This window comes from Schistocerca piceifrons, chromosome 2 (genome assembly GCF_021461385.2).
Source record: "Schistocerca piceifrons isolate TAMUIC-IGC-003096 chromosome 2, iqSchPice1.1, whole genome shotgun sequence".
NCBI classification, from domain to species: Eukaryota; Metazoa; Arthropoda; class Insecta; order Orthoptera; family Acrididae; genus Schistocerca; species Schistocerca piceifrons.
In genome coordinates, this window is record NC_060139.1 from 543875900 (window position 1) to 543947988 (window position 72089).

A 72089-nucleotide genomic window follows, 5' to 3' on the forward strand; every position below is an offset into this window, starting at 1 on the left:
AAACGATCACAATGCCCACAGAGTACTAGGGACAGAGAGTTGGCTGAAACCAGATGTAAACAGTAATGAAATTCTAAACTCAGACTGGAATGCATACCGCAGAGACAGGCTGGACAGTGAAGGGGGAGGCGTGTTCATAGCGATAAGAAGTGCAATAGTATCGAAGGAAATTGACGGAGATCCGAAATGTGAAATAATTTGGGTGAAGGTCACGGTTAAAGCAGGCTCAGACATGGTAATTGGATGTCTCTATTGGCCCCCTGGCTCAGCAGCTGTTGTGGCTTAGCTCCTGAAGGATAATTTGAAAAATATTTCGAGTAGATTTCCCCACCATGTTATAGTTCTGGGTGGAGATTTTAATTTACCGGATATAGACTGGGAGACGCAAACGTTTATAACGGGTGGCAGGGACAAAGAATACAGTGCAATTTTTTTAAAAGTGCATTACCTGAAAACTACCTTGAGCAGTTAAACAGAGAACCGACTCGTGATGATAACATATTAGACCTTCTGGTGACAAACAGACCCGAACTATCTGAAACACTTAACGCAGAACAGGGAATCAGCGATCATAAAGCGGTTACTGCATCGTTGATTTCAACCGTAAATAGAAATATTAAAAAAGGTAGGAAGATTTTTCTGTTTAGCAAAAGTGACAAAAAGCAGATTTCAGAGCACCTGACGGCTCAACACAAAAGTTTTGTCTCAAGTACAGATAGTGTTGAGGATCAGTGGACAAATTTCAAAACTATCGTACAATATACGTTAGATGAGTATGTGCCAAGCAAGATCGTAAGAGATGGAAAAGAGCCACCGTGGTACAACAACCGAGCTAGAAAACTGCTGCGGAAGCAAAGGGAACTTCACAGCAAACATAAACATAGCCAAAGTCTGCAGACAAACAAAAATTACGCGAAGCGAAATGTAGTGTGAGGAGGGCTATGCGAGAGGCGTTCAATGAATTCGAAAGTAAAGTTCTATGTACTGACTTGGCAGAAAATCCTAAGAAATTCTGGTCTTATGTCAAAGCGGTAGGTGGATCAAAACAAAATGTCCAGACACTCTGTGACCAAAATGGTACTGAAACAGAGGATGACAGACTAAAGGCCGAAATACTAAATGTCTTTTTCCAAAGCTGTTTCACAGAGGTAGATATCGAAATAGACGACAGAGGGATAGAGAAACAATTAAAATCGCTCAAAAGAGGAAAGGCCGCTGGACCTGATGGGATACCAGTTCGATTTTACACAGAGTACGCGAAGGGACTTGCCACCCTTCTTCCAGCGATGTACCGTAGGTCTCTAGAAGAGCGTAGCGTTCCAAAGGATTGGAAAAGGCCACAGGTCATCCCCGTTTTCAGGAAGGGACGTCGAACAGATGTGCAGAACTATAGACCTATATCTCTAACGTCGATCAGTTATAGAATTTTGGAACACGTATTATGTTCGAGTATAATGACTTTTCTGGAGACTATAAATCTACTCTGTAGGAATCAGCATGGGTTTCGAAAAAGACGATCGTGTGAAACCCAGCTCGTGCTACTCATCCACGAGACTCAGAGGGCCATAGACACGGGTTTCCAGGTAGATGCCGTGTTTCTTGACTTCCGCAAGGCGTTCGATACAGTTCCCCACAGTCGTTTAATGAGCAAAGTAAGAGCATATGGACTATCAGACCAATTGTGTGATTGGATTGAAGAGTTCCTAGATAACAGAACGCAGCATGTCATTCTCAATGGAGAGAAGTCTTCCGAAGTAAGAGTCATTTCAGGTGTGCCGCAGGGGAGTTTCATAGGACCGTTGCTATTCACAATATACATAAATGACCTTGTGGATGACATCGGAAGTTCACTGAGGCCGTTTGCAGATGATGCTGTGGTGTATCGAGAGGCTGTAACAATGGAAAATTGTACTGAAATTCAGGAGGATCTGCAGCGAATTGACGCATGGTGCAGGGAATGGCAATTGTATCTCAGTGTAGACAAGTGTAATGTGCTGCGAATACATAGAAAAATAGATCCCTTATCATTTAGCTACAAAATAGCAGGTCAGCAACTGGAAGCAGTTAATTCCATAAATTATCTGGGAGTACGCATTAGGAGTGATTTAAAATGGAATGATCATATGAAGTTGATCGTCGGTAAAGCAGATGCCAGACAGATTTATTGGAAGAATCCTAAGGAAATGCAATCCGAAAACAAAGGAAGTAGGTTACAGTACGCTTGTTCGCCCACTGCTTGAATACTGCTCAGCAGTGTGGGATCCAAACCAGATAGGGTTCATAGAAGAGATAGAGAAGATCCAACGGAGAGCAGCGCGCTTCGTTACAGGGTCATTTAGTAGTCGCGAAAGCGTTACGGAGATGAAAGATAAACTCCAGTGGAAGACTCTGCAGGAGAGACGCTCAGTAGCTCGGGACGGGCTTTTGTTGAAGTTTCGAGAACATACCTTCACCGAGGAGTCAAGTAGTATATTGCTCCCACCTACGTATATCTCGCGAAGAGACCATGAGGATAAAATCAGAGAGATTAGAGCCCACACAGAGGCATACCGACAATTCTCCTTTCCACGAACAATACGAGACTGGAATAGAAGGGAGAACCGATAGAGGTACTCAAGGTACCCTCCGCCACACACCGTCAGGTGGCTTGTGGAGTATGGATGTAGATGTAGATGTAGATGAACACTTGAGAGTCAGCTGTCCCAAATACTGTTGGCAAATGGTGGATGCGGAAGCACTGCCAAAAGGCAAACGCAAATATTTAAACAAGCCCAAATGAGTGTTCACAACACATACGATTTTATGTTCTTCATCTAGTGGTATTTGAAAGTATGCGTCGCCCAAATCAATTTTTGAAAAGTTACGACCACCTCCTAATCTGTCCGTGAGATCCTCTGGGCGTGGCAACGTATAAGTATCAATCACAGTTTATGTGTTGACTGTAGACTTAAGGTGAACGGAGAGGCGAATACGACCTGAAGGTTTGGGGAACAAAACCAGTGGACTTGCCCATTGACTGGCTTGTATGGGCGCAATAATCCGCTATCTTGCAATTCTTAAAGTTCAGCAGCAAAATTGTCCCGCAATGCGATGGAAACAGTTCTGGTTTCGCGAAATTTGGGCTGAACATTGTCTTTCATAGAAATATGTACAACAAAATTGTTAGCCTTGCCTACACCTTCGGAAAAAGTTCAGGGATTTCTTTCAGCAAGCTAGCTGCACTGTCTGTGGCACTGAATGCAGTCGCTGACAGCACATTGTCCTGAATTTGAAAGCAAAACAAATCAAACGAATCACGGCCAAATGTATTCTCACACTCACCTGATTGTAGCACAGTGAAATTCACAGTTCGTGCATGCGAGAACGGGAATGTCTTCTCCATTATAAACCGTCAGGTGCGAGTTAGCTGTAGACAGGCGATAGGAGCAGCCTAACATTTCATATGTGTTACGACTCAGCAATGTAACAGAGGCACCCGTGTCCAATTGAACTTTCACATGTTTTCCACCAAGATGCAAATGAACAAAAAGTTTGTTGGATTAGCGTAGCACTGAAGAATGTGTTTGCCTGCTAGTTTCGGTAATGCCTGCAGCAGGCTTTGAATACACTCCACTGATTTCGTGGGTCTTGGGACTAGATTTTCATGAGTGGGCAGAATTCTTATGTTTGTTTTGTTGCAAACATACGGACTGTATGTGACCTTTCTTGCCACAAGCATAACACTGTTCTTGTCTGAACGGGCAATCTTGGCGTTTGTGCAGTAAATACCACTGAGAGGATGACTTAATTCTATTCACTGATGTAGCCGGCTGTTTAGAGAACTGTTTATGTGACTTGGCGTGCGCTTGCTGTTGCTGGCTACTGGGCTGGTCGTGAGCACGGGAAGACTCAACCTGACAAATTGGTGGCTGCTCAAATTTGTCAGCCGCTACGGCACCTGAATCATATTGATCTAGAATTTGCACTGTGTGATGAAGTGATGGATCTGACTGTTTGACAATCTTTTCTCTAAAGTTGAAATCAGTTACAGTGTACATGATCACATCACGCAACATAACATCTGAATATAAAACACCACAAGCACACTTGAATTTGTATTTCCACATCATACCCTGCAAATCTGTTATCCACTCATGATAACTTTGTTCTGATCTTTTCTTGTAACGAAAGAATTGGTACCTAGCTGCCACCACAGTCACTTGTTGGTCATAATAGTTGGTTAGAAAACCTACAACATGATCACAGGAAAGACCACTTTGAGTGGCGTTAGGGAACAATTTCTGAATGAGGAGATAAACTGCACTTCCTACCATTGACAAAAAGTAATGTAGTTTCACAGTTCCTGATAATTTGTGAGCGGAGATGCCGGCTTTGTACTGTTGCAGCCGCTCGAGCCATTCCCCTTCTTTTTCGTTAAACTGGCGAAAAGGCAGTACGGCACTTGGAGTTACAATTGTTGCATGTTGGTCGTGTGGTCGTATTGTGTTTGTTGCTTGGTTGGCCAATAACTGATGTGCCACGTTTAGAAGGGTTGCAAGCTGCTGGGTGGGTTGTTCATTTTGGAATAGGCAAATGAAATAAACAGACAATGCAAGCAATAAAAATAAGCACACAAGCAAAGAAAATTTCTGGAACGCCCACCTGAAAACACTGAATAGAAAAAAACACTATAAGAGACACTGTCAAAACTTGTTAACATATCCATGCAAAGAAAAGACAAGGTGAAATTGAGACACCAGCAAAACACAGAAGTTCACTACAAAACAAAACAGAGATAATCTGTGGCAGCTGATGGCTCTGGGTTCGAATCGTTTAAACACGTTGTCGCTATGTTATTCGTACATCTCGTTGCCATACTTGGCACACTCGGCTAGCTAGACAAACAATCAAACTCGTATTAATGAGTTTTATTACAACAAGAGAAGTACAAATACTTAACTTCGATCTGAGAATTCTTGTAATCCTGCATACATGATCAACTAGAAGTCCAGTAACACAGATGTGCCGCAAGCAAAGGCGACATACAAAATAACCAGCCTTCCTCAGAATAGACAAACACAAGTAACGCTTCTGGTCCTAGCAACAGCTACTAACAACAGTCTGCCAACTGAACTGCAGTGACCGCTGATCTCTAACTGAGCTACGTAGAGATTGCTAATGAAGAGGCTACGACGCATCAGCTAATGAAGCAGCTAACATTGAAGTTGCCATCGAAGTGACAGCTACCGGTCGGGCGCGGCGCTTATGTCATTTTCACTTAGGGGCTGCTGCTGACGCGTTGTCGTCCTGGAATGGGGTCGGTCAGTGTGCATTCGGCTGACCACTTCTCACAGCCTTCTCTTCTCTGTCGTTCCCGACTGGCGTGCTGGCGCTGACCTTGCGCCGGAACACATTCATAGAGACCAACAAATAAGTGCACTACAGGCCATTAAAATTGCTACACCAAGAAGAAATGAAGATGATAAACGGGTATTCATTGGACAAATATATTATACTAGAACTGACATGTGATTACATTTTCACGTAATTTGGGTGCATAGATCCTGAGAAATCAGTACCCAGAACAACCACCTCTGGCCGTAATAACGGCCTTGATTCCTCTGGGCATTGAGTCAAACACAGCTTGGATGGCGTGTACAGGTACAGCTGCCCATGCAGCTTCAACACGATACCACAGTTCATCAACAGTAGAGACTGGCATATTGTGATGAGCCAGTTGCTCGACCGCCATTGACCAGACGTTTTCAATTGGTGAGAGATCTGGAGAATGTGCCGGCCAGGGCAGCGGTCGAACATTTTCTGTATCCAGGAGGCCCGTACAGAACCTGCAACATGCGGTCGTGCATTATCCTGCTGAAATGTAGGATTTCGCAGGGATCTAGTGAAGGGTAGAGTCACAGGTCGTAACACTTCCGAAATGTAACGTCCACTGTTCAAAGTGCCGTCAATGCGAACAAGAGGTGACCGAGACGTGTAACCAATGGCATCCCATACCATCACGCCGGGTGATACGCCAGTATGGCGATGACTAATACACGCTTCCAATGTGGATTCACCGCGATGTCGCCAAACACGGATGCGACCATCATGATGCTGTAAACAGAACCTGGATTCATCCGAAAAAATGACGTTTTGCCATTCATGCACCCAGGTTCGTCGTTGAGTACACCATCTCAGGCGCTCCTGTCTGTGATGCAGCGTCAAGGGTAACCGCAGCCATGGTCTCCGACCTGATCGTCCATGCTGCTGCAAACGTCGTCGAACTGTTCGTGCAGATGGCTGCTGTCTTGCAAACGTCCCCATCTGTTGACTCAGGGATCGAGACGTGGCTGCACGATCCGTTACAGCCATGCGGATTAGATGCCTGTCATCTCGACTGCTAGTGATACGAAGCCGTTGGGATCCAGCACGGCGTTCCGTGTTACCCTCCTGAACCCACCGATTCCATATTCTGCTAACAGTCATTGGATCTCGACCAACTCGAGCAGCAATGTCGCGATACGATAAACCGCAATCGCGATAGGCTACAATCCAACCTTTATCAAAGTCGGACACGTGATGGTACGTATTTCTCCTCCTTACACGAGGCATCACAACAACGGTTCACCGGGCAACACCGGTCAACTGCTGTTTGTGTATGAGAAATCGGTTGGAAACTTTCCTCATGTCAGCACGTTGTAGGTGTCGCTACCGGCACCAAACTTGCGTGAATGTTCTGAAAAGCTAATCATTTGCATATCACAGCATCTTCTTCCTGACGGTTAAATGGGTTCAAATGGCTCTGAGCACTATGGGACTTAACTGCTGAGGTCATCAGTCTCGTAGAACTTAGAACTACTTAAACCTTACTAACCTAAGAACATCACACACATCCATGCCCGAGGCAGGATTCGAACCTGCGACCGTAGCGCCTGTCGGTTAAATTTCGCGTCTGTAGCACGTCATCTTCGTGGTGTATCAATTTAAATGGTCAGTAGTGTATCTGCTTAGAAAGATCTGTTCTAGATTCTTCTGGTCTGCCTAGAAACTCCGCGCACGTACGTCATCAGCACTGGCCTACACTGCACTTGGTGGTATCCATGAGTGAAGAACCCTAATACCACTGTTTAACTGGAATTATTTTCTGTTTATGAAGTACACCATGTCGCATAGAGAAGCACAAAAGCATGCAGTGCTACATAGACGCCCATATAGGAAATGAAAATATCAGATGGCACATCACAAGTAACGTCAAAATAAAGTGCAACAGAAATTTACGGCAATGAGTATGCTTTTATTAGTGGTATCTATGAGCTCCATAGGATGTGTATGCCGTTGTGCCTGAACAACTGCTCTCAACACGGTAAGGGTTTTTGGATAGAGCTGTAAGTAGCTACATGATTTCCAATAGCGTCACAGGCATTCTGTATCAGAGGCCTGTCATCAGCTCAGGTCCATTCTGCTGAGCCTATTCTTCCACCTCTGCGTGGCTGAGCGTGTCATGACTAAGCTGCTTGTAGGATAACTCAGGAAATAATGTTGTCACATCATTTCTGTTACCTTAATTTATAATATATTATAAACAATTCTAGGTTTGGTGCATTGTCCAATAATCGTTCATCCGCTTTAGTCCTTAACAGTAGAGGAATCCGCTGAACGACAGCGAAGTCTATTTTTAAAATAATGAATGTCATAGAAAAACAAAAATGTTTGAATCATTTACGTAAGTAATTTAGGAAGCCGCGTGGAACCTACACCACGGTCGTTAGGAGAGGACTGGAATCGCTGCTCTCCCGAATTCGAGTCAGTATCTCACCACTGCACCACCTCGCTCGGCAGTTATGGTTCTGAAACTTCCTGTCTGTTCAGAAAAAAAATTGGAAACGCTCAAGTATCTACCTGCGTGCGCAAAAAGTCAGTAATTTGATATTAGCTATGGATAAATTATTTTCTCATAGCCTCAGTGTGAAAAAATGATATGTAAAAACATATACTAATAATTTCATAATAACTGTTGAAGATTTGCGTTTCCCATACCCTGTTTGAAATTAAACATCGATTTCACATGTTTAACAAAGTATCGTAGGAATTTATTGCTAGTTAATGTCATACAAATTATAAAGCTCACAAATAAAAGTAATCTATATATACATATCTTGTCAGTAATGCAAAATGCGATTTCCAGTTCCTGTTCGCTTCTTCATACTGTAGCTTTGTAATGTTGTATGAAGTGCAGTACAATCGTAGGTAATTAGCATTACAGCAATTCCGTACAATTTAGGTAGGAGTAACATCAGTTGCATTCTGTGTATAAAGAAAGAATCCCCGTGAGTGATGAAGGATACTTTGTAATAACAACTGCTTATTGTCGATACAGAAAACAGAAGTCTAATAGAATGTCTGTGGGTGAATGTCCACACAAATAGAGTACAACCAGAACTGTCTCTACTAGACGTTGCCTGAGATGCGCCTACACCGTGAAGCCCACGGCGGAACACGAGGAGCAGGATGGTCGACTTTAGGATCCAACCAGGCACTCTGAGTAAGTGCTTGAGGCGACGGTACTTCCGGAATGCCGGGCATTGGCAGTTGTCGAAGACAATGGCTCGAGCGTAGATAGCTGCCACAGGAACGACAGTACTTGTTGGACTTCAGGCGTGAGTAGATGTCGGAAGCGATCGCTCGGACGACTTGCAACATTGCGTAGCACCTGGGAGCAGCAGACAGTGGTCGTGCGTAATGTCTGCGATAGATCACGTCGAGGGCGATGACTCCGTACGGTGAGCCGCTGATGTGGCCCTCGTGAAGGGTTGGGACCAAGGTTATGTTGGGACATAACTGCTCCAGCGTGGTCTGGCGGTGGGCTAAATAGTCTCCTGCGGAAGGATACCAGCGTCAATGAGACGGAAGAAGACTTTTACAGACGACTTCTTTGTGCCGCCATGAAGCAGTGAACGGAACATCTCAGTACAGCCAACAGCAGGAACCAAATATCACTCAAAAAAATTCCAGAGATAGCTAAAATGACCAGCGTACTGGTCATATGGTTTTAATATAGATGAAACTGTAATTGCACTTACAGAAAACTAGAGAAGTAACGTCCAGCTGACTGTACACGGGGACTGAAAAAGCTACTAGCAAGGGGAGCATCCCCAGACGAAGCTGTGGCGGATGCTGGCGGCTTGCCTGTACACAGTACCATGACTCCATTCACAGACAGGAGCCATACCTGGCTTTCGAAGAATACAAGTTAGTGTGGTGGCGGAAATACGCAGGGTTGAGCCCTACATATACGACATACTACGCAGTAGGTTTCTTATCCAGAAATCACAGTTCATTGTTGATCATTTGTGAGAAGATCGTGTTATGCCTATCGTAAGGAGGAGAACAGAGGCAGGATCCTGGCCTATCGACACAGCGGTTTATCGTTTCGCACTACTGCTGCTCGCATTGACTGGGATCTCGTGACTGGCACACGAATATAGAATCCACGGGGTCAGGAGAACCACACTCAACACCTTGCAGGATCCCAACGACCTCTTGCGACTAACGCCTGAAAGCATCGTTCGCTCGACCGATCAAGATCGTAAAGCCAAGTCACGTACCGTCGGTGAGAAAGTTCGCTTGTTCTCAGGAAGACAAGTGTCCACACTAACAGTTCGACGACACGTGGAGCACCACGGACTTACAGCATGACGACCTCTGTTGTGGCTTCTCTCGACGCGGCAGCAGTGAAAGGTGCCTCATCAGTCAAGGGCGCAACGACATCCCTGGACACAGGAGTTGCATCGCGTCATCTTTTCAAATGAGTGCTGGTTCTGCGTACAGCATTGCGATGGGTGTATTCGCGTGTGGAGGCTCTGTGGAGAACCACCGTTTCCAAAGTGAATTGTTATCACACGGATCCAACACCTGGTGCGTTGGTGTGATGTACCACTAAGTACACTTTTGGTTCGCATAACTAGTAACTTGGACAGCAGCCGTCACATTTCTGACCAGTTTAGGTTAGCGGCTGTGTTCTATATTCAAGATCGTTTCCAGCGATCACTAGCTTTAGCCACATCAGTCGTTGAATCATGCAGAGATAGTATCAAAACCGACAGCACAGAAATATCCCAGGTGTATTATAGTAGTAGATGATGACTAACGTTCCCAGTACTAGGACTGTTGATTTTTTTAAAAATACTGGGAATCCGATATATCGATATTTAAAAATATTATAATCGGCTTTCGACATATAAAGAGGAACTAGGGAAATATCGACGAAAAGAATATCGACACACCGACCTATAAAAATATCGGCTGCACATTGTAAACATACTGCCGGTTTTAGAACTGAATATTTAAGTATTGATTTATTACTAGATATACTGTACATCAACAAGCTAACAGCCTTCTTATCCCCGTTAGAGCAAGAATTGAAAGGAAAACGATACAAGTTCACGCTTTGCGATAACCACTTTGCTAATAACGGTAATAGCATATAAATGGCACAATAAAAAGTGTGCGATGGGTCCGTCGTTCGGATTCGTCACATATGGGATTTGTCCGAAACACTACATGTCAACTTCACCTTTTTTTTTTCATTTCTGCCAACGCCAGCGACCTGTCAGTTGTAGCGTCAAAATTGCGTGGTGAAGCCAAAAGTTGCAGTTTCTGTTGGTAGCACCTAGCGCCGATTACATCAGCATTTCCCCTCGCTTCTCCGTCCACCGCGAAGAAAAATCTTGTCATTTACATTTTTGCTCATCATTTTCAGCAACTGTTTTTGAAGAATGACGATATGAAGAAATAGCACACTAGTAGCGTTATTTTTTTTTTAAATTCAACTGGTGTGCTGTTTCTTCACATCGGAAATCTTATTCCATTCATACCGCCACACCCCCTCCCTCCTCCCCCAGTACAGTCGGAGCTAGGACCTATACTTGATTGGCACATTCAAAGAGAAAGATTGGACGTGATGAAAGCTCAAAGAGCAGTAAGACTCTTTAACACAGTGAAAGTAAAATATTGTTCTGCTACAATTTCAAAACATCAACTTCAAATATTACCAAAATTGTGAAAAAAAATGTTATAAAATAAAAATATCGGCACTCGATATTGCCATATTGATATCGATGTGTCGGGGGAAAGAATATCACATCTATATATATATATATATATATATATATATATATATATATATATATATATATATATATCGATGTATTTTGGAAAATGTCGATACATCGATATTTTGTCACTTTTCCTATTCAGTATCAACTGGGAAACCTACGCTTGGCGGTGAGGCAAAACAGTTTTGCGAAGTAATACTGAAAAAACTGCCGACATCCCACACAAGAAAGAAATATTTTAGCCGGCCGGTGTGGCCTAGCGGTTCTAGGCGCTTCAGTCTGGAACCGCGCGATCGCTACGGTCGCAGGTTCGAATCCTGCCTCGGGCATGGATGTGTGTGATGTCCTTAGGTTAGTTAGGTTTAAGTAGTTCTAAGTTCTAGGGGACTGATGACCTCAGATGTTAATTCCCATAGTGCTCAGAGCCATTTGAACCATTTTTTTAAAAATATTTTACACTTACTAGTTACAAACACACCCATCATCTGCAAGGGCGTCACCATCACGGGAGAGATTAATATCCTTAATGCTATACAGGAACAATCGCCACCAAAGGGAGAAATCTAGGAGAGTATTTGTGATTGGTCTTATTGGCACTATCAACTTATTCTAAGGATCAAAGGACAAGATTTATTTAAGATTTGGCAAACGAAGAGCAATTGTGGTTGAAGCTGAAGGACTTAATAAATCACTCTCTGGAGAAGTACGTTCCAGAAAAGGTAATAAAAGAAAACAAAGACCCACCCTGGTTCAATTGCGCCATTCGGAGAGGTTGCGAGAACAGAAACTAATACACCCTCGCTACAAAAGAGAGTGCAGGGACGCTATAGAGAAAAGTTAATAGTAACTTGTGCATCCGCAAGATGGACCATAAGTGACGCCTACATTAATTTTCAGTCATATCAAATAATCTTAGTTAAGTTCTCGTCATTCATAAAGCCAAAGAACAGGTCCAAACGTTCCATTCCTCCTCTCGTGCAAAAGACTGCTGTTGAATGTGAAGAAAGCAGACAGAAAGCAGAAATGTTGAATTCTCACAAGAGGGTGCTACCGCGTCAACGTTTGACAGTTGCATATGATCGATACTGGTATTAGTACCCGCAGTACTGAAAAACGATGAAGGCTACACAAGCGAGTAAGGTATCAGCCCAGCCAGATTTTACATAGCAGATCCCGCGGTACAATACCTTTCCTATGTCATACTTATCGAGAATGTCTTGTGGAGCGAATCAGTCTCTTGTAGCTGGAAAAGAGCATAGGCCACTTCTGTTTACAAAACGGGTAAAATATGGCATGCCCGGAATTACTGCGCAATATTGCTGATGTTTACAATCTGACGATGCCAAATGGCTCTGAGCACTATGGGACTTAATTCCTGAGGTCATCAGTTTGGATTGGATTGTTTTTGGGGGGAAGAGACCAAACAGCGAGGTCATCGATCTCATCGGATTAGGGAAGGATGGGGAAGGAAGTCGGCCGTGCCCTTTCAAAGGAACCATCCCAGCATTTGCCTGGAGCGATTTAGGGAAATCACGGAAAACCTAAATCAGGATGGGCGGACGCGGGATTGAACCGTCGTCCTCCCGAATGAGGTCATCAGTCCCCTAGAACTTAGAACTACTTAAACCTAACTAACCTAAGGTCATCACACACATCCATGCCCGAGGCCGGATTCGAACCTGCGACCGTAGCGGTAGCGCGGTTCCAGACTGTAGCGCCTAGAACCGCTCGGCCACTCCGGCCGGCTTGACGATGCCCCTAAGGTTCCAGTATATTAGGACATGTTTTTATAAAACTTCAAGGCACAAGCGCTAATGTATGTCAGTAATACTTTTCATTATGATCTATTTTATTGTTTTAAGCCGCAGAAATCTCTAGTGTATTTGTGTCTTTCCTGCATTTTGCAGCAGATCTGAATATGGTCATTATAGACCGAAACCGGTAGTCTGACAACAAAAAAATTGTAACCGTAGACGTATAGAAAAGGAAATTTAACCTACGAATTTTATAGTGTATTTTTCCTAATGTACTGCATGAGTGTAGCAAGTATTAATTCGTTATCTGTTATCCTTCCTCGTGTCGCAGTTTTTTCGGCCAGCAGTGTATTCACTCGTTGTGGATATCCATCAACGCGCCTACAAACATGCGGCCCGCCGAGCTTCGCTGTATCACAGTTTCACCCGCGGAAGGCGTTCGAGGTAACCCACCTCTCCACAACCAACTCGTAATTGGGACATGGTTTTCGCACGCCCCATTATAAGCATACCATCTCCTGATGTATTTCTTTATTTTACACCGTTACTGTGGGGTCGCAGCTTACAGATTACGAACTGCACTGCGTAGAAAGTGTCAGGGGGACCCAAGGGCGGCGTGCTAGTGCGGAGAGGCGTCGGCCGCCACCGAAACAGTGACACCCCTGCCATGTGTCCGGTTCCTCTGAAAAGTTCTAGAACCCATTATTCATACGGAATTACATCCACACGACTAACTGGACAGAGCACATAAATTACTATCACTGCCATGTGGAAAATCAGAATCACTGCGGAGGAACGCTAAATCAGAACAAGGGGCTGCCAGCTGAAGATGCGAGAGCTCGATCTTCCTTTCCAAAGTCCCATTTCCGTTTGGGATTGGTGAAAATGTTACCCAACTTCTTCCAAACTGTTACACCCTTTTCTCCTCCCTTAAGCCTTTACACTTAACATTCTGCATTTCCTTTTACTGCTTTATACGAGGGTGCGCTGAGAAGTAATGTCTCTTATACTTTTCTGTGAAAAGTCTTAAAGCTTTTTAAATAAAACAAACGTTATTAACATTCTACATCTTTATTCTAGTCTACATATTTATTTTTGAACATAGTCACATTGGCGACAAATACATTTCTCCCAACAAGAGACTAGTTTATTGATAAAGCCACTGTAGAATGTTTGATTTTGTTGACCGAGTCACAACCTCACCTCTCCTTTTACCGCTTCATCACTATCAAAGTGAATTCCCCGAAGGTGGTCATCAAGTTTTGGTAATAGGTGGAAATCGGATGGGGCCAAGTCGGTACTGCATGGATGATAATCGATAACAGTGAACCCAATGCGTCGGATTGTTGCAGATGTCGCAGCGCCCCAACGTGGTTTGACATTGTAATTTCAGACAAAACAGACAACATCCATGTGAGCATAGTGCTTCAGTGCGGATGCACACTACGTCCGAACTCTTGGGGGATTCAGTCAAAAGCTGCGAACAAAGGGGTTAATGGACACTGGACGCTATAAGCTTGTGAGAAGTTGAGAATTTGGGTTGGGCGGGAAGTGTCTGGGTAGCCGGGGCTGTTAGGGCAACCGCTCGCGTAAAGCGAGAAACCCTGTTCGAGTCGCGGTCGAGTAAAATTTTTACTTGTCACACTTGAATTTATTTCAGTGACTAATTGTCTCTTCTGTCGGGGACATATCCAACAGAACAGATCCCAAATATACATATAGTAAACGCTTGACTCTTGAGTGGCATACCTTACCTAGCGAGTGGCTTGTGCGTAAGCATAGAACCTGTTGCCTACAAGGAGATAAATATTATATTTAGTTTGCGTTGTTCTTGTTCCTGTTCCACCTTTCTCTCCAGAGTTAGATAAGATTCGCGTCTGTGTCCGAGGATTAAACAGAGGACCTGGCCTTGCTTGGAAGGCTCTCAGCTTGTCGCCGAGTGGACGCTCCACTCCTCTGATTGCGGCCTCAAACACACTGTGATGGAGCACCTTCTCGCGTCCCTGCCGTCGGCGGTAGGCGAGTGACTGACAATGGGTATTCGTGAAAAGATCCGTGAAACTATTGAAGAAAAAGAAAGCTCCCATCTACAATGTACACAATTCAAAATAATCGCTGTACTAAACGAGTCACTAAACGTAACTGACGTTTGTATGTCTGCAGGCATTCGTGGCCGTTCTCCTTTAAGGTAAAAATCTATGTGGTCAGACCACATCATGTTCCTCTTCAAATATCCTCTTCGCAGCTTTCTTCTACCCGGCGACGACAAAAGAGCCACAAAAACAGACAGCAAACGGATGGAAACGTCGATTGTGAAGCAGAAGTTTTAAGAGGAAAATGTCCCGGCCTAAGGTTATACGTTGAGTACCGGTCATTGTCCCGTCGGTTGCACCATTCTGTACCAACAACTGTCGACCGTCCACTGGCCCTGTTTTACGTACGCTGACCCCTCCTCTCCTGCATACAAATCTATGCTAGATACTAAATTAACTTCTGATATTTGCAAGTCTTTCCAATAATCCTTTTTCTATCATTACTTATAATAACTAACAACTATCCTATCTTGTTACAGACAGCGCCTTTACACTTCATAGCTTTTCTACAAGTGTGGCAAGAGATCAACGGGCTGTAAGATGGCGATAAAGTTCACCATCTTTCTGTTCTTGCTTAAAAGGAAACAGAATATTACTGGAAAAAAGAGTGGCTCTAACGAAAAAATTTTCATATTACCCTCTTTGCGTAAGAATTAGCGATATGAATTTCCAACAGACTAATTGTAACACAGTAGAGACGTAACATATAGCGCGATGCTGACGTGAAATGCTTTTATGTGTGCCTCGTATGAATGCGTAAGAAACCAGAGGAAACGCAAAAAGATAAAATACGCAATAATTTATAAAACCTTTTTAAAATATGTTTCTTGACCGACGAAAAGTTTGTCTCCTGCAGAACACAATAGAAATTCGTGAACTGAGAGAGCAAATGAAAGAACAACATGAATGAAAATCAGAAAATGCACACATCATTTTTCTCGTGAATGTGAAACAAGTTAGTACAGAACTTCAAGAAATCCAGAAAAATATAGATCTAAATGAAAATCTTAGCAATTGAAAGTCAGAGGTAGTGCGAACACTATCTAAGTGCAATGGACGATCTTAGAATCTCAGAGAAATTTATGCAGTCAAGAAACTAATCGAAGTAAAACTATTCAGCGAAGTCGAAGGAAATTCCACCGTCATTTAGGAGAAAAACCATTATTAGTGAAACAATTATCATACAACCCATGGTATACTAGGGAAAATAGTTGAGCAAATAGCAAAGGACTCAAACCGAACATTTTTAGCAAATTTACATTATAAGATAGCTGTCTCCCTGAATGTAATCTATTCCAACCGCTAAACTAACAGAAAATATAATTTTGGAACACATTCAGTAAAGTTTAGAGCAAAAAACTAATCATAAATTTCACTATATGATATTAGAAATATATGGAGAAGCGAACCTACTGAACTTTCTCCGTGTAATCAAGAATATGAATAGTGTTTATAAAGAGACACTTGTTGAAGATCAGACAGTGACTAGCTAAGCCGACTCTGCCAGATCCGAAGCCATATTCATATACTTGTGATACACTGAAGCGCCAATATATGCATATTCAAATACAGAGATATTTAAACAGGCAGAATACGCCGCTGCGGTCGATAACGCCTATATAACACAAGTATCTGGCGCAGTTGTTAGATCGGTTACTGCTGCTACAATGGCAGATTCTCAAGATTTAAGTGAGTTTGAAGATTGTGTTATAGTCGGCGCACGAGCGATGGAACACAGCATCTCCGAGGTAGCGATGAAGTGCGGATTTTCCCGTACGACCATTTCACGAGTGTATTATGAATATCAGGAATCCGGAAAAACATCAAATTTCTCACATCACTGCGGCCGGAAAAAGACCCTGCAAGAAAGGGACCAACTACGACTGAAAAGAATCGTTGAATGTGACAGAAGTGCAACCCTTTCGAAAATTGCTAAGGATTTCAATGCTGGGCCATCAACAAGTGTCAGCGTGCAAACCGTTCAACCAAACATCGATATGGGCTTTCGGAGCCGAAGGCCCACTCGTGTATCCTTGATGACTTCACGACCAAAGCTTTATGCCTCGCCTGGGCCCCACAACACCGACAGTCGACTGCTGATGACTGGAAACATGTTGCCTGGCCAGACGAGTCTCGTTTCAAATTGTATCGAGCGGGTGAACGTGTACGGGAATGGAGACAACCTCTTGAATCCATGGACCGTGCGTGTCAGAAGGGGACTATTCAAATTGGCGGATGATCTGTAATGGTGTGGGGCGTGGGAGGTTGGAGTGATATGGGACCAGTGATACGTCTAGATATGACTCTGACAGGTGACACGTACGTAAGTATCCTATCTGACCACTAGCATCCATTCATGACCATTTTGCATTCCGTCGGACTTGGGCAATTACAGAAGGACAATGGGACACCCCACACGTCCAAAATCGCTACAGAGTGTCTCCAGGAACACTCTTCTGAGTTTAAACACTTCCGCTGGCCACCGAACTCCCCAGACATGAACGTTATTGGGATAGTTTGAAACGTGCTGTTCAGAAGAGATCTCCACTGCCTCGTACTATTACGGATTTATGGACAGCCCTGCAGGAGTCATTATGTCAGTTCCCTCCGGCTCTACTTCAGACATTAGTCGAGTCCATGACACGTCGTGTTGCGGCACTTCTGCATGCTCGCGGGGGCCCTGGACGATATTAGACAGGTGTACCAGTTTTTTGGCTCTTCAGTGTATACTGTAGCACTTCATCAAAACGTATTCAGACAAAAATGGGCGCTTCGATGTCCGATGATAAGAAAAAGCAGCTGCGGAAGTAAGAAACCGTTATCTTAATCGGCATCTGCATAATTCTGATCTGCGAATGTTTTGCGATTAACTTTCAAAAGTGGCTCTAGATTTAGTATTGGTATAGTTCAGAGAATTTCGGGTGCAAGCCAGGTAGTGTAATGCTGTAGCCATCACTAATCTTTCAGAGTAAATGATGTGAATGGCTTTAGGGCGTGTTTCAGAAAATAGTCATCTTCCACGATCCTCTCGATGGGATGTGGCACTGTGTAAGGACAGTGGATCTGTATTCACGAGGGCTTGGGTTCAAATCCGCACCCGGCTACTCATTTAGAGATACAGAAGAATTCGAAATTTATTTCTTGGTACAAGACGCTGGCTTTTTATCTACTGTTACAACACTTTATGTTTGTTGTGTTACCTAGCAACGCACTGACGATACCGTTTCTACCTACACCTTGGGGGATGTTCCCCGCACCCTGGCCCTAACCAGAATAGAGATCAGAAGAAAGAGCTGCAGCGCAAAGATTCGTTTTCTTTGTGTTTGTTCTACACACCGTGCAAGCTCCAGTCTATTACACAGGTGCTAAATCTCAACATTAAAATTAACTCGTGTAAGCAAATACAGAGGACATAGCAGCGGTCTAGCAGATAACAGATCGGAATATGTCCTGAAAAGAGACAACTGATAAAATTCTTTCAGATTATTGAGTATAAAAAAGGTACAGATTAGGACAGATATGGTAATTTGTTCAGAAGTGATATTGTGTCATTAGCTTCTTTGTTATACGGTGCCTTTCATCAGGCAAAGATTAAGCAATAAGCAGATGTACCACTATCGCCAGACAGTCTGTACGGATTATCAGATTTGTGAAAAGAATGGAATATTCCTTGTGTGACACATCAATGCATCTGATTATGCTAACTCCGCACAAATAAGTGTGACCGTAGTCTTCTCGGGACGCTTTTCAACATTAATATCGGATGAAAATACCGGAAAAGTTGATAATCTGCTTATATTTGACCGTCGGTTGAAAATTAGAACGATTGATGAAACAGTAGGAAATGATCAAGAATGTGGAAGGCAAATTTTACATAACCAATGTAACATAAGAAAAGTATGTGCGAAACTGGTGGTGAAAATTCTCACTATCGCACAAAAAGAAGCTCCTGAGAATGTTTGCATTTACACTTCGAATACCATAGAAAATAAGCCTACATCCTTGGAAAGAGTGATAACTTGTGATTAATCTTGGTTTCCCACTTTTGATCCGGACACTGAGCGCCAATCCATGCACTAGAGGGGCACAACTGCACCGAGAGCGAAAAAAAGCTCTAATGAGCAAATTAAGATTCAAAGCGAAGAAGAGTTTTTTTCGATGTTCATGGAACAGTTTATCTTTACTGGGTTCCTGAAGGTCAAACTACAGAAATTAATCAACATTACTGCTTTGATGTTCTTGCTCAACTCAGTGCGAAAATAACAAAAGGAAAGACTCGAATTGTGGAACAACAGCCCAAGGGTCCTGCATCAAGAGAAGGCACCGGCTCATACCACGTTGTCTTTTAAGAGGTTTCTAGCGAAGTGCACTCTCACATTGTTAGACCACCCACCTTAGTCACCTGACCTTGCAGTATGTGACTTTCATTTATTCCCTGTGCCAAATATACATTAAAAGGAAAAGATTTCAGGCCGAAGCAGCGAAAGTGAAAACGGCACGCATCTTCAAGGAATAGAGGAGGGGAGTGTGTTTGGATGGAGAATAACTAAATATGTATGTTCTTAAAATAAAATGTTTTACAGAAGTAACCGTTATTTTATAGCCACACCTCGTAGCTGTTTTCAACAGTGAGGGTAAGTGAGGTCTTTGGCATCTCTACTGTTCTCAGTACAATAATGTTCATAATCTTCGATTTAAGAAAGCGGATACCACCTAATTCGTCCAGTTGCTTGAAACAAGGAAATACTTATATCTGGCGACATGGTAAAATCTATGACGCGTGAGAGCCAGTAAAATTCCACACGTCAATGTTACGATCACCAAGTCCAACCACAATACCGACCACTGCAACTTTTATACATGCTATCACTGTCTTTTCCTGAGAGCTATTTAAGATGGTATCGTATGTTGTCAGTCGAAGTTTTAATATTTATTTCACTTTTAATAACAAAACCATAGCTTCTTCTTTCGACATCGAGTTTCGTGTTAACATCGCCGAGCGCCTAGCTACACTGTTTAATGAACACACACAATGGTTTCTCAATCGCCTGCACAGAGCGAATTTCTGTCAGAGATCGATCATCTCCGCCGACCATCGTCACGTTAATTTGATTTACTTGTTTCTCTTCAGAAAGTTCTTGCAGTATTGCAAATATGAAACATCAGTGTGAGGAAGGATTCTAGCATAGATAGCTTAGTTTTAGTAAGTTATTAAATATGCATATTTTCGCCAATTTTATACGGAGCTTCTACGGTCCGCCGTAGCTCAAGGACAAAATCTCTCACCGATTAAAACCTTCTAATACTCCAGGTCCACGTGTACTGACCATCTGTGATAGTAGAGTGGGTAAACTGCCTATCTCTTTTGTCACGAACAGCCATAACAGTGAATGAAATTCTGCATTTAAATTAAATTATGATCTATGACGTGGCATAAAAGCCGTAACTCCAGGTGATCGTACCAGGGCTCTCCGAAGAAAGGCTCTCAATTATATGTCTGGTTTGAGATCACTTACAAAGCTCATGATGATTTTGTTAACTGTCACATTTTCTGGTACTAGAAGAAAATTGGTTCAGCCTAATTCGTCTCTTTCATATACTGTACCATTCAGACAAGGTCACGTGATTTAAATAACTTTCTGGCGTTGAGTCGCATGAGAAATTTGGGGAGGCTTTGGTACCCTATCCTGTTCAAAAGACTATGGAAGTTTCAGTGAAGGACGTTAGGTATCGTAAAACATGTGTCGAATTTCTGAACCATGATCTCCCAGTGGGATCAGGATGTACATTGCAGTATTGGCGACCTCTACGGTTTCATGTTTCTCCTCACTGTTCTTTCCATACGCTATAAGCCCTCGCTATAAGTTACCGGATTTGGTCGGATGCATTCAAATCAAGAATAAGCGATTTCCCTTGTGTGTTGCCTTTCTTGTGAGAAGCTATACGTGTACATTGTGTTAGACGCCTTGATGCTCTGGTATCCACAGAAAGTTCAGCCAAGTGCAGAGCCACTATTGCTCAATCATCGTTTACATTACGCTAACAATATTCCGTATTGGTAGGTAGCTAACTGAGAGCTGATCGTACATTTCACGAATCAGAAACGGTGGAGATCTTATTGAGTACAAATGGTTTCGATCGTCCGCATGACATCTGGCACACAGAAGGGGAAAAGAGGCTTTACGGGTTACAGCAGAGTCTGCCGGGTTGCCTTCACAACAGGCGTACGCTGCGGGACGATATCCTACAGGGATTGGATAAAAATATAGAAATGCCACTAGACATGATAGCCAAGCCTACAGATTGCGCTGTTGTGCTTGAGACCGAACGGCACCTGTACAATGTTCTCAATACGTTACAAGTGTCAGTAGTGGTCAAAACAGAGTTCTATGTAGTTCTGAGTGCATTATGTCGGAGCTAAGAGGATTCGACTTGGTGCTCGTATTGCAGGTACTTCTGCAACCAAATAGCAAAACTGTCCAGTGTCTCATTTGGCGCCATATCGATGATTTACACTGCGTATATGGAAAGCGGGAAAACATCATCCGCTAAGTCACAACATGGACGAACATATGTATTAAGTGATAGTGACAAGATGGTCACTGAAGAGGATTGTGAGGAGAGGTCGACAGCTGCAAAGGTACTGTTGAACTGAATGTCACACTCGCGATCCCTGTTGGCATCAAAACAACACAAAGGGAGCTCCGTAAGTTCGGAATTGCAGAGCGAGCTGGAATTCTAAAGCCACTCACCACCGATGCGAATGTCTGTAACAGGAAAACGTTGAAAGTGTTGTTAATAAAAATTCTCTATTTAAACTAGACTGAACTGCATATGACTGCTTTAGTCTTTAATAAAACTTGCATCTGACTGCATATTTAACTGAACTGAACTTTATCTGACTGCATGAAAATATTGTTGAAAAATTAATACTCAAAATACACATCTGACTGCATGAAAGTTTAGTGGTAAAAATAAATGAAAGTCACCAACCTGCATCTGACTGTGTCTGTGGACTTAGCTCGTGCACTCCTTCCCGTTTAGCCGATAATAAAACATATATTCAACTCAGACGTAGTGCAATGGCATAAAATTGTCATTCTAGATAACTTTACTCATTTTGGCCCTGTTTGTTACTTAATAAAAATTCTGTCCTGATCTGAATAATTTGCCAACTGTGCAATGGCATATAGATTATTTTATTCTGATAAATGAAATTATTAGCTTTACTCATGGGAACTTTACTTTAATGTACTTTTTGGTTCAACGCAAGCACAGGATGCGGAGAACTACATAAGGAGTGAGATGAAACTCTAATTTTATCTAAAAAACATTTATTGTTCAAACTTTTAAGGCACATGTGAAAAACTAAAAAAAACTTCTATAGCATGGATTTACGAGAAAGTTTCACAAAACGCTTATTGCGTCAACAATGGGATTTCTATCTAGCTTTTAGACATTATTTAACCAAAGAAAACCTATTTTATTAATTATTATTTCTAGTTTCCCCAGGTATGTGCCGAGTTTCGCTCAATATATAGCTTATTATGTGCGTAGCGCCAATTCTTACTTTGATGCTGTCACGACCCGGCTGCCTCCTGCAGGCATCTAGCTCCGACTCGAAACACGTCTGCTGTCTCTGCGCATCTCCTCACCACTACTCAAACTTTTACCGCGTGCACCTAGCTCTGTTAGCTGTCAAAGATCTTACTACTCGAAGATGTACTACTCGTCCAACCTTGCGGTTGGGAACTATCGACATTTTTCACTGGCTCTATCCTGATCGAATCTCAGCACATGCCTTTCAACGTGGTGCCGAAGCCATAAAATCTGAACTACTGAGCAATGAGAGAAAGTCATTTGGTCGTATGACTATTTTTGCACTATTTTCAACTTATGGTCGAGTTTACGTTGAAATATCCCGATTAAATTTTGCCGTTGTCAGCAGTTGAATAATGTAGTGGCCTAATCTTTATTTTAAGGAGCGTGAGTAGGGTCATCAAGCTCGCTCGTTACTCGTGGGCGTGACAGCTACTTGGAAGTGGGCTGCGAATAACTCGTGGCTCGAGCACAGACGCTCAAGAGCGAGGCGACTCGGTCATACTTATAGCGGAAGGGAAATCGGCCAAGTGTGCTAATCAAAGGTGTGCAACGAAAACTGCACGTATTGTGTGTACCCGTTTGATGAATACATTATCTGATCTTCACAATATTTTGATCTTTGTATTTTCGTGCTGTCTTATTTAGAAACATTGCAGAAACAGTAAATGGTCACCCGATTTATTCGTTTAGCATACGCCAAGAAGTACAAATTTTCTCTGCTTTAATCAAACTCAGCTTATGTAGTCGTTTCACGACTCTTTAATGGAAGAAATAACATTCTTTAGGCTTAAATGAAAAATAAGATTAAAACAACTAGAATAATGAATGATCTACTGTAATCATTAAATGTAGAGGCTGAAGACAACGTAATACAGTACATGATATCTACGTGTCTAGAATGCAAAACTCTGTTGGTACCATTACCAGTAATTTCTGAATACAAACTTGTGTATTACATTTGTATTATACAAATGGAGGCTATTTATACAGATTATTTGTGTTCGATCTAGTATGATATTATTGCTTCATAAAACAATTTCCTTGCTCCTCTTACTGTAGTGAATTCACAAAATCCCATTAACACGTTCTGGATCGATACAGCAGCGCTTCTCGGATACAGTTAAGCGTGCCCTGCTAAAATTTGTTTCCATTGTAGCGCTGTTATCGGGGATGCAGAGCATATGTTTTGCCGCTTTAAAGAGCTTAGGGAAGGTACGGCCATTGGCCTTCCACCACGACAGAACGTTCTTGACGTTATCACCCTGGGTGTTCATTTTGTAATATTTCTCAAGTTCATCTCTGCGTTTAGAAGTTGATGAACGCCAGCTTCGGAACTTCTTTACGTGAGAGGCAATGGGATCGTCTTTTCTACCACGACTACACTATTTACTTCTGACGAACAGTTTGATATTTTCTTTCTTCTCTTCACTCAATACTAAGAGTTCCTTGAAATATAGGTGAAAAACTATAGCCATGTAATGAGAATCATGTAGTTCGTTAACTGCTTTCTCTTTTAGGTAGGTTTCTGCACATTGTTTCAGCAATTTAAATACTGCATTGCCATCTTAACTTTGGTACGTATCTAGTAAACTGATTGACCACGGCACCACAAAAAGCATGGTCCGTTCTGTTTCACACTCCAGGTCATATGTGGCCTCTTTAAAATGTTGAAGGAATTTAATTACGTCCTCTTTTACATCTGATACAAAGATATCATTTCCTGTTCGTTTTTTTTTCAGCAGGAAATTCTCAATTTCACTTTTTTGTAAATGAGACGAATCCAATATCATGTAAATACTATTCCATCTATTTTCGACGTATTGGTGTAATGTTGTTTCTGATGTTGATACTAAACCAGAACGTTTCATATATTCTTCAGTTTTATGCGCTGGCTGACTGGATTCAGAAATATCAGGCAGTTCTTCGCTGAGAGGCTTGTCATCCTATGTGTGTCTCAAAGCTGTGTTTATAAGCGCACTGCGCATGGAAGAAGTTCGTGATGATAAAGAGCTTTCTTTATGCTCGGCTCTTGATCCGTCATAAATGTCTGTTTACTTCCAGATAATTTTTCATATAAATCTATAAGAACATAATCACTTATTTTTGGAACATCGGAAAACTTCGTTGTGAGGAGCACATTGTTTCTCGGTTCATTTCTGCCCTCAGAGTCTACAATAATACTAGATGTGACATTCAGATAATGAAATTTGCGACAATTGTCAGTACAAAGATCGCACACCATAGAACACTCGTCCTGGTCAATAGCTTTCTTTACGTGGGACAATATCCCACTTCTCACTTTACTGACAATATCTTGTACCTGTAGAGAGACAGTTCTCGGAGAAGGCAAAAGTCTCTTGACCTCTTACTGTCCTGTACTTGGCACCAGTATCGATTAGTCCTTGTGAAAGGTTAATAGACCCTTCCCTACTAACAATGTTGAACAGCCGTAAATCCAACCGCACGCATCTGCACACACTTGTCTCTGTCTCTTTATCACTGATCGAAACTGTTGTAGATGTAGAATGTGTGATACTTTTGCACGTATGTCTTTACATGCTCGTAGTGCTTTTCTTGTCTACGAATAATGTTTTGCATGCCTCTCTTCGGCATTGAACGTGACCAACAGGATCACAAGTATCTGGTTCAGCCATTATCTAGAAATAAAAATAGCGGTAATAAACATCTGTTCTGCCGAATACAGCTCCTATTTTTTTCTCGTGTCTCTTTACTACAATGAAACAATTTTTTCGAAAACTATAGAGCAACAAAAAGTACAGAGGAAAATATAGTAGTTATTATTGCCACAATGTCTCAAGTTGAAATCTGGTTGACATTCCCTTCAGTACAATATAAATATCATTTAAAACTCTACGAAGTCGAAGGAATACGTTTTATAATTCCGTTCGCAAAAAGTTTTGTCGATTTTGTTTTTTTATAGTATTTAAAATTATTGGTTTTGACAGCGACTTTCTCCTTGACAGCATTTCAGCTTTATGTGGAATTGAGGTAACTTAAATTAGACTATGATCGGAAGAAATGCATCAGTTTTTATAGTTGGTACGTGCACGTCCAGCATCCTGACTATTTGGCTTTAATCATGTTTTCTAAAGCTTCGAAGTAAATGCAAATAAACTTGGGATCGGACTCGTGAAAACACAGCGCAGACTCTAAATTGTGACTTGTTATCGTAATAAAAACACACCAGAAAACGAAATGTTGAACTACACACCGCATCATTATTAGTTCGTTAGAGCAGAACGCACGTTCGGAAATTTAGGCTCTTTAAACTTTAATTCAGAGGAGCTGATGGCTCTTCAAAAACTGCCCATTCAGCGAAGAGCGTCATTGCTTAAGTCAACTTATGCGATGACGTGATAATTTAAATCAGAATGTCTGGTAGACACTGACGTATTACCGCTATCACATAGATTGGTTGGTTTGGGGAAGGAGACCAGACAGCGTGGTCATCGGTCTCATCGGATTAGGGAAGGATGGGGAAGGAAGTCGGCCGTGCCCTTTCAGAGGAACCATCCCGGCACTTGCCTGGAGTGATTTAGGGAAATCACGGCAAACCTAAATCAGGATGGCCGGATGCGGGATTGAACCGTCGTCTTCCCGAATGCGAGTCCAGTGCCTAACCACTGCGCCACCGCGCTCGGTCGCTATCACCTAGAGATCGTACCTTTACCAGTAAGTTTTACACAGACGAAACGAACTTTAGAAGTACGAGACCTAATGAAATTTAGTATTAATAGCTTTTTCGTTTAGCAATTGGAAACAATTAGCAGCATGGAATACAAAAGTTTTGACTCAGCATGACGTCTTTGGTTCAATTATTCGAAAAGTATATCTGTCAGTAGCGCGCAAAGTCTGCATTCTCAAAAGCATTTGCAAATAAACTGAAAGGTCTAATAATATACTACAAGCTTTAACCTGTCACTACTTAGAAAGTAAGAGAGATATGAAAATTAATTTTGAGTAATCTTGTTTGACATGGCTTTTAGAGTGAACTTTGAGAAAATAGGATCACGTTATCGTGGGCACCTCGTTCATCTAACATGAAATGACACAAATTCCTACTGAAATTAACCTAGTACCTTGAACTTACCCCAACAGCAACTACCCCGGCTTTTTCCGGATCTGTGCAGCGGAACGTCCTCTTTCTCCGTCATCGCTCCGTAAGAAATGGCACTGGAGTGTGTACAAGTCTCACGAGCGCAGTGGGTAAAGTCGTTGCAGGCGAGCCGCGGTAAGTTCGCGCGGCCCCACTGCCCCTCGTCTCTGTGAATGCAATTCACGGGGGTAACGAGCTACGAGCGATCCTGAAGACTGAGGTGACCGGCTCTAACCGTGACCTAATGGGTAAACGCTAATCGGTTTTAATCACCGAGGGAGTTGTTTCATTCGGACTTTGGCTGCTCGATATTGCTATGTTCAAAGAATAGAGGTTTTGTTTTAATCGAGGTCATGAACGTTAGCACTAAGTAAAGTTATATATTGTCGTTAAAAACAAATGGAGACCGTCGCTTCATTTGTCACAAACTTCTATTCACGTTTGATCTCAACACAGGTCAGATCACTGAAACACCGTCCCACGCTATTATACTCGTAATAATCTGCACACATCAGCCTCACTACACTCTAATGGTCGGAACGGTAGTCGCGAACACATAATATTGGCGCTCCGTATTTATAATCATTTTTTGATCGTCAAATAGTGACTTCACTCCTCTTCAAACATCGAGGGATTCGTCGATTACTGCAACCGGCTTCTTTGAACCCAATTACACGTCCTCTCTCAAAAGATGACATTTGCTTATATTTTTCACGCGCCTATCTGCGAAATATAATTATTGCACAACTGAGTAAACGGAATGAAATTCGCAAAGACTTTACGCCCTGGTATCGACATGTCCATATCCTTGGCAGCTGAGCGGAGAAACTGCGCTGCAGCGTCACACATTCATCCATCGGCCGCCAAAGTTCACAGTTTTGCAATGTCCGTCGATATATGTGCGAGTATCAGTTTGTGAGCACTTTGCGTAACTACTTCGTGGTGCGCTTATATATAGTGTATTTTGGGGGCTGGGCGGCTCGATCGAGTTTCAAGGGAACATAGTGGGCAACACTGAAGCAGACCAACACGAGGAGCGTGTTCTCAGAATTGTAACCAGGCTTCTGCGCCGCGAACACAGCACAACATTCGGGCCAACACAGTGACATTTACGAACTTCCAGCACGCCGGAATAGCTGTGGGTCAGTAACTTCTGTTAATCAGTACAACGGAAAAAACAGGCCAAAGTTGCAAATTTCACTTTTCTTATTCACTCGATGACTAGTTTCGGGCAGGGACCCATCTTCAAATCATCATAACACAGTCAAAAATGGTATTTCCGAAAATGTAAAAAACAATGCCAAAAATGTGCAAATAATAACCGTATGCGCTGTAACAGTCGTTTGCACATTTTTGACACTGTTTTTTTCCTGTTTCGGAAATATCCTTTTTGACTGTGTTACGATTATTTGAAAATGGTTCCCGGCCCGAAGATAGTCATCAAGAGAATAAAAAAGCGTGATGTTTGCAACTTTGGACTGTTTCTTTCGTTGTTCTATCACAGCGACATTGTACTTCTGTTCATTGGGTGGAACACTGAACACTGAATCCTCCATTCCCGATAACATCCGACCCTCATACCTGAACAATTTCCCTCCTACCGCAGTAGCCCCTCTTACACACACATATATTACTCCCACTTCAATCTCTCCTATATCCTACAGCTTGGCAAGCAGCAAATTTATCAGCATCCCTGAAGCCAGCGAAAACCCTCCATTACCTCGAAATTACAGATCAGTATCCCAACTCAGTGATCAAGGCAAAGTCCTGGAATAGATCATATTACACCCCCTTTAAAACTGCCTGACCAGACACCATATATTGATGCATTAATAGTTCGCATTTACTGCTGGTCATAGCACAATACACCAAACAACGCGGCAAATGGATGATACATGACGTACAAAATATCAACACTATATCACTGGCGCAGTATTGCTGCTGAGAAGGCTTTCACCTCTGGCATGAAGGTCTCATGACAGGTCTGTCTACGCCCACATCGAAAAAGCCAGCTTCAGAGCAAACCTATAGAGGCTGGCATCTCCCAGCATGTCGTGCAAAATATCAACACAATATCACTGGCGTAGTATTGCTGCTGAGAAGGATTTCACCTTTGGCATGGAGGTCTCATGACAGGTCTGTCTATGCCCACATCGAAAGAGCCAGCTTCAGGGCAAACCTATAGAGGCTGGCATCTCCCAGGCTTTTGTGTTTGGGTCGGTTCTGTACTTACTGTACGTCAACGACATCCCAAAACATCAAAGGAACAAGAACTGCTTTCTATGCAGACGATATAGCAATCTGAAGACCCACCTCGAACCTTAATTACATTACGATGACTTTTCAAAGGCACTTCGAGAGAAGTAGTGGAGCAAGGCGATTCCTACCCCAAAGTACCGTTATCCAAGATGACGGCCGTGACGCAAGTACGTGACGTCACGTGACGTCAGCTGATGATGCGATTGACGTCATTCAAGATGGAAGCTTTTGGCTGGAAGATAGATCACTTGGGCTATCTCTACTAACTTCAGAAAATGGCCAGAAACAAAGGGCACTTAGGCAACCTCCACTAACCTAAGACACCTCGTCCTAGAAACTGGACATAAGTCTCTATTTAAACAATTAGAGGCACTACTACCATCAAGTGTGTTCGCCATCCTCTTGGAAAATGGGAGGGAATTTCGAATTTTGTCTAAGAGCTTACTCCTACAGGTGAGGGGAGTTACTGTGGTGTTGCCCCCCCCCCCCCCCCCTCCACCCCACTAGAGCCTGCTCATCATGTCGTTCATTTCGAATATAATTTGACTGAATTTGTATAAATTTCTTTAAATTTATTATCTACCTACAGCATTAGTGTCGTGTTACCGCCACAGTGGGCTGAGATATCGGTTGTAGTGTGGAACGAGCAGGGAGTGTTTTAATAGCTGTATTATTTGCACTCAGTTAGCTGAAGAATGTAAACGAGCATTAATTCTTGAACATATGAAGAGGAAGAGTACGGTCCTGCAAATAAATGCTTCGCACAATGCATGGAAACACCTGTCACAGCTCCCACCCCACAAGAGGCAACTGCCTCCAATCCAGACGACTGAAGAACTGGCTTAGCCACACTGTACGTGTGACGCGGCCCCATCCTGGGCGACCGAGCGCGTTCATATCTATTAATAATAAGAACGAAAAATGACCAGCCTACTTTCAGACCCACTGACGTCTGCCGGACACACGCAATCGCTTTCTCTAAGAACACTCAGGCCCGCTAGCCGGCACCAACCTGCCACGCTGCTGAAGGGATGTGTTGCCGAAGTCCGAGAAAGCTTTCATAACAGTGAGAACAAAGGCAGCGCGAGCTCCTTAAAAGGATTTAAATGTTTATCTGCCCCCAAAACAGGAACCACTTAAACGAATGCGAGTCGCTGCTAGGGGACACACGCAGGTGTTTTAACAGCTATGAACAAACAGCTCCTTCAGTTAATACGCTTAATAACATTGAGAAAACATTTCCAGTCATTGATAGACTATTAAACATGTTACATATTTAACTCCAGCTCTAAAGAGTTCGAAACACATAATATTTCAGTACAAAAGTTATAACTATGCATTTCAAGAAAAGTTTTTCCTTCATCCTGCTACATGCGTGACACAATAATAATAATTTACAGTCGGCTACATCTTTTCATCACTTTGTTATTCCATTGCTCATATCATTCTACCACTCAGTTAACATGATATCCACCTTTGAGAAACACTGCCAGACTTAACGAGACACTTCCAGACTTAACGAGACATCTATTAAACACGTTAGATATTGTAACTCCAGCTATAAAGAGTGCGAAACATGTAACACTTTTACTACAAACTGTACATTTCGACTTAAAATTTTTCATCGTTACGTTAGAATAATTTACTAAACTTTCATCATTCATATAAACCGTTGGTAGCGCTAATTTTTTAAATTTCATCTTCTCAACTATACATCTTTCCTAAATACTAAATACTAAATACTAAATGTGAAATCCTGTCATCAAATATCTCAAAAACGTTTGACCGATTTACTTAAAATTTTTATTGAAGCGTAGTTTGTGAGCCCGATTTACTACGTGTGATTTGTATGGTATAAATGTAAAATATAATGTGAATACCCTTTTTGCCGACTAGTACGATGTGCACCACCAACCGTCTTCGATGACTGCCGCTTGTCTACCATATTTAACGCTCATCGAGCGAACTTAGAACTTCTTGGAAGTGTTACTTAATTTGGTTATGACATTAGACAAACTGATCAAATACTGCATATATTTTATTCAGTAATAAATGGTGTGAACTTATAATCAGAATCTACATAATATTTTATGCGTTCTCAGCATAATAATGGCCACTGTCTTTGCGATAAACATTGATCTATCCTGAAGGAGACAGTATGACCTCTCAGCAAAGCGCGATATCCACACTTTGTTCATCAATATTTTTGTCCCGTCAGTTGCATCTGGTCACTGCATTTACACAGTTGTCGTGGATATGTGATTGCAGTTATATGTGTCACCTTTGGAGAGCAGATGGATATTGTACAAAGAAGATATGGAAGAAAATGAAATTTCTAAGTGCTAGTTCGTCCGGTGAACTGGGTCCCTGTTAAGTAGCAGATTGTAATGAGTACGGCTGGTAGTCTGCTTTCTCGCTCTCCTTTTCGCCAGCTGTAATGTCTTCCTGGAAAGCACTCGTTCATCTCTTATAAGGAGAGTGTCCACCACTCTACACAAACCAATCTTTCATGTTAATGCTTCTGATAAGTTTCTGACGTATATCTTTCATTTTGATCGCAACACTGGCGCACTAGACATATCAAAGAATTTTCTTCAGCAGCCGGCACTGTGCGACCTGATGTTTCCCGGCGTATTCTGACATCCTATTTCGGCCGATAGTCAGCAGTATTGGAGAAACAAACACCTGACTTCTGATCTGAGCCTATCTGTGGAAAAATGACATCTTACCCATAATTCCACTAATTATGTATAACATTTACAAGAATTTCGTCTCAATGAGAGTGACCTGTTGTTTTGACGTAGTGTGCCTCTTCACTAGCGTGCCACTAAACAACTACATGGAATCGATAAGGAAGAAATTCGAGAGCAACCTGGCGAGAATTTCCGAGATTATGCTGACCTCAGTTTACTTTCTTTTCTACGGTTCAAATGGCTCTGAGCACTATGGGACTTCACGTCTGAGGTCATCAGTCCCCTAGACTTAGAACTACTTAAACCTAACTAACCTAAGGACATCACACACATCCATGCCCGAGGCAGCATTCGAACCTGCGACCGTAGCAGCAGCGCACTCCAGACTGAAGCGCCTAAAACCGCTCGGCCATCTTTCCTACTCGGCCTTTGAGGGAATCTGTTCATGGACGATTTCGAGGAGGAGGTCTTGGACTAAGCCCAATTAAAACCAACCTGTTTCTATCGTTACGTGGATGACATGCACGTCGTTTGGCCATTTGGATGGGAAGCTTATGTGAATTTCTCGGTCGCCTCAACTCACGTCACCCCAACGTTCAAAATTCTTGGCGCGCTTACGGAGAGCCAACACAAACTTCTCTCTATTACCACAATTTTCAGCGTGAATGCGTTTTTCGCTCACTTGTTCACAGGGTGCGATCAATCTGCGAGCAAGTCAGCCTTCCTGCTGATCTAAAGCACCTGGAGACTACATTCCGAAGGAATAGGTACAGCAGTAAGCACATAAGGTATGCTTTTAGACACGGTGTACCTAGAGAACAGCAAGGAGAAGAAGAGGAACAGAAGTCATTAGGGTGCATCCTGTTTGTCAGCAATACCTCCAAAAATCTTCAGTGTGAAACGAGTACGTCACCACCCTTTAAGGCCTCCATACTACTAGGTTCACCAGAGGATGATACAGGTATTCGTAAACCAGGGTCAAGCAAACCTCCTGCCAGTGCGCACGGTAGAAGAGAGGTGCGGTGAACACAGACGCCATCTTGAACGACGGTATATCATCAAATCAGCCATGACCGATCCTTCTAGAAACATTGACCGTACTGTACATTACAACAAATCCGAAATACTTAGACAATTTTCTTGTTTCTGGGACTGTGTGACTAAACAGACCATTGAAATTAGAGTCGAAGACGATCTAATCAACAAATATAAAGGCCTGCAACTGTGTCAGATATGAGACTGGAAAAATCAAAGCCTTGCTGTAGAGTAAGCTCCGCACCCGATCGTGACAGAGCGGAGACTGGGGAAAGCAGTTCGTAGCCGAGCGTCGCCACCAACCACGCGTGGGCTGCATACATGGCGTCACGAGCCGAGTTATGGCGGGGATATCGGCCAACGTATACATAGGGCGCCGACACGAGAAGAGCAGCAGTCATCAGAAGCCATCTATCTGCAGAAATATCGTGGAAAACTTATGACGGGACCTGGACGGACATCCGATAACTCTGCAGTCATACCTGTGAATGTAGACTGCTGATCATTAAAACTACAGCACCAGGAAGGATAACAAATATCGAAATTTCACTGATCTGGCGCAATCAGTATAACAGGAAGAATACACGATGAAATTTGGTCATCAGGGCTCAGTTCCAAGCGGGACTCCTCACTGAAGACAATTCTACTCCATTCAATGAGGCGCAAGACGTGTCTGGAGACGCCCAGACGGCAGTGGGATACCATCCTGACCGATCTCCCGCCATACGGGCTGACAGTCCTATAGTCTGGGTGCAATTTCTTTTCATACCAGGACCACTTCGGTTGTCATCTGCGGCGGCACCCTTACAGCACAGCGGTACGTCTGCAATATTCTACATCCCGTTTTGTTGCCCTTAGCGGCAAGTCATCATGGACTTACATTTCAGCAAGATAATGCCCGCCTTCACGCTGCGAAAGATTCTACTACTTGTCTTCGTGCTAAGCAAACTCTGCCTTGGCTAGCAAGGTCGCCGGATCTCTCCCCAATGAGAACATTTGGAGCATTATGGGCAGGACTCACCAACCAGGTCGGGATTTTGACGATTTAACCCGCCAGTTGGACGGAATTTGGCACGATATCTCTCAGGAGACTCCTACATATCTATCAAACAATGCCCAGCCGAATAATTGCTTGAATAAAGGTCAGAAGTGGACCAACGCCTTATTGACTTGCTCAATTTGTGAACCTCTTTCTCTTGAATAAATCATCTAATTTTCGTGAAATTGTAATCATTATTTGTCTATACATATACATAGCATCAGCCAATTCCTGTCCCATTCGGATAATTCCTTCGAGGTGCGTCAGTTTTTTTCTTTTTTTAAGTGGTTGTGTTCAGTATTGTAGACATCAATAATTCTTTTTATCATAAAATGTCCCGTGCGAGAAACTGCAATATAATTAAAATGTTGCTGGTGACCTAAAAAGTGTCTGACAGTTGCACTATTTGCATCGCTTCGTGCCCTGATCTTAGCAATTTGCTGTGAGATATTTGGTTGTCAATGTTATTTGTAGTTGTCTAGGTATCAGGATTTCTTAATGAAAACCGAAGGTTGTCTGTCATCTTCAGCGTTGTTGCTTCTAATATCATTGTTTAGAGGCAGAATACTATTACAACACGTTCTGGTGTATCATTGTTTAAAGGCAGGGCTCCACCGCAACACCTTCTGGTATACCGACCTCTAAATGTTCACATCTGTCTGATTGTCTCTCGCCGATTTTACTCATATAGAGAGGATGTGGTGCGTGGCCAGCAATGGAAAAAAAAGCTGGTCCTGACCCTACCTGAGTTATTATACTTCAGTTTCAGTCTTTCACAACTGTCTGGCTATAGTTCATAAACATGCTGGCCAGTATACTTAGTATTCCACTCCCTTGCAGTACGTCTTATTTCTTCGGGCTTTTAATTGGACTTTATCCGTGTATTAGTTGCTACCTCACCTCAACGATTCCGTTCTCGACAAGTATTACAATACTGCTCTCTACCCGGCAGTAAGATTCTGTAAATTACTAACAACGCTTTTATTGATGTTCCTGTCGATATTAAAAGCACGCCTGGCTGTTGAGTCATTGGTACCTCATGCTCGCTATAAATCCAAGAATGATAAAGATGTTGAGAATTGGGGGCAGGTCACACAAATTAATAGCCTCAATCAATTTTAATATTTGTGCTTCTAACTGAGACTTCGATTATACAGTGATTTAAAATTAGGATACCTATGACTGTTCTTTATCGTTGTCACATCTTCTCCTTAGAAATAACTTGACAAATTTTATGCATTTCGTAACGTCTTAGTTTACGTAATTGATCTGACACCATCCCGCATTTGTTTCCATCCTATTGACAATATCGTCAATTTGTTGTACTCTGCGTCCTGAATAATCAGAGGAATGGTCTCTGTTTCGACGTAGGTAACTAAAGAAAGTTGTAGAAGTTTTGTAACTGGTGCATCACACCATACCCCACCCACACCCTCTACCTACGAGCCCCACTCGTTTCTTCTCCAGCTGAAGCATCCGTTCTTCTGATATGAGTTCTCCGTAAACTTTTCTGTTCACATATTCTGATACCTTGTCATTTCATACTCAAGTTTTGCGAACATCTATGGCATCAAATTACAAATTCCCTTAATCCTCAAATCTCGGTTTTATAAATGCAGTAAGGCCTCCCACAGCACATAAAAATCCTTAAGCGCTACAATATTAAAAGAACAAATGATTTAAAATTTCCGATTCCTGGTTTTAAAATTTTAATCCAAAACACACAGTAAATTTTACTATTAACAAACATGGAAGGATCCCAAGATTTATTACTGTTACTTAGGATGACCATAACGGCACAAAACTTCAAGATACAATTGGGTTGTGATCCAATTTTTGGCGCTGCAAGTATCAACTGTAAAACAAACCGAATTTAAATCAGCATAGTTTAACACCTGCTAACGCCCATTTGTCTAGCAGTATCCAAACTTGCAATGCCAACCAGAATGTCCTGCCATATGACTATTAGAAAATTTGCTTTTCACTCGTTCACTTCTCGGGACACAACCCCAGATTAGCCACTGGAAACAAGGATGACGAAGAGTAACCGTGTTATACTTGCAGCCAAAGTTCGCTACTTCTTGCCTGATTTGTAAAAGACAAGTGCACGCTAGGTCAAATAAATCCGCAGTGCGTCCACCAAATTTACTGCGGATTTTCAAACTTTCGAGGCCTCCAGAGAAATCAGAGTGCTATTCGATACACGGTTACGTTCCTATCCAAGGAACAGCAACAACTCCTCCCAAGGTGCCACAACCGAGTCAATACATTCACATACTTGTAGAATAGAAGCCCAGCGATGCCTTCCTGCCTTCTTCAGCGAACCGGAATCACTGCCTTCCACAGTGCTCACTGGGCCACAAACGACTTGCGTCTCTCTATCTGCAGTCGCAGCAGCACTTCCTTATACTCGTTCTACGTCACTGAGCCAACGGCCACAGATATACATGAAATTACAATCAAATCAATACCATTAGCTGCTGACGGGTGTTCATATACATCTAAGGGGACAGTTTAAAATGTATGCCCCGACCGGGACTCGAATGCGGGATCTCCTGCTTACATGGGAGACGCTCTATCCATCTGAGCCACCGAGGGCACAGAGGATAGTGCGACTGCAGGGACTTATAGCCGGAACGCACCCCGTGAGATCCACATTCTCAACTTATAGTCCACACACTACATTCGTAGTGCCCCTGCCGTTATACCCATTACTCGCGGCAGACAATCCACCGAGTCCCGTGAGAGTTCAGGCAATTCGTGTGCATCCGCACTGAAGAAGGTCATCAGCTGGTTAGCGTTAACGATAGGAAGATGGCATGTACGAAAGAACAAATGCCATCTTCATACAGATATACGAGGTCATGCGACTACTGGCCACTGCAGCTCGCTTCCTTGTCTGCACTGCCTGGGAGCATGTGCCGTCTCTAACTGACCACACTTGACTTACTGTCTGTCTCGACTGCATGCCACCACTATGTCACTCATCAAGGATTAGTTTAGCAACGACCGAATCAATAAAGACCTCCCTGCCATGGTTCGGTTCTCCCCCCTGTAAATCCAAATTAAGGAGGAGGGACTGAGAATATTAAGTAATTGACGTACTTCCTCCAATCTGGTAGCCAGAATCCTTTTTTAACTGACCAAGGTGCACTCTTACTTGCTCCTTACTTCCGCAGTCCTGAACAAGACAGCGTAATAGTGGAAGTACCTCCACCACATCATGACACCCTACAAGCCTCAGCACCGCCTTCCCTGTAGTTTTCTGGCTCTCTTTATTCTGGACCCAAAAATTTCCTCTTTATGTACACAACGTCATCAAACTGCAATGAGGCTGAATCCCATGCTCTTATTATAACACTCACTTCCACTTTGGCTTGTCGCTGGATTTTCTGCCTAGCGACCTCTCAGTTCTTTTTAATAACATCCGGGTGGTTATATTCCGGAAGCAAAAAGATTTGACAACTGTGAATTAACTTGGAAAGTAAAAATTATTCTAACCAGAATTGTTCCTTGGTTTTCACGAACTGCTGTTTAAAGCCGAAGTTAATGCCGGAAATTTATGTACCCCACTTCGTCTGCGAGCTATTATGGTAAATTATTAAGGCCGACTTTAAATTCCTATTGACTCCCTCCACAAACGATGTTAGGAGATTACATGGGACGGTGGTTACGTAGTAACTTTTAAAACAAAACTTTACGCATTATCTGGACAAAAAGTCGGGGTCATTGTCGCTCACAGAGTCTTCGGTGCCTCAGATACGGCAAATATCCCATCAAACAATTTCAGTGTGTCCTCAGTATTCGTGCACCTACTAGGGAGCAACCACACAAAACTGGTGAAGGCTCCCACCACTTCGAGAAGATAACAGTTGCTTTGCTTTGGGCAGGGTGAAGGCCCCAAATAATATAAAAATTATCCACCAGGTGTTCTACTCTATTAGACTGAAACTCTTCCAGTCAGGTGTTGTTGTTTGGTTTACTCCTCTTACAGTCCTGACCTTCCTCAATTTCCTAACATCTTTGTAAAAGATCAGGCACGTTAGGTGTTTTTTAATTTTCATTATGGTCTTACAAATACTTAAATAGGCCCTACACACCGACTCAAGGATATACTTAAACACAAGATGCAGCATTTCCTTAGGCAGACAGATATTGCTTTTTTCTCATGTCTAGACCTGTAACACAAAACATCCCTCTGAGGAGCGTATCCAGGAACCTCAAAATGCTTTCCCTCAGCCATTGGTTAACATTCGTAAGACCCGCGTCTTATTTTTCACCAACTTTGCATTTCCCCAAGGACCACAGATGTCCACACATGTTCTTCGCCTTCAGACGTGTTTCCTGAGTCTCAGTCTCTTGGTAAACATCCAACTGAGGGCATCCGCAACTGAGTCGTCATTACCACAAATATGCTTAACCTGAAGTCAGAAAGCTGAGATCCTTACGGCCCCGTGGACGAGCCTACTTGTTTTCCAAGGACGAGCCAACACCCACGGAAGGGCTTGGTTATCTATCTCTAGGCTAAATCCTGTGCTCTAAGTAGAACCGAAATTTTTCCAGTTCAAACAAAACCGCTATAGCTTCCAGCTCGTAAACGAAGTACTTGCTTCCGACTTCTAATCGTCACAAACTATTTCCATAGTGCTGCCCTGTCTATTTGCCTCAATGCTCGCAGCATCCCACATGATTCCAGTAAATGGTCGGACCCAGGGTGTATCCACACTGAAGATATCACGAAATACCATCAAGGCATAGATATTGCTATGACCTCACACTTCTGCAGAAATACAGCAGTAGTCTCGGAGTTGGACGCAATCATCTGATGAACTCCTGTTAAAAATATTAGGCATTGCCAGTGTTGAAGCACTTGACAATTCATGTTTCAGAGTATCAAATCTTGCTTGCTGATTCTTGGACCACCTAAAGATTTTCCCTTTCCGCCGCAGCTTGTTCCCTCCAGATCTAACCTACATCTTCATCTTCATCTACATGGATAGTCTGCAAATCACATTTAAATGCCTGGTAGAGTGTTAATCGAACCACCTTCACAATTCTCTATTATTCCAATCTCGCACACCGCGGGGAATAAAACGAACACTTATATCTTTCCGTGCGAGCTCTGATTTCCCTTCTTTTATTGAGATGATCGTTTCACCCTATGTAGGTCGGCGTCAACAAAATATATTCGCATTCGGAGAAGAAAATTAGTGGTTGCAGTTCGTGAGAAGCTTTTGCCGCAACGTAAAACGCCTTTGTTTTAATTATGTCCACACCAAATCCTGTGTCATTCCAGTGACACTCTCTTCCGTATTTCCCGATAACACAAAACGTGCTGCCCTTCTTTGAACTTTCTCGATGTACTCCGTCAATCGTATCTGATAAGGTCCCACACCGTGCAGCAGTATTCTAAAAGAGGACGAACAAGCGTAGTGTAGGCAGTCTCCTTTGTTACATTTCTAAGTGTCCTGCCAATAAAGCGCAGTCCTTGGTTAGCGTTCCCCACAACATTTTCTGTGTGTTCCTTCCAATTTAAGTTGTTTGTAATTGCAACTCCTAAGTATTTAGTTGAATTTACGGACTTTAGATTTGACTTATCGGGTAACCGAAGTTTAACGGATTCCTTCTAGCACTCATATGGATGACTTCACAGTTTTCGTCATTTACGGTCAACTGCCAATTTTCGCACCATATAAATATCTTTTCTAAATCGTTTTGCAATTTCTTTCTGTTGACTTTACTAATCGATAAATGACAGCGTCATCTGCAAACATCCCAAGACGGCTGCTCAGACTGTCTACCAAATCGTTTATACAGATAAGGTACAGCAAAGGGCCTGTAACACTACCCTCGGGAACGCCAAAAATCACTTCTGTTTTACTCGATGACTTTCCGTCAATTACTACGAACTGTGACCTCTGACAGGAAATCACGAATCAAGTCACATAACTGAGGTGGTATTCCACAAGCACGCAAATTCACTATATGCCGCTTGTGTGGTACAGTGTCAAGAGCCATCTGAAGATCTAGAAATACGGAATTAATTTGAAATCCGTTGTCAGTAGCACTCAACACTTCATGCGAGTAAAGAGGTAGTTGTGTTTCACAAGAATTATGTTTTCTAAATCCGTGTTGACTGTGTCAATAGACCGTTCTCTTCGAGGTAATTCATAATGTTCGAACACAATATATGTTTCAAAATCTTTCTGCATGTCAACGTTAATCATATGGGTCTGTAATTTAGAAGATTACTCCTATTACCTTTTTTGAATATTAGTGTGATCCGTACAACTTTCCAGTCATTGGGTACGGGGCAGCACAGGATGCAGCCAACGATGCAAAATTTGGCACGCATTTGTGAAAACAAATTATGCCCACAAACCATACAATTCCTTTGTTATCCTTCGGAGGTAGAAACTGATAAATGACCTTGGTTCACTCGGTCTGTTGTTACTCTCCCTGCAGAGACTGTGTGCCCAGGTAAAGAAATTTCGAGACCAGATAGGCTAAGATTAGACGGTGATGAAAGAGAATTACTGACGTCAGCGCATGAAGGCAATGAAATAACTCAATGGCGATAAGCGAACATTTGCGCCGCATCGGAACTTGAACCAGGATTTCTTGCTTTTTGAGAGCGGTAACCTTAACCGCCTAGGTTACCCAATCATGCTTCCTGTCAAAACTCTTCGCACCCTTGGGTGCATCCATGCTGAACATACCACGAAACGCCCTTCTTTTGGATGTGTCCCAAAGAACAGATCACAGTTGTAGTAATTGTAACCTTAGGCAGTTTTACCATTAGTTCAGCTTCACGGAACCTACACAAAACCTGGCACACATGACTCAGATGTTCCTCAAAATTTGTACTGTAAATCACTACATGGTCGAGACAGCTATACTCAGATTCGTCCTTCATGTCACCCCATACAGAATCCAATGGCCTAAACTATAGCGCAGCATCAATGACTAAGCCAAATGGCATCTGATTGTATTCAAATAGGTTTCAGTCAGTGGTAAAGGCCATAACAGCTCTAGACATTTCGGCTAACGGCACTTGGTGGTGGGCCTGGATTAAATCAAAAGTTGTGAAACACTAGGTGCCCAAAAACCAAGTGAAAAATTTGTGTAAATCAGATAAAGGAACAGATCGTAACACGACCTTCTTATCCAACAACCGGTAGTCAACTACCTATCTATATCCCCCGTCGCTAGGTTTTTCCACCAAAAACGCTGGAGACGCATACGGAGACATGGAGGGCCGTATCGTCGCATCTTCCAACCGCTGATCAATAATCTCCTTAGCTCTTTCGTTTTCGGTGGTGAAAGCCTATACGGTGATTGTCATGTTGGGATTTCGTCAGTTAGCTTTATCTTATTCTCAATCTTGCTGGTTATTCCCAGTTTATAAGTAAGAATGCCAGGAAATTCATTTAACACTTCTAGTGGACTACCTACCTGCATCCTCTGCATCCACATCAACAACAGACAAAAATTCTATTCAATCATGCTTCAATAATTCAAACGTTTTATGCGCCCAATATTTAAACCTGTAACATTTACTTCTATAGCACAAAATACATTGACTTCCCGGCAAAAATCGCAGCTTAGCAACACAGATGTAGAACCCCCCCCCCCCCCCCCCCCGTCCCAACATAAAGAACTCAACAGGCTACACCAACCTTCCTCTTGAATGCCAGCCTCTTTCTGTTGACATAATGACAAAGTATGGGCCGGCCTCAGCCAAGGCAGTTTACAGGTATTTACAAATTTACTATATCATTTAAAATTAACTAGAGTCATTGTTGCCGGAATCCAATACAGCACTGCACGATTCATGTCTCAGAGTCACACTAACGGCAAACAAGAATGGGACACTACCTTAACCTTACAACAGCTTTTAATAAGGCCACTTAGGTTATTAATCTTGCCTCTCCTCCTCTGGTGTCATCTCTTTTTGCTCTGGTCATCTGACACCGGGCAGTCACATGCTAAATGTCCCTACTGATAGCACCTAAAACATACCTTTTCCCAGATGACCTGGAACTATCGATACCTTGTTGCAGAGCACCCTCTATTGCTTGAGTTTCAGTCTTACATGGATTAGCTACAAGTCTCCCACCGCATAACTGGACATTTTCTGTTTGAACTACTACATAATCTAGGACAGAGAAACTTTTTGGTCTCATACCAAACAGCAGTCGTGACCACTCTTCTGACTACAGTCCTTTCAGAATAGTCTCAATTCTCTCTCTGCTTCTGACAGTTCCAGGCACGGGGCCGACACTGCTACCCTGTTAGATTCGATTTCGTGTACCAATTGCTCTTTAGGACCCCGTTCACGATAACAGTGCTGGTTTATCAGTTCACTGAGCACCCTGCTAGAAAGGTTCCATATAAGTGATCAGATAATCAACTCTCCCACGTGCTTCACTAATAATTCAACGTAATCGACGTTGCGCTAGTTTCTAAACCACTTTAAACACTACGGAATCTTCCACATGTAAGGCTCTTGACTGCTCCTCTGAATGCATCCATAACCACCTAACATCAGTTACCACCAGTTCGTGTCTTTTGGTAATTTATCAGTCTGCTGAACCACAAACCACAAAGGATTTAGTAACTTACTGAAAAACTACCACCACCTCCCTTATCCTCCCTGGAGTACTCAGTACCTTCTCTCTGACTGGTTTGCGCGGGAAGCAAACCCCCCCCCCCCTCCCCACCCCCACCCCCACCCCAACAGAACATTACTTTCCAGCTTAAGGCACTATCTTGGAGCTGCAATTGAATTTGCCATTCCCTTAATGGCTCAATTCGGCGGATCTGCTTTGGAGTACTATAAACATTACAGAGATCTCGAACACAATTACCTATTTGAGAGAGCCGAGATTGAATTATCAAGGTCTGTGCAATAACTCCAGGTTAGTCCGCACACTGGACAAGGAACTGCCGCAAGCAATGCACGTGTCACTTACCACCGCAACCGTCGCTGCATTTAACACCAATCGCTGGTTCAGCGCCCCGTGTCGGCGACGGCACAGTTCTGGCACGCTAACTTCCACTGCCATCTCGCGTATAGGAGACTGGTATTGTGACTATGAGTCGGTGAGTTCTGAAATCCCTAGTATGCCACGGCCATCCAGGACGACTACCATTATTTTATTTGAAACAAACAAAGCCCGAAAAGTACACACGAGGAATATGGCATTTCTTACCAATAAACAAAATCAGAACTACCCTACTGCTTGAAACCATGCTCTGCTACCATTCAAACTGTGAATGCTAGCTTTAAGTAAAAGATTTAAAAAACACTAAAGTTATTGACTGCTATGAGCAGAGCTATGTTTGTGGAGTCGGGAAGGTGCTGGGAAATGATTAACATGTAACTATATTCACTTAAATCTTTATTGAACATTAAACACCCACGATGTGCAGCTTCACTTGACCATTTTCTGAAAAACTCCCTCCACAACAATTCAGTGCCACAGCCCTCAATTTTACAACAATTTTAAAGTGGTAACCAGCTAAAATGTTGAAGGAAATCTCTTTAAGAGTTTTAAATACACATCGAAAAAACTTTTACGTCACCCCCGGTTCCCAGAACTCCTGAAGATATATGTTGACTGTGGATATTGCATCACAGACACAGTCCCTTTGACTGTTGAGAGATGTCACTAAACCTGCCCAAAGATGTAAACAACCATGCATGAGCAGCGCCTGTTAGACGGACGGGATCCGACAGCCGATCAGCTCCAGTCATTCCACTACGAAGGAGGTACACGGCTCTTGTCTGTAGTTCAACCATGCCTAGACGGTCAATACCATGGTTCGATCGCTTCCGCATTGTTATTTTGTGCCAGGAAGAGCTCTCAAAAAAATGTTCAAATTTGTGTGAATTCCTAAGGGACCAAACTGTTTAGGTCATCGGTCCATAGACTTACACACTACTTAAACTAACTTAAACTACGAACAACACAAACACCCACGCTCGAGGGAGGACTCGAACCTCCGGCGGTAGTGGCCGCTCTCAACAAGCGAGGTGTCCAGGCGTCTCGGAGTGAAACAAAGCGATGTTGTTAGGACATGGAGGAGATACAGAAAGACAGGAACTGTCGATGACATGCCTCGCTCAGGCCGCCCAAGGGCTGCTACTGCAGTGGATGAGTGCTACCTGAGCATTATGGCTCGGAGGAGCCCTGACAGCAACGCCACCATGTTGAATAATGCTTTTCGTGCAGCAACAGGACCTCGTGTTACGAATCAAACTGTGCGCAAGAGGCTGCATGATGCGCAACTTCACTCCTGACGTCCATGGCGAAGTCCATTCTTGCAACCACGACACCATGCACCGCGGTACAGATGGGCCCAACAGCATGCCAAATGGACTGCCCAGTATTGGCATCACGTTCTCTTCACCGATGAGTGTCGCATATGCGTTCAACCAGACAATCGTCGGAGACGTGTCTGGAGGCAAGCCGGTCAGGCTGAACGCCTGAGACACACTGTCCAGCGAGTGCAGCAATGTGGAGGTTCCCTGCTGTTTTGGGGTGGCTTTATGTGGGGCCGACGTTTGTCTCTGGTGGTCATGGAAGGCGCCGTAACGCCTGTACGATACGTGAATGCCATCCTACGACCGATAGTGCAACTATATCGGCAGCATATTGGCGGGGCATTCGTCTTCATGGACGATAATTCGCGCTCCCATCGTGCACATCATGTGAATGACTTCCTTCAGGATTAACGACATCGCTCGACTAGAGTGATCAGCATGTTCTCCAGACATGAGCCCTATCGAACATGCCTGGAATGAATTGAGAAGGGCTTTTTATGGACGAGGTGACCCACCAACCACTCTGAGGGATCTACGCCGAATCGCCGTTGAGGAGTGGGACAATTTGGACCAACAGTGCCTTGATGAACTTGTGGATAGTATGCCACGACGAATACAGGCAAGCATCAATGCAAGAGGACGTGCTATTGGGTATTAGAGGTACCGGTGTGTACAGCATTCTGGACCAACACATCTGAAGGTCTCTCTGTATGGTGGTACAACATGCCATGTGTGGTTTTCATGAGCAATAAAAAGGGCGGAAATGATGTTTATGTTGATCTCTATTCCAATTCCGGAGCTCTCGGAACCGAAGTGATGCAAAACTTTTTTTGATGTGTGTAGTATTGAGTTCTCAAAAATTTCTTTCACTGGTTTAAACAGGATAGAGTTCTCATGAATTCTTATAAGCAACGTCAATTAAGTTCTTAAAAAAATTTCTTATAGGAAAATTTCTTACAAGCTTCCAAAAAGGCACATGCTATAACACAATGATATACAAACGCCTTCCACAGACCAACTATTTGAAGTCATTCAGATAAATAGAATCATTGCCCTATGTCGGGACAGACGCTTCTTTATATGTGTAGGCCCGATTAGACTGTGATCCAACACAACCACCAAGTAGGCACGTGCCTGCATGGCAACAGGCTCAACATATGATCAACTCAATAGCAAAACAGAAAAGTATAGCAAGATCTCCCAATACAAAAAAAGTCCTGAAGCCATAAAATAATAAGAGACGAATAAAAATTTCTGCTTCTTGGTTTTAAAATTTTAATCCAAAACACACGATAAATTTTACTATAAACAAGCACGGAAGGCTCCCCAAGATTACTATTACTTAGAATGGCTATATCGGCGCAAGAGTTTAAAAAACAATTTGGCTGTAATCGCAATTTCGGCAACACAAATGTCAATAGTAACACAGTCGGGATCTGAATAACCATAATTTCACACCTGTTAACGCCCAATTATTTACCAGTATCCAAGCCTGCCAAATCTGCTATGCACTAGTTCACTTCTCGGGACCCAACTCCACTTATAACATTTACTATATCAATTACATTTTAAGGAGACACTTCTGCAATTTGTATGCTGCCTTAAATGGCATAAGGGTGACCTTTGTATTGCGTCACGCCTCGCACAGTTCCAACATAAGTCATACAATTACCAGGTGCAACTTAGCCACTGGGAACCAGGATGGCGGAGAGTAACATTTTTACGTTGGCCGACCAAATTCACTGCTTCTTGTCTGACAAGTGAAAGCGAAGTGCTCCCCAGATAAAATAAATCCGCACTGCGTCCACCACATTCATGGTGGATTTCCAAACTTTCGCAGCCTCAAGCGAAATCAGAGCGGGACTTAATATACTGCTAAGAGTTCATCTCAGGAACAGGAACAACTCCTTCCAAGGCGCCACATCCGAGTCAATACATTCGCTTACTTTCAGATGAGAACCCCCAAAATGCCTTTCTGTCATCCTCAGGGACCCGGAATCAGTTGCCTTCAACCAGTCAATGGACCACACGCTCCTCATTGGGCCACAAACATGTTCGCTCTCTTTCTCTGCAGTTACAGCAACACTTCCTTATACTTCTTCTCTGTCACTGAGGTAATGGCCACAGACACAGGTGGCCATGCGACTGCTATCCACTGCAGCTCGTTTCCTTGTTCCTTGCATGCACAGCCTGAGAGCATGCGCACACACTACTTGACAACGCGAGACTGTCTCGACCGTGGCACCACCACCCTGTCACTCATCGATTAAAGATTATCTTAGCAACGGCGATACAAACCACTCTGCCACAGCTCAGAGTAGTTTTCGTTGCCAGTGCCGCAGTTGGAATGGCGCCTTGGTGGTGAGTTGTTCATCACAGAGTATCTGTTTCAGTTGCTGATCTGGTGTGCGTGACAAGCGCTGGAGCTAGGCGAACTTTTCCGTTTCATATATGTTTTTTTCTCCGTGGCGTAAGGATGACATCGCTGACAATGTCAGCATGCTCTGCTATGTGACAAATTAATGTCTCAAATCAAGAGTTGTCTTCTAAAATTCCCAATCAACTTAATTAACAGTCTACTGTCACTAACTAAAGTGCCGATTGTTCTGGCCGCAGAGGTGTGTGCCGAGTCTCTGAACTGAAATGTTGCCAAACTGTGGTTGCATAGACGCTGTCATGCAAGACGGCATAACCGACTAAGTGTCGTGGAGCACTCGTGGTGTGGTTGCGAATCCAGCAATCAGGTCAGGTTAGTGCGTGGTCTGTTGCTCTGCGTCAGTCATTGTGGTTGTATTTCCCAATAGCGTTCGCGGTGCAGATGACGAAGTTGGCGCGGGAGTCGCTCTATTTTTCATATTTTATCCGACTTGTCCTGCACAATCGTGGACTGATGCTCTTAATGCTGAATCTTGTAGAAAGTCCAACAGTAGACTGTTCGATGGCGGCAGCTGTTGTGGCGTGCCGGAGCATGCGTCGTTTTGAGAAGCAACACCCATATTCGTATTTAGTTCACATTTGAGCACTGGTTGATAGGTATTACAATGAGTACACTGGTCATACACATCAGTCACGTTAATACTTGATGCTCAGTATCGAGCGACTGGTGATGTGGTGTAACCGATGCAAGATAGCTGCATTGTTACCCCATATTATCACGATACGGAACGAAACGTTTCCCCATCGCGTCACCACGTTGTCGCGGGTCACAAATGTGGTAGTTTTCTGTACTGGATGCAGAGGTCGTACCAATCACGAAGAAGTCATGTTGATGTGGCGAATTTGCTTTATTTTCATAACAACTCACATTCATACCGTAGGGGGCTCTTATCTGGACTGAGTTCTTTGGAGTCCAACCATATATTCCACTCAGCCGCGTGTCTCATCTGGTTGGAGGAATTTTTGTGGCGGTGTTCGTAGCGACAAACACTTGGCTGTAGAAATGGCTTACGAAGTCACCGCCACACTTTTAATAGCGGGCCGACCGGTCCGCTGGAACAGTAAACAGAAAGATGAAACCCCAAACACTCTGATTAAATAAAAGTCGGTACTTATCTTTATTGATGAAGATACAGAAACACAGTAGTGAACTCGGTGTCTACAGAAATCTGTCTAGTTCGAGTCGGAGCGGCTTGGTCAGCGTCGGCTGACGACAAACAACAACTCTGCTGCGATGAACACACAACTGACTAGCAAGTACACAATTCGGTGGCGAGTATACAACTGAGCGGCGAATGCAGAACTGTCCTAGCGCTCGCGACTCCAGCGCTTAAGAAGCCAGAAGCCAGCGGTGGCGCGCGCAGACTTGCGGCGATTTCCTGTATCGCTGGCGCTGCTTATGCGGACGGCGTCCGGACTTTGATGCTGCCAACCTTTTGGCAGCGGGCTCGGTTGGCATTACTGGCTAGGATATAACAGGAATTATGAAAACGAACTGCAGTGTAAACTGAGGGTTGAAATGCACAAACGAAATCTGCCGAATGTTAATGTTCTCTGTACAGTGCCACAGAAGGAGTTGTAGGAGCCGTTTTACTAGTGTCCTGAGGTGTGGGATTGATCTGTTATTCTGTTATTCTGCGCAACGGATTAATCTGAGATGTACCCTTTACCCTGTGGCTCCTGCAAGATGCAATTTCCACCCCCACACTACTACAGAAGTCAGACAGGCGCTCCTAACGTTCTAAAGAGAAATGCCTGAAAAACTTTCAGCAATAAATATCTTCTGGAGTCGTCCGCTGTAAGGAAATGACACAAAAATTCACAAAATTTCTTACGTAACTAGTGGGATACTTGGGCGCTGGAGTAGTGCTAGTTACTGTAAGAAAAACATGAAACTAACGAAAGTTATTATTTATTTTGCAAAAATTCTGAGAAATCACAATGGCACTTTTAGTTATGAATTGAACAAGTTATATCCTGGTTCTTTTCGGAATGTGAAGTTACCTCTCAAGGATAGGATTCGCTAATGAAATTTCCACACAAAGTTTAAGATGGTTGTTGACTTGGCAGAATGGCTGAGAGGCGCGCCTACTCAACTCGAATAATTATCCGTTAGGATGTTGCTAGGTATGGTCAAGGCTGTTGCGTGTGAAATGCAGTGAAGTGTACTGTTGTGGAGGAAATATGGGGCTCGCAATAGCTGTAGCGCACAATACCGTAAGCTGCGATGACTGTTGTCTGCGCCGCTCGCTGCTGACAAATAAGATAACTCTCATTCTATGTGGATTGACCTTCGCCAATCAAACTCTCCCTATACCCTGATGAAGTCAAGGGTTCCTATTCGCCCCTAGTCTAACTATTGGCGTGGTACACCAGTCAGACAACCAGTCCACCGTGATGCCACTCAAAATTCGCTCGCAGGCACTTAACTATAACTCTGTCCGTTCACACCGCACAGTAAGTGTGTCGGCCAACACAGTGAACAATGCTTAATCGCAAGGACTCAATATAGAGTAGCACTTCGATTCGCTCTCAACAGAGGTGCTCTCCCAGTGAAGTACTGAGAAGAGACTTGTTCCTCGCTCCAAGAGCGACAACGGAACAACGCCTCTCCACGCCAGATGTGAAGGGGTATATCTTTCGGTCTCTTCCATTATTCCTTCAACTCAAGGCGTCAGAAATATATGCCAGTCAGCATTGCTCTTCTAAAACGGGAGAATGACGTTTCATTTAAGGCGACCAATCCGGAAACCTGTAGCATTGGCGTTTGGCGTTTGCTGTCTCCCTGTGAAAATCTCTGAAACTGCGTAGGCTGGCCACTCCCACACAATGTAGCGGTATTTGCTTTTAAGCCGAACACGGGGTCATTCCCCCTTTCACTCGAGCACATGCTGTCTGCTACACGGGCGGTCACCAGCTGACGTATGCTGGGTCGTCCTCTGAAGGGACTGGCATCCTGTTGTGCGGTTTCTCTCCCGAACTAAAAGCTTCTGTGACCATTGTGTCTGGAATGTATGTGTGTACGCCAGCCTCGAGTATGTCAACCACGGTGCGTTTACTTGTTAATTGCATATCGTTTACATGAATTCATACAACATTGACTTTATCTTATCGAGTTTGGGTTCGAATGAAGCGTCTTGATGCGTGGAATATTATTGTGAGGGCGGAATATGTAAGCAATGAAGGTCAGGAAACCACGACATCTTACAGTGTAAGAAGACTGTGGTGGGTACCTCATATTTTGGTATTTGCAGCTGTAGTTGTTTCCACAACTGGCTGCTGATCCCAACAATTTCATCCTTCAACATGACTTGGCACCCCCTACTTGGAGCATCAGTATTCGTCGTTACCTAAATGACTAACTTCTGCACCATTGGACTGGGCGTGGTGGTGAAGAGGTGAAGATGTGGTTCTGTTTCCTTGCTTCCTCCTCCATCCCACCCCACCTCACAAGTCACCTGACCTAATGCCTCACAACTGTTTCCTCTGGAGTACAGTAAAGATCGTGTTTACGTATCCCCACTATGAAGAATCCTAAAACAGTCCAGAGAATGCTTTAATGCTGCAGTGATGGCCACTGACAGGATGTTTATACATAAAGTATGGAAAGACCTTGACTGCCGCTACGTATGTCGTTTGAGCAGAGGGACGCTCATAGAACATTTCTAGAGAGCAGAATGGAATCTTGGTGAGTTAACAGTTCTATTCGTGCATCACTCATATATGAGCATGTAATACTTTGGAAAATATGGAGTTTCGAAAAGGTATGAATCATTTACAGCAGCCCTGTATTTCACCATCTGTTTACAAAAGAACAGGGTGACTGTGGCACTCAAGAGATAGGTTCGTGCCTCCGAAAACATCTGACAGGAAGTTATAACTGAATCTTGCCATAATAACAATAAATAAAATTGCCTCTCCAATTACGAACAATACAAGAAGTAAACGAAGAATTGAAACAACTGTTAAATATGTGTTCAGTTTTTATATAGCAATAATTCTATTTAACACAAAGGAACACAGCAGAAGAAAGTGATCTGATTTCTATGATGAATAAATCACTAATATAAAATTTGTTCTTTTCTTGAGAGCCATCTTGGCTTCACAGAGTACCGCGGAAAAGTCACAATGAAGTTCCATACATTTCCACACAGCTTCTTATCTAATGACGACAGTTTTGGGGATAGTAAGTGATACATTTCAAGCAATTACATTAAAGTACAGTAAACCTTTCGACACAAAAACAAAGTGAATGTAATCAGCAAGTTTAGGAACCAAAATAACGAATGGAAAGAAATAAATGCAAAATGAGAATGTGAAGAAACATAAAAGTACTTCTTTTTCACAGTGGAATAAGAAACATGATGACTGTGTCCAGTATTACGGAAGGACTGGCAGAAACCAGTCACTATTTGTGTCATCAAATATATTTTACTACCATTTCACGGTTTTGGGTGTTTTCACACTCAGCTACGGAAGGTACACGTTTATTTTCACTAAACAAACCAAATGGCAAGTCTAATGTTTGTTGTCCACATGCGTATTTCTTCTTCGTTTTATAAGCGTGATACTAAAATAACGCATTATTAACACAACTTGCATTCTGTTAATTTTTCGCTAGACTTACTTTAAAAGGAAGAGCACAATTCTAGATTTAAGAGCAAATATTAACCATGTTACTTGTTTTGTGTAATAACATAAAAGTGCACCTCCTGTAGATATGTATGAGAGAGCATCCTAAAACGTTAAAGGATAAAAAAATAAACTGTTGCAAGTCCTTCCGCAATAATAAAGGTGTGTCTTTGGTGCAAGATAAGGATCCTGGAAAGTTGTTTGTATTATGTTTAAATTAAACTCCAATGCTGCTTAAACGTTTTAAAAATATTCGTAGAAATATAATTTTGTGTAAATCGCACTTTCGGCGGGACGCAGTGTACTTATTTTAGCGTGATTCTTTTTTTCCAATACAGTAACAAGCATATGATACCTACGACTGTATAACTGGAGATATTATAAATCAATTATCGAACAGTGGCACTCGACGTCTTGAGACGTTACTGTAAGAATGCTAACTGCACGCACAAAACAATGAATAGCCGGTGAGTGGCATTTAGCCACTTTGCGTATGTTTCTGAGTAATAATTTCATAATCCGGCTAAGCGAAATATATTTACATAATTGAATCATTCACATAAATCAGATTATTGTGGAACTTTTAAAAGTTTACTTAGAAATACATATTTATATCAATTTATAATGTCATAGGTCGAAAATATAGCGTTTTAATCTAAGAAGGAAACATCACCAACTCCACCCGGCTTTTTTAAGGAGAAAAAAAGCACATGTGAAAGATACCAGCCCCAGAAATCGATTCCGCATGAAAATTTGAAACACGCGATGCGCATCGCATGTTTGTCACTCGCCCCACCCAACTGCGCCCGAGCGCGAAGTACTGTCCAATGGAGTGGGTAAGAGGTTTGCATTTACAACGTCGGTGAACCATGAAGCGGTCAGTACGGAATGATGGCCAATTTGCAACGTATAGGTGTCAAAAAACGAGAACGCCTCAGAGTCTTGATTGAAAAGCATCATTATGTGTGACTATTCGATTTACTTTTATACAAGACAAAGGTAAGCTTATGGGGCTTGTTTCATTGCAATCCGCCTAGATAACTGAATGGTCAACACGGCAGAACACCATACGAGGAACCCGGGTTTGATTCTCTGTTGGGTCGAAGATTTTCTCCTCTCGGGGACTGTATGTTGTGTTGTCTTCATCATCATTTCAACCTCATCGACCGAGCGAGGTGGCGCAGTGGTTAGACACTGGACTCGCATTCGGGAGGACGACGGTTCAATCCCGCGTCCGGCCATCCTGATTTAGGTTTTCTGTGATTTCCCTAAGTGACTCCAGGCAAATGCCGGGATGGTTCCTTTGAAGGGACACGGCCGACTTCCTTCCCCGTCCTTCCCTAATCCGTTGAGACCGATGACCTCGCTGTCTGGTCTCCTTCCCCAAACAACCCAACCCCAACCCAACCCTCAACCTCATTGACACACAAGTCACTCAAGTGATGTCTACTAAAGAATTGCACCAGGAGACTGGTCTACCCGATGGGAGGTTCTAGCCACATGCACATTTCGTTTCATTTAAATTTCACTACAGATACAACAGATACCTTCATGAAGGAAGAAATGCTAGATCTAGAGCAATATATTGGAGTGACGGTCATTGCTTGTTTACTAGAGGATGGCGATGACTATAATGAGGATGTCTTTTCAGTGCAGTTACATTCAGACCAAATTAAAACACCTGGAGCTGTCTCTTTTACATACAAATTCATTTAGGCACCCAGTTTCGGTGTCTCATTAATGTCTTCAGGCCCCTGTGTAAAAACAAGAGTGAGAATATAGACAAGCTAGCAAACATGCTAGTATAAAAACTGAGAGATCAATAATATCCAAGGGAATTTACAATAAATATTTGCCATCACGATCTTACATCGATGTTAGTGATCTATTCAAAAGTAAAAAGAGAACAGTTATAAATTTTTTTAAGAAATTACCTAGGATATACACTAAAGAGCCAAAGAAACTGGTACACCTGTCTAATACCGTGTTCGGCGCCCGAGAGCATGTAGAAGTGCCGCAACACGACGTGGCATGGACAACACTAACGTCTGAAGTAGTACTGGAGGGAATCGCAGGGCTGTCCATAAATCCGTAAGAGTACTGGGGGTGAAGATCTCTTCTGAACAGCACGTTGCAAGCATCCCAGATATGCACAATAATGTTCGTGTCTGGGGACTTTGGTAGCTATCACGAGTGTTTAAGCTCATAAGAGTGTTCCTGAAGCCACTCTGTAGCAATTCTGGACGTGTGGGGTGTCGCATCGTCCTGCTGGAATTGCCGAAGTCCGTAGGAATGCACAATGGACATGAATGGACGCAGGTGTTCAGACAGGATGCTTACGTACGTGTCACCTGTCAGAGTCGTATCTCGACGTATATCATGTGATCAAAAGTATCCTTACACTTGGCTCGAAATGACTTACATGTTCGTGGTGCCCTCCATTGGTAATGCTGGAATTCAGTATGGTGTTGGCCCAGCCCTAGCCTTGGTGACAGCTTCCAGTCTCGTAGGCATAGGCTCAGTCAGGTGCCTGAAGGTCTCTTGGGGAATGGCAGCCCATTCTTCACGGAGTGCTGCACTGAGGTGAGGTATCGATGTCGGTCGGTGAGTCCTGGTACGAAGCCGGCGTTACAAAACATCCCAAGGGTGTTCTATAGAATTCAGATCAGGACTCTGTGCAGGCCAGTCCACTACAGGGATGTTACTGTCGTGTAATCACTCCGCCACAGGCCATGCATTATGAACAGGTGCTAGATCGTGTTGAAAGATGAAATCGCCATCCCCGAATTACTCTTCAACAGTGGGAATCAAGTGGGTGCTTAAAACATCAATGTAGGCTGTGGTGTGATAGTGCCACGCCAAACAACAATGAAAAACACAACCACACCATAACACCACCGCCTCCGAATTTTTCTGTTGTCACTACACACGCTGGCAGATGACGTTCACCGGACATTCGCCATACCCACAACCTGCCATCGGACCACCACATTGTGTACCATGATTCGTCACTCCACACAACGTTTTTCCACTGTTCAGTCGTCCAAATTTACACTCTTTACACCAAGCGAGGCGTCGTTTGGCATTTACCGGCGTGACGTGTCGCTTATGAGCAGCCGCTCGACGATGAAATACAAGTTTTCTCACCTCCCGACTAACTGTCACAGTACTTGCAGTATATACTGATGCAGTTTGGAATTCCTGTGTGATGGTCTGGATAGATGTCTGCCTATTGCACATTATGACCCTCTTCAACAGTCGGCGGTCTCTGTCAGCCACCAGACGAGACCGGCCTCTACCCTTCTGTGCTGTACGTGTCCCTTCACGTTTCCAGTTCATGATCGCATCGAAAAAAGTGGACCTAAGGATATTTAGGTGTGTGCAAATCTCGCGTACAGACGTATGATACAAGTGACACGCAATCACCTGACCACGTTCGAAGTCCGCGAGTTCCGCAGAGAGCCCCATTCAGCTCTCTTACGATGTCTAATGAGTACTGAGGTCGCTGATATGCAGTACATGGCAGTAGGAGGCAGCACAATGCACCTAATATGAAAAACGAAGGTTTTAGGGGGCGTCCGGATACTTTTGAGCACATAGTGTATCAGGGGCCCGCCAGATTAAACAGTCCCCTGCTGACATGCAGGGTCCGTGGATTCGTGAAGCTGTCTCCATTCCCGTACACTTCCCTCCGCTCGATATACTTTGAAACGAGACTCGTCCGACCAGGCAACATGCTTCCAATCATCAACAGTCCGATATCGGTGTTGACGGGCCCAGGCGTAAAGCATTGTGTTGTGCAGTCATCAAGGGTACACAAGTGGACCTTCGGCTCTGAAAGCTCTTATCGATGATGTTTCGTTGAATAGTTCGCGCGCTGACACTTGTTGATGGCCCAGCACTGAAATCTGCAACAATTTGCGGAAGGGTTACACATCGTCACTTTGAACGATTCTCTTCAGTCATCGTTGGTCCCGTTCTTGCATTCTTGCAGGATCTTTCTCCGGCCTCAGCGATGTAGGAGATTTGATGTTTTATCGGATTTGTGAAATGTTCGTACGGGAAAATCCCCACTTCATCGCTGCCTCGGAGTAGCTGTGTCCCATTGTTCGTGCGCTAAGTATAATACCACGTTCAAAGTCACTTCAGTCTTGATAACCTGCCATTGTAGCAGCGGCGGCCGGTGTAGCCGTGCGGTTCTAGGCGCTTCAGTTTGGAACCGCGTGACCGCTACGGTCGCAGGTTCGAATCCTGCCTCGGGCATGGATGTGTGTGATGTCCTTAGGTTAATTAGGTTTAAGTAGTTCTAAGTTCTAGGGGACTGATGACCACAGATGTTAAGTCCCATAGTGCTCAGAGCCATTTGACCCATTGTAGCAGCTATAAGCGATCTAACAACTGCGCCAGACTCTCGTCTTATACAGGCGATTCTGACCGCAGCGCCGTATTCTGTGTATTTAAATATCTCTATATTTGAATACGCATACCTATAACAGTTTCTTTGGCACTTCAGTGTATTTCTATAGAAGGTGATTCAGTTCACCTACCTGAGACGTTTATGCATCTCACAACACCTTCAAATACTATCTGCATGATTTTCAAATTCTCTTGCTTGCTACGTGCAAACTATTAGTCCTACAGAAAAGAATGAACAGATCCTTTTTGTAGGGAATTTAATATAGTTAAATATTGTACTAGCATATATTTAAGTTTTTGCTAGAGGCTGTAGTTTTCGAATTATTCGATGAAAACGTCCAAAAGTGACCTTCAAGCGCGCTCTTCTTGAATAACTCAAAAGCTGTGGCCTCCAGCAGACACGTATCCCAATACAAAATTTAACTGTATTAAATTTCGTTAAAAAAAAAGACCTGATCATTTTCTCGGTAGGACTAATAGTTTGGACGTAGCGAGCGAGAGAATATGAAAATCTCGTGCGTGACTTTTGAAGGCAAAGTAGGTTGCATAAAACCTGTAGATAAGGGCAGCTGAATCACCGTGTACAAGTAAGTCACATAACAGTAAAACCTAATCCATGTACGCAGGTCAGAAACATATTTCAGCCTCAGATACCTAAGGTCACGCCCAAGAAGCATGAACCTTGCCGTTGTTGGGGAGACTTGTGTGCCTCAGCGATACTGGTACCCGTATTGTAGGTACAATCACAACAGAGTGGTAACTGTTGCAAGGTATGGTTCCTGAAGAGGGGCAGCAACCTTTTCAGTAGTTGCAGGGCAACAGTCTAGATGACTGACTGATCCAGCCTTGTAACATCAACCAAAACGGCCTTGCTGTGCTGACACTGTGTCCAACTGAAAGCAAGGGGAAACTAAAGCCATAATTTCTACCGCATGCAGCTCTACTGTATGATTAGATGATGATAGCATCCTTTTGGGCAAAATACGCGTATTTCGGAGGTAAAGTAATCCTCCATTCCTATTTCCTGGTAGGGATAACTCAGGAGGACGTCGTCATCAGGAGAAACAAACTTGGCGTTCTACGGATCGGAGCTTGGAATGTTAGGTCCCCTAAGGTCGATTAGAAAATTTAAAAACAGAAGTGAATAGGTTGAAGTTAGGTATAGTGGTCATTAGAAAAGTTCGGTAGCAGGAGGAACAGGATTTGTGTTCAGATGAATACAGAAATACAAAGTTGTTATTGTTGTTGTTGACTTCAGTCCAGAGGCTTGTTTGATGCAGCTCTCCATGCTACTCTATCCTGTGCAACATTCTTCATCTCCGAGTAACTACTGCAACCTACATCCTTCTGAATCTGCTTAGTGTATTCACCACTTGGTCTCCCTCTACGGTTTTTACCCTCCACGCTCCCTTCCAGTATTAAATTGGTGATCCCACGATGCCTCAGAACGTTTCCTACAAACCGAGCCCTTCTTCTTGTCAAGTTGTGCCACAAATTGCTCTTCTCCTCAATTCTATTCAGTACCGCCTCATTAGTTACGTGATCTACCCATCTAATCTTCAGCATTCTTCTGTAGCACAACATTTCGAAAGCTTACATTCTCTTCTTGCCTATACTGTTTATTGTCTATGTTTCACTTCAATACGTGACTACAAATACTTTCGGAAAAGACTTCCTGACAAATTTATACTCCATGTAATCAAATTTCTCTTCTTCAGAAACGCTTTCCTTGCCATAGCCAGTCTACATTTTATATCCTCTCTACTCCGACCATCATCTGTTATTTTGCTCCCCAGATAGCAAAACTCATCTGCTACTTTAAGTGTCTCATTTCCTAATCTAATTCCCTCAGCATCACCTGATTTAATTCCATTACATTCCATTATCCTCGTTTTGCTTTTGTTAATGTTTATCTTATATCCTCATTTCAAGACACTGTTTATTCCTTTCAGCTGCTCTTGCAGGTCCTTTTCTGTCTCTGCTAGAATTACAATGTCATCGGAAAACCTCAAAATTTTCATTTCTTCTCCGTGGATTTTAAATCCTCCTCCGAATTTTTCTTTTGTTTCCTTCACTGCTTGCTCAATATACAGCTTGAATAACATCGGGGATAGGCTACAACCCTGTCTCACTTCCTTTTCATTCACTGCTTCCCTTTCATGCCCCTCTGCTCTTATAACTGCCACCTGGTTTCTATACAAACTCTAAACAGCCTGCCACCTACAGAATTTGAAAGAGAGCGTTCCGGTCAACATTGTCAAAAGCTTTCTCTAAGTCTACAAATGCTAGAAACGTAGGTTTGCCTTTCCTTCATCTGTCTTATAAGATAAGTCGTAGGGTTCGTATACCAACATTTCTACGGAATCCAAACTGATCTTCCCCGACCGAGGTCGGCTTCTACGCTTCTACCAGTTTTTCCAATTGTCTGTAAAGAATTCGTGTTAGTATTTTGCAGCCATGACTTATTAAAGTGGTAGTTCGGTGATTTTCACACCTATCGACGCCAGCTTTCTTTGGGATTGGAATTATTATATTCTTCTTGAAGTGTGATGGTATTTCACCTGTCGCATACATCTTGCTCACGAGATGGTAGAGTTTTGTCAGGGTTGACTCCCCCAACGTTATCAGTAGCTCTAATGGAATGCTATCTACTCACGGAGTCTTTTTGTTTTACTTAGGTCTTTCAGTTCTCTGTCAAATTCTTCACGAAGTATCATATCTCCCATTTCATCTTCATCTACGTCCTCTTCCATTTCCATAATATTTTCCTCAAGCATATCGCCCTTGTATAGACTCTCTACATACTCCTTCCACCTTTCGGCTTTACCTTCTTTGCTTAAGACTGGTTTTCCATCATAAATACCATCGTACCAAATCAAACAGGGATAATGCAGGGGTGGGTTTAATAATGAATAAGAAAATAGGAATGTTGGTACGCTACCACGTACAGCAGAGCGAACACTTTTCGTAGCCAAGTCAGACACGGCCCCACATCCACTACAGTAGTACAAGGTTATATGGCAGCTAGCTTCGCAATTAATAAAACGTATGATGAGACAAAATAAATTATTCACATTGTTAAGGGAGGTGAAAATTTAATGTCGATGAGGAACTGCAATTCGACAATAGGAAAATAAAGAGAAGGAGAAAATAGTAGGTGAACATGGACTGGGGGAAAGGAATGAAAGAGGAAGTTGCTTGGTAGAATTGCACAGAGCATAATTTAATCCTCGCTAACACTTCGTTTAAGTATCATAAAAGAAAATTGTGTACGTGGAAGAGACCAGGAGAAACCAGAAGGTTTCAGATTGATTATATAATGGTAAGACAGTGCTTTTGGAAACAGATTTTAAATTGGAACATATTTTTAGGGGCAGATGTTGGCTCTGACCATAATTTATTGGTTATGAACTAGAAATTAAAACAGAAGAACTTGCAAAAAAGTAGGCAATTTAGGAGGTGGGACATGGATAGATTGAAAGGACTAGAGGTTCTGAGAGTTTCAGAGGAAGCATTAGGCAACAGTTGTCTAGGATAGGAGAAAGGAATACAGTAGAAGACAAATGAGTAGTTTTCAGAGATGAAACAGTGAAGGCTGCAGAAGGTCAAATAGGTAAAAAGGACAAGGCCTACTGGAAATCCTTGATTAATACAGGAGATATTGAATTTAATTGAGGAAAGGGGAAGATATATAAATGCAAAAAATGAAGCAGGCGAACGGGGTACATAAATCTAAAAAATGAGAATGACACGAAGTGCAAAATGGCTAAGCAGAAAAGTCTTGAAGATTTAGAAGTATATTTTAGTACGGGAAAGATAGATACCGCCTACAGGAAAATTAGAGACCTTTGGAGAAGAGAGAAGCAGCTGTATAAATGTCAAGAGCTCAGTTAGAAAACCAGTCCTAAGCAGAGAAGGGAAAGCTGAAACGTGGAAGGAGTATAGAGAAGGTTGAGAGAGCCAGACATGACAAATTTCTTCCGTATGGTGCGCAAGATGTATGAGACAGGCGAAATACCTTCATACTTGAAGAAGAAAGTAATAATTTCAATTCCAAAGGAAGCAGGAGCTGACAGGTGTAAATATTAGCGAACCATCAGTATAATAAGGCATGAACTTTAAGGCAATATACAGAAATAGAACACTGATGAAGATGACGCAGGAGATGATGATACTGCGAGAAGAGTTTGACAGAGCACTGAAAGATCTAGGTCGAAACAAGGCCCCGGGAATACACGGCATTCCGTCAGATTTACTGATGGCCTTGAGAGAGCCAGACATGACAAATTTCTTCCGTCTGGTGCGCAAGATGTATGAGACAGGCGAAATAGCTTCATACTTGAAGAAGAAAGTAATAATTTCAATTCCAAAGGAGGCAGGAGCTGACAGGTGTAAATATTAGCGAACCATCAGTTTAGTAAGGCATAGTAGCAAAATACTAACACAATTCTTTACAAAAGAGTGGAAAAACTGTTGAATCCGACCTCGGGCAAGATCAGTTTGGATTCCGTGGAAATGTAGGAACATGCGAGGCAATACTGAACCTACGACTCGTCTTAGAAGAAACTTTAAGGAAAGGCAAACCTATACTGATGGCAGTTGTAGACTTACAGCAACTTTCTGACAAGGTTAACTGGGACACATTCTTTGAAATTCTGGAGATAGCAGGGGCAAAATACAGGATCAAAAGACTGTTTACAACTTGTACAGAAACCAGAATGCAGTCTTAAGGGTCTAGGAGCATGAAAGGGAAACAGTGGTTGAAAAGGGAGTGAGACAGTATTGTAACCTATCCCCGATGTTATTCAATCTGAACACTGAGCAAACAGTAAAGGAAACCAAAGAAGAAGTTGGAGAAGGAATTTAAGGTCAGGGAGACGAAATAAAAACTTCGAGATTTGCTGATTACATTGAAATTCAGTCAAAGACACCAAATGACATGGAATAGTAGTTAAACGGAATGGACATTCTCCTGAAATGAAGAGATAAGATAAACATCAACCAAAGCAAAACAGGTATAATAGAATGTAGTCGAATTAAATCAGGAGATGCTGAGGGAACTAGATTAGAAAACGAGACAAAGTAGTAAACGAGTTTTGCTATTTGTGTAGAAAGATAACTGACGATGGCCGATGTAGACAGGATACAAAATGTACACTAGTAAATGCAAGAAAAGCGTTTGTGAAGAAGAGAAATTCGTTAATATCGAATATAGATTTAAGTGTTAGGAAGTATTTGTAGGAGTGTAGTCATATATGGAAATAAAACATGGACGAGTTAGTAGGTCTTTTCTGAAAGTATTTGTATAGAGTGTAGCCATTTAAGGAAGTGAAACTTGAATGATAAACAGTTTAGACAAGAAGAGAATAGGAGCTTTTGAAATGTGGTGCTACAGTAGAGTGCTGAAGATTAGATGGGTAGATCATGAAACAAATGAGGAGGTAGTGAACAGAATTGGTGAAGAAAGAAATTTATGACACACCCTGACTGAAAGAAGGGATCTGTTGATAGAACTCGTTCTGAAACATTAAGGGCTCACCAGTCTAGTATTGAAGCGAACGGTGTGGGGTAGAAATCGTAGAGGGAGACCAAGAGATGAAAACAGTAAGCAGATTCAAAGGATGTAAGTTGCAGTTGTTGTTCGGAGATGAAGAGCTTTGCACTGGATAGAGTAGCCCAGAGAGGTAAGTGAAACTGATCTTCAGACTGAAGGCTATTACAGCAACAACAACAAACCTAAGATTTGATACTTGAGTTTATCCCGGCGCGTACAATGTTCAGATAACTTACAAGAATGCAGCTCAGTGACGTTGTCGATAACCGCCGTTATTTCGACGGGAGAACACCCTGCCATTTTCAAGATATCGCTGTAGCAATTAAGTGCTGTGCAAGGAAAATTTAAGATCTCAATTTTCAGAAAAACTTCCCAATCACAAACCAAAGTTGACATCAGAAATTACCGAAAGCGAAATTAATAGTCAACATATGAGATATCATTAACTCTGTCTCTCTGTTTTCTGACAGGGGAGAGAACTGGATTCCATGCAGAATTTAAACAAAACTACGATCTCTACAATAAGATAACATGCCAATCTGATTTCAAAAGCTTTCTTAATAACACTATCCTAATAATTTTGAAGGCGGAAGTAAAGCTGTGAGGACGGGTCGTGAGTCGTGCTCAGATGGTAGAGAACTTGCCCGCGAAAGGGAAAGGTCCCGAGTTCGAGTTTCAGTCCGGTACACAGTTTTAATCTGCCAGGAAGTTTCACTATCCCAATAGTTTATCATACATGTCATAATCTCCGTGTTATGTCCGTAGGATGACCGGTACCGAGATAGTGTTCTGCAAGGTTGGATTTGCGCCGCTGTTGTGAGCTTGTATACCGCTTATGCTCAGTACACCGGTCCTCCACAGTCCTAATAATCTGACCAAAATATGACATGCCACTATTGCAAGGAATACGATAGACACACGGTTTACTCAATTACATTATGCTTTACAGATCCTAAAAAGACTCTGGTCTTAGATAGTGGTCGAAACCTAAAAGGATCCTGATCATAGTGGTGATCGAAAAGCACACTTCACAACATGTTTCCGCAAAATGCGAATAATCCTTTTCGAAATACTTCCTGCGTAAGACAAAAAAAGTCCGTAGACTTTGGTGCCAACTCGGTATTATGATCACTCACCAGCTGTGCAGTTGGTGATAGCGCAACGCGCGTCTGATCTGTCTTTCACTGTAACAATTCTGACGAAAGGTGGCTCGGAGATGGGCTAACTCGTCTGACAATGACTGCTTCAGAAATTTAGGCTTTTTCTCGGGGCTGGCTAGACCGTGCTCCATGGTCGAATTATGACAGCGAATTTCATTTTGTAAGTGCCCGCCATTTGACGAGGTTTGAAGTTTCCGATGCTAGGAGTTTGATACTGTTTCTAGCGTTCTGAGGTAAATCTCACGGAGAAAGCTTTTTACGATGCAGCTTTATTCGTTCTAGGGGAAGGTTTAAATTTTACACTGTTTGGGTAAGCCTTGTGTATACCGTATTCCCTGCAGTAGTGGCAGGTTATATATTGGTCAGACTATCAGGACTGTGGAGGACCAATGTACTGATCATAAGCGTCACACACGCTTACAACAGACGAGCAAATCCACCATTGCAGAACATTGTCTTGGTACCGGTCATCCTATGGAACATTTTAACATGGAGATTCTGCCTGCACTTTCAGCTATTGGAATAGGAAGCTGTTGTAATTCAGTTGGCAAGTAATCTTATAATAGTTTAAATTCTGCATGGACTCCAGTTCTCTCATGTGTCAAAAAAATAGAGGGACAGAGTTAATTTTATTTCGTACGTTGATTATTAATTTCGATGTCGGTAACTTCTGTTGTCGGTCTTCGTTGGTTTGTGATGGCGCTATTGTTCACAGTGTTATCTTTCCGAAGTTTCTCTGAAAACTGAGGTCTTAAATTTCCCTTGCACAGCACGTACTTGCTGCAGTGATGCCTTGAAAATGGCAAGGTGTGCTCCTGTCTAAATATTGGCGGTTGTCGACGACGTCTTCTGGCTACATTCCCGTAAGTTATTTTAACATTGTATACGCCAGGAGAATCTCAGGTCTCACATTGTTAGCCTCTACAGAGAGGAAATGTATCGTTGCTTGCGGGGATTGGACCGCTGGATAAACTTCGCAGCAGCAGAGTAAGACTGTAGTGTGCGTTGTCTTTTTTGCTGAGGTGTCGTGATCCAAATATTGTTCCAACTTTTGCCAAGGTTGTGCTCCATAATAATTCTTCTGTCGCCACTTGCATCAAGCAACGGATTGGCCTAGCTCTTCTTGTTCGTGAAACAATCCATTACACTAGTCGACCGTTGGATTTAGTTTCCAAGGAATTGTTTCGACTTCATTTAATGATATCTTCAAAAACTCTGGCTTTCTCTTTGGATTTGATGCACGGTGCTTCATGGTCGCCGTCTGACTGAGAATTTCATTCTATAATTGCTCGGCACTTGGTGAAGTTTGAACGTTTCCGTTGTTCGGAGTGTAGTACTGTTCCTCAACGTTCTGTGATAAATCTCGAGGAGAAAGCCTTTGATGATGCAATTTTATTCGTACTAGGGAAAGGTTTAAATTTTGCACCGACTCCCAAGTATCCGCCGGTGGTTGAGTTTATTAGTTCTGTTGAACAGGCTGTTCTAAAAGTGCATCCTAATGTTGCAGAGGGGGCTAGGAGGCTTGTCGTGTGTTGACTGGGTTTGTCGTTGAATTTACTTGTAAAATTATTTTGTTTGTTAATGCTCTGAGGCAGCGGATGTTGTGTACTGAATCATTTATGCCTCTTGGGACAGTTGAAAGCCTCTTCTATGAATCCAGAACTCAAGAAGATACATAAGCTCAAGATTCAAGCATAGTTTCTCAGACAATGTGGTAGTAATCTCCATTCCATTGTCTTTTTCCGAAAATTGCTGAAACTTCACCTTCTTTTCTTTTGTAGTAATCGAGTGAGGCACAACCACTGAAATCGCTTTCCATAGGGGATCTCCGTACGGCCATCTTCACTTGTTTTTGTGTGGTTCCACGAAATACTTTCAAGCGAATGTCGAGAGAGTTCTTTAGGCAAATTTATCCTTTCACTGCTAGCGTTCATCGATTTGGTATTTCGTCTCCAGTCATTTCGATGGATAGCTGAAATTCAAGTTGTCTTTTCTTTCTTCAATCAGACATAAATTTTCAATGTTCTGCATAAAGCATAAACGTACCAATCATGAAAAATTTGGGTGAAATATATACACATTTTAAAGTTAAGTTTTATTTACCAGCATTATACACAACAAGGAGCCAAACCATTCTGACCATTGCCCACTGCGAGACTGAATGCCAGCTGCTGGCGATGCGGACACGTGACGCGGTAAGGGAACTATATCAGCAGAGCAGAGAGGAATGCGGAAATTCAGCACAAAGCCCGAAATCGATTGAAACTACTAATAGGCCGCAACTGGGCTCTACATTCTTCTACTATTACCCTCACCAATAAATCCTTAATCCGCCCCATGCTGGTTTACGCCAATGTTGCTAAGATCTCCGCCTATCCTACATTCGACAAGTCCCTTGAACTCCTGGAAAAACCCTGCCTCGCCTCTCACATGCGTTACGTTGCCTGATTCACATCCTATAGCAACTAAGCCACTTCCCATGCCTTCTTCTCTTCCTCGAACGTCTTCTGATCCAATGTATTAATCGCCAAACACAGTCCGGGCACCCAGCGTCCCACCCACTAATCACCAATACAGATACCCCGCTGCACCACTGCATCCATATTCCACGTTCCTTACATCTTCATGCGTTACCAAACCTCTCCTGCCGTAATTTCAACTTCCCAACGAATAAATCTGTCGCGAGATATATCACTCATTCCAACGCTAGTCACAATGGCCTATCTAACACCGTCCTTCGATTTTCCTCCCACTCCTTCCTCCACATCACAGATTTTTAGTAGCTACCTGCTGTTTCACAGGACCCCGTAATCATTCTCATTATTCCACCTCCATAGTGACCATTATAATTTTCATGCACCAATAGCTTCAGCATTACACCGTAGCATCTTTTATTTACCATCAGTGATTACATTTTAACTGCAATATAAAATCATCTAAAAAGTTTTAAAAATCATACAGATTTTGCAACAGTGTGTGTAATTTTTTTTAAAAAAGAACATTTATCTTTTGTCATTTGTTTTTATGTAAAAATGAGAAACCTTGCCCACCAATGCGTTATTTAGAAAAAAAACATGATTTATTGTCACCTGTTTTTATTTATTTTATATCTTTTCAGTTTATGTAACCTTTGGCTGAAGAGCGGTTTTATCCTCTGCTATCCCGCCCCTTTCGTGGAGAATTGAAATAACAATTAAGGAAAAGACTGCGGAAACATTCTGCAACGATTCGGGCCGCAAATGGAGAAATCTACTGACATAACGACTTCGACAAATGGCAAATTGCTGTGGTCAGATGCCTGCCAAAGAGCGGAACGGAAACTCGAAGCCTGTCGACTGTTTGCGTGGCATTGAGCATGTAACGCCTCTACCCTTTGGACGCAAAAATGAAAAATATAAATCTGGTCCTCACACCCCAATACAGGCCACAAGCCCAAGATCAAAATTTCATAAAAAGAAAAACGAAGTCCCCCTGTACTAACATTGCATGACTAGTAGCAAGTAGACTGAAAATAAATTAATATAAAAATCAGTAGAAAGGAATCTTGGTAGCAAAGTAACTTAATGTTTTGAGAAGGAATAAAAAGAAATATAATCTATTAGTTTCAAGATAAAATAATAGTAGACTGCAAGGTAGTAGACTTGTAGGTCACGGAGTATAACAAGTAACCTCAAAAAATACTCCTTATGAGTGCTCTTTGAGGACACTGCGAAATACAGAACCTAAAGTTGTACATTGTTAATGTACTTCTGGCGCTTACCTTGTCGTGTCGTAAATGAACTTGTGTGTTCGTGCATAATATTGGTAGGCGAAACGAGATGGTTTGTTACATTTGAAGATTTGCGACCTGTTAGAAATCATTAAAAACTGAAAGAGGTAAACCAGCAACTTTGAAAATATCTTTGAAGTAATTCAAGCTACGAAAATAACCAAATATATTGTCTTGATTATTATCAACGAAAGACTGAACTCAGACCCAATGCGATAGACCGTTAATAGTTCAACTGATAGGAAGTGATGAATAGTATAAACTATGAGGAATATACCTAACTGCGTTAAAGAAAATAGCGTAATCTGGATCTTGCTGTAAACTCTTTGGCTGAAATTACGTAACTAATTCCACCCACCTGAAAGAAATGTTACTTCTTTAAGACAATGACAGGATGTGCATAGACTAAAATAAACCAACATAAAGTGAATATACAGTGTTTGACATTTCTTTTAACCCATTTAATATTATTTGCTCATGAAACATTTATCTGTGCGACAACATAGATTATCAACAGAGCGCAGCATTCATAGATATTCTTTGGCGCTCTAGAAAGTTATCGTACTGATTCAGACTATTTAGAAATGAAGTGGCTTGAAAACCGAGAAGACTTTATTCAGTGGCTTCCTTGTTTTCCTCGTGGTTGAACAACCACTGCAATAATATGCGTAGAAGTACGTATAACACAACAGTCAAAAGACGCCACGAAAAGATCAGATAATTCCTTGGGGAATGGCTCTATCGACGAATGATAGCATCGAATTATCTTGCTCAACTTCTCTCGCTGGAACTTTTTAAATGTAAACAAATTAATTTCTCGAGTCCTCAACAAGATCACGTGATTCCCATCTGGCACACTCTAGAAGCAAGCAGATTAATACCGTGAGTGGCTAGAAAGCAGAGAGCTGATTCAAGATCATTTTATGTTGCATCATCCTCTAACAGCAACCAGGATGTCCTGTTTCGCTCGTATCATTTTGGTAGAGAAAATTCAGCCACTTAACTTCTTTATCAGTAAATGTCGTACAGCCGAACATCTGCTAGAACACTATTAAGAGCTTGGCACTTACATCTGAGTTCAGTTTCTTCGTAGATGCTGCGTTGACATGGTTATTCACAGTTCTGGTTGCGTTGTCTTTTTTGTGATTTTTGCGCACCTGGCTCCATCAGGTCATTCCACGAATTATACGATTGTTTGTGATGAAGTACCATGTTGCAGTGGGCAAAAGTTAGAAGAAATCTCTCGACTCGGTAAACGGGGTGCCCCAGCAACAAATTCGCATAGATCCTTTCTGAATATTTTTCTTTGTTGTTACGTATATGCCCGAAATGGAGATACCATTCAATTATTGCCAATTGAAATACCAACTCCGGAAATGGTGCAGACCGGCTAAAAGCCGAGGAATCCACTAGAGTCTACTCTGCCTATGTCAGGGAATGAAGTATGTAAAAGATGCAGTTAGAACAACCCAGTAGACCTCACAGATTAAACAAATGTTTGTAATCCTCTGACTGAATACAAAATTAAGTTCAAGAAGTTAAATCAGTGTAATTTGTAGCAATCAACCCAAAGTGATGTTATCAGTTTCCAAGAAATTAAGTGAAACAAAGGACAGCATCTTTTGCGGTGGTATTGTACACAAGGCTAAAGGGAGACAGGATCATCTTCCCCGTTCCACAATTTAAGTAATTCCTGTCTGGCACAGGCTGGACGTTGGTCTCAGAAACTTGTAGAATTTTCCAGCGTCCGGCAGGTTGCGCCGTAATTACTCCACTGCATTTCGGTAAACAGACTTGTTACCATCTCCAGGTGGACCCTGGTAACTGCTGCTCCGCTCCTGTTGGCGTTCTATACATGCTGGCCATTAACGCCTGCACCACTCTGATCGGCACATTAGATCAATCTTAGAGACGTTGTTACAATAACATCCAACCTCTATGGTTTCGGTAAAAGCTGCAGTACCTTGATGAAAGCCATGCTATACGCCTATTGATGAAAAACTGCAGTCATAAACAGAAAAACGTACACGTAACATTTCTTGATCTAGAACAATCATTCGAAAAAATCCAACCGAATTCATGTGGCGAGCTCTTCGCTGTCTTGAACTCTCGGAGGCCCATGTAGGCTGAGTACGTCTTCTTTACCACAATACTGTTAGCGTGTTGCGAAAACCCACTATAATTTCTTCTCTTTGAAATGTCACTATTGGCGTTCATCAGGTATGTGCCCTATCAGTTCTTTTATTCATCTTACGCATCGATACAGCAATGGCTCACGTACTGGCACAACATCCCTGGACTCTTATTTAGGCAGTTATGTGAGCCTAGTTTAAGAAATTCGGCTTGAACTCCAAAATGAGGTATAAACCTGGAAGGACAGATTGCCTGATTACTGGCTGTGCCTAAATTCCCAGAAGAGTAAGTACCTGGAATGTGACCCCTTGACCAATGACATCATCACAATGAATTATCAATATCTATAAAAGCAAGTACATAGAAAAGAAACTTCCTGGCAGATTAAAACTGTGTGCCAGACCGAGACTCGAACTCGGGACCTTTGCCTTTCGCGGGCAAGTGCTCTACCATCGAGCTTCCCAAGCACGAGTCACGCTCCGTCCTCACAGCTTTACTTCCGCCAGTAGAACACTTGCCCGCGGGAGGCAAAGGTCCCGAGTTCGAGTCTAGGTCCGGCACACAGTTTTAATCTGCCAGGAAGTTTCATATCAGCGCACACTCCGCTGCAGAGTGAAAATCTCATTTTGAAGTACATAGAAGATGTGCAAAGACTCTTCGTCTCCTAAAAATGTACGTCGATTCTGATACTCAGACGAAGATAAACACACCTAGAAAAGACATGTCACTGAAGTCCTCTGTGACAAAAAGACACCGCAACATTTGACTTCGAAAATTTAGAAGACTTTGGTAGGCATGCAAGCCATTTACGGTGCAGCATGTCGTCAAATGTCGCAGAGGGATCGGACAGGTCGTACAATGGAGATGAAGATGATTTGATGGACTCTAGAAATAATTCTATACACCACCTCAAGAAATGCTGATATTCGATGAAGATCTGGCATTACTCCAATTGTGGATGAAATCAGGGAAGTTCGTCTCTGGTGGTTTGGTCACGTTATAAGAAGACAGAACAACGCTGTCGCACATACAGCATTCCAATTTGACCCAGGTGCGATAGTACCACGTGGAACGCCAACAAAGATGTGGGCTGACAAGATCAAGTGGGACACGCACGATCTTGATTTAATACACGAAGATGTTAACAACAGCATGAAATGGAGAAAGGCCGGCTGGAGTGGCCGTGCGGTTCTGGGCACTACAGTCTGGAACCGAGCGACCGCTACGGTCGCAGGTTCGAATCCTGCCTCGGGCATGGATGTGTGTAATGTCCTTAGGTTAGTTAGTTTTAATTAGTTCTAAGTTCTAGGCGACTGATGACCCTAGAAGTTAAGTCGCATAGTGCTCAGAGGCATTTGAACCATTTTGAAATGGAGAAGAAATGGTATTGGCGGAAGAAAAGCCGTGAGGACGGGCCATGAGTCGTGCTTGGGCATCTCAGTTGGTTGAGCATTTGCCTCAGAAATGGTTCAAATGGCTCTAAGCACTATGTGACTTAACATCTGAGGTCATCAGTTCCCTAGACTTAGAACTACTTTGACCTAACTAACCTAAGGACATTACACACATCCATGCCCGAGGCAGGATTCGAACCTGCGACCGTAGCAGCAGCGCGGCTCACAACTGAAGCGCCTAGAACCGCTCGGTCACAGCAGCCGGCACAGCATTTGCCTGCGAAAGGCAAAGTTCTCGAGTTCGAATTTCGGTTCGGTACACAGTTTTAATCTGCCAGGAAGTGTTAAGATATAGTGAAACAGCAGGGCCCATGAATGCTGGATACATTGAATGGCACCAAGCTTTCCTGGCTTGTACCTTTCCATTTTTTTTGCCTTGCTTCAATTTCTTCTCGTCAAGTACCCAAGTGATGACGGCCAATTAAAGTCGTTGGAGTAGTGAAACCTGGAATGAGAGCTTTGATTTTCTTTAGGTAGAAACTGGGTGTCGTGGGTGGTGCACCTTATTGAGCGTGTGACGTTGTGTGGTGGCACAGTTACCATGCGCGACAAGAGCAGAGTACGGCCCACTCGTCGCACCACAGGGGGTGCCCGGCGTTTTCGCCTTTTGTAGCGAGGTGAGCAGGGTGTGCGGGACGATTGGGGTCTGGCGCCTGGCATGTCGTATTAGTGCACTGAGGACCGCCGCCCGCCTACCAGACGGCGTCAGACGGCTGCACTGTCTGCATTTAGACGGATAATTTTAATATGTGCGCCCATAGGGGGTCGACAGTGCAACACAAGCGTAGACCATTGCCATTTAACGGCCTAAGGCAGTTTCAATCCCATGCCTTCCCGCGCAAAGACCGAAAAACGCCATCTGATTGGTGGAAATGACGTGTGCTTACGCAAAAGAGCGCACTCCGAATTTGGTGGGACGACCCTCGATAGGAGGGAAATTTATAGTAACGGTATGTAGGGGGAAGGAGCGGCAGAATCTAAGAGTATGATTGGCAGTTCTTTCTGTGTCCTCACACGGATGGAGATTTTCCTACACGATGGGGCCAAGGTGCTAATCTTTCGGTGTGAAGGCGAAGTAAAGAGTTGAATGGATTTGCTTCTGGACAGCCGGAGAGAACGATCGTGTTTTGCTTCTGGACTGCCAGAGTGAGTTCTTCAGTTCTGGTCAGCCAGAGTAAAGGTGATCGCAAGAGTCATTAGTATTACTGTCAGCCGCGCGGGATAGCCGAGCGGTCTCGGACGCCTTGCCACGGTTCGCGCGGCTCCCCCAGTCGGAGGTTCGAGTCCTACCTTGGGCATGGATGTGTATGTTGTCCTTAGCGTAAGACAGATTAAGTAGTGTGCAAGCCTAGGGACTGATGACCTCAGCAGTTTGGTCCCATAGGAACTTACCACAAGTTTCCAAATTTTATTACTGTCATGGTATTCCGGGAAGAGCATTTCTGTTTCCACTTGGCGACAACAATCGGTATTATTTGGCGTTTCGCGCTTCCAATATTTCGATCAGGTCTTTATCTACGGGCGCGGACCGCCAGTGAGAGCAGCTAAAACTTAATCCGTGCCCTCCGAGCTGTCGGCGCTCGGCCAGTCTTGCAGGTGGTAAAATATTTGCAGCACTGGCTTTACCCCTCCCAGCTTACGTTGTCGCCTTGTCACTATACACAGACATGGCTTGCATGAGTCATTTGTATCAAGGACTCACATTCTCGATCAATATTGTTTGTAATAGTCAGGGGTAACGTGTTAATGCATACTCTCACTCACAGAGTTTGTAGGGCTCCGTAACACGATAGTTGATCCCACTTCTGTACACGAATTCAGCAAACATATCATTACCAAAGTTACATAGTCCTTATTCATATTCCATTCAGTATTTATGTCTTGTAATACTTTAGAAATTCTCGCAATAAATCACTTTGTGATAGGAAAATCTTTATATCTGCGCCCTTTGCCAGATACGAGTGATCAGCTATTACATTATCATAAATAGAATTATGTCGAAGGCGCAACTCATAAACTGACCACAAACAGGGCCATATCGCAATTTCCTCCATAAATCGTCTGTTGCGTGATAGGGGTGGGGTAGTGTGTATTAGCCTAATATGGACTACTGACCCTACGACTTATCTTAGAAGAAAGATTAAGGAAAGGCAAACCTACGTTTCTAGCATTTGTAGACTTAGAGAAAGCTTTTGACAATGTTGAGTGGAAACTCTCTTTCAAATTCTAAAGGTGGCAGGGGTAAAATACAGGGAGCGAAAGGCTATTTGCAATTTGTACAGAAACCAGAAGGCAGTTATAAGAGTCGAGGGACACGAAAGGGAAGCTGTGGTTGGGAAGGGAGTGAGACAGGGCTGTAGCCTCTCCCCGATGTTATTCAATCTGTATATTGAGCAAGCAGTAAAGGAAACAAAAGAAAAGTTCGGAGTAGGCATTAAAATCCATGGAGAAGAAATAATCACTTTGAGGTTTGCCGATGACATTGTAATTCTGTCAGACAGCAAAGGACTTGGAAGAGCA